We start from the raw sequence: 72,089 nt of genomic DNA on the forward strand, positions 1-72,089 counted from the left end.
TTGCCAAGTATTGCTGCTTCATCGAGTCCGGCCATAGTCGGATCTGACGAGACCGGGGCGCGAACCCCGGTCCCCAGTGGGCAACTGCATCGACACAAAGCCGATACTTAGACCGCTACACCACCGCGGACCGTTGGACCTCCTGATTTACAAGTTAAACACTGGAAGTGTTAATGGCTGAGCTCGTTTTAAAAGCTGATGTTTGAACCATTAAAATACCGAAAGTCTTGTTGCATTTTAAAGAGAAGAAAACAGAAAGACACACTGGGGGATCTGAGGGTTAGTTTTCCCTGAGAGATGAGATTAATCCCTGTAATCCATTTACCCCTTAATCCACTGCCCTCATCGTAGTCTCGGTGAGTAGCAGTGTTGGCCTGTAATCCTGCTGCAAGTGCTGAAGGGACTGCTGTGGTAATGTAGTCACTCACGGTTAAGAAGCTCAGTGTGTGAGACTGACATGAGTTTTGGTGGCTTACTCAGGCAGCGGTGACTCATGGGAAATGAGCAGCAGTTTGTAGTATGGTAATCTCTGCAGGTTAAAAAAACACAGGTTTCCCTGGGTATTTATAATAAAATACATATATGATTATCACCAGTTATTTTTAACATGTTTGGTTCTGACTGTTGGATCCTTGCAAACTGTAAGAACGTCCATGGTTGGGCTATAGAGCCATGCTTACATATGTGTTGGAGGTGTGCTTGGAGGTCTGCTTGGAGGTCTGCTTGGAGGTGTGCTTGGAGGTGTGCTTGGAGATGTGCTTGGAAGTCTGCTTGGAGGTGTGCTTGGAAGTCTGCTTGGAGGTCTGCTTGGAGATGTGCTTGGAAGTCTGCTTGGAGGTGTGCTTGGAAGTCTGCTTGGAGGTGTGCTTGGAAGTCTGCTTGGAGGTGTGCTTGGAGGTGTTCTTGGAGGTGTGCTTGAAGGTCTGCTTGGGGGTGTGCTTGGAAGTCTGCTTGGAGGTCTGCTTGGAGGTGTGCTTGGAAGTCTGCTTGGAGGTCTGCTTGGAGGTGTGCTTGGAAGTCTGCTTGGAGGTCTGCTTGGAGGTCTGCTTGGAGGTGTGCTTGGAGGTGTGCTTGGAGGTCTGCTTGGAAGTCTGCTTGGAGGTGTGCTTGGAGGTGTGCTTGGAGGTGTGCTTGGAGGTCTGCTTGGAGGTCTGCTTGGAAGTCTGCTTGGAGGTCTGCTTGGAGGTGTGCTTGGAGGTGTGCTTGGAGGTGTGCTTGGAGGTGTGCTTGGAGGTGTGCTTGGAGGTCTGCTTGGAGGTGTGCTTGGAGGTGTGCTTGGAGGTGTGCTTGGAGATGTGCTTGGAGGTGTGCTTGGAGGTGTGCTTGGATGTTGGCCTTCTTTTCTTTATACCTGAGACTCGTTTTGCAGATCACTGGTTTTTCCCAAAAGCAAACCAGTTCATGTGCCGTTCTCATTTACAGGACAACATCACTGTCGTGAAAGATGACATCCACCACCCAATGTCCATTGTGAGCTCAACCAAGAGCAGGTAGGAGTTTGACCTTTGCCCCCTTGACCTCTTTAGATTATTTGAGATGTTGGTGTAAATGTTGATGTACAATTTCAGGATTGTGGATTGTGTTAGCAGCTGGTATAGACTCCAGTCATCTGTGAACCTGAGTCAGATGAAGTGGGTGTCAGAAGTGAGTGAATGGGGGCATCCGGGTGGTGTGGGGATCTATTCCGTTGCCTACCAACACGGGGATCACTGGTTCGACTACCCGCGTTACCTCCGGCTTGGTCGGGCGTCCCTACAGACACAATTGGCCGTGTCTGCGGGTGGGAAGCCGGATGTGGGTATGTGTCCTGGTCAGTCGGAGCACCTGTTCACTACGTCCCCCTGGTGAAACTCCTCACTGTCAGGTGAAAAGAAGCAGCTGGTGACTCCACATGTATGGGAGGAGACATGTGGTAGTCTGCAGCCCTGCCCGGATCAGCAGAGGAGGTGGAGCAGAGACCAGGACAGCTTGGAAGAGTGGGGTAAATAGCCAAGTACCATTGGGGAGAAAAAGGGGGGGGGGTCCAAAAAAAAAGAAAAAAAAGAAGTGAGTGAATGGTTGGATGAATGTGTCAGCTGCTGACCTGGATGTTGACCTGGATGCTGACCTGGATGTTGACCTGGATGTTGACCTGGATGTTGACCTGGATGTTGACCTGGATGTTGACCTGGCTGTTGTGCTCACTGGCAGGTTGGCCCTTCAGCATGGTGACGGTCACGTCGTGGACTACCTGAGCCAGCCGGTCATCGACTACATCCTGCAGAGTCAACTTTACATCAACGCCTCGGGATAGAACCTGCACCTACTGGCACGATCATGAGAAGGGGGGAGGGGAGAGGGAGGGGTGCACCACCTGCGACCTTTTGCCTCCACCCCCCACCCTCCAATGTCTCTGTCTGTCTTCTGCGTGAGGTGTGTTCTTCTGTGAGTTCTCGCATTCCCATCTGAAGGAGCATTAGATAGCAACGTCCCTCCCTCTTCCTGTGTCATGTGACCTGTCAGCAGACCTGTGCAGGCAGCGGTATAACCCATGTACTCGTGTGTGTGTGTGTGTGTGTGTGTGTGTGTGTGGTTGTGTGTGTGGTTGTGTAGTATTTTCCATTGCATAAGTGTACTCTGTCATAAAGCAAGTGGAGCAGGGAGCAGTCTCATGTGTCCCGGTGGGAACGCAGGAGGAGGTGATGCTGTACTACTGCTGTACTACTACTACTGCAGTAGTACTACTTCTGTAGTACTACTGCAGTAGTATTAATGTCACTTCTGCACTGGAAACTCTACTGATGGACCACGTGTGTGTTCGGGGGAACAGGCCAGCTTGATGTAGGTCAGCGTGCCAGAAAGGTCGGGGTGGTTATTTCTTTGACCGTCACTTTGTAAAAGAAGAGCAGGAGGCGTCCCAGCATCCTGGTGCACGCTGTGGAGTAAGCGCTGTGCCCGGTGTGGTTCTGCCAAGCAGGGAGGGGTTTTTATAAAGAAGTTACCTGCACGTCGGACCGATCCTCTGCTCGTCATCTGCTGCGCCGGCCGCCTCCTGCAGCCTGTCGCCCCACCGTGTCGACCCGCTAGCACATAAACACAAGCGTCCGTCTGCAGCAAGAGCGAGGACGAACGCCGTCAAAGCATTTAGAGACATTCTCACCGCTCCTCCTCCTCCTCCTCCTCCTCCTCCTCCTCCTCCAGAGAAGCGGCGGCACGCTGTGCGTCCTGGAGAAGGCCGATGAAGATCCCAGTGGCGCGTTCACGGTGACCTCCCCTGTTTCTTTGACCCTGTTAGCTGTGGTTAAACTGCATGTGTGTACCGAATTGGTTCCGGCATGACATCTGCTCACTCCGTAGACTAGCGCCTGTTGTTCACCTTCCAAATACTATGAATATTTATACAAAGATATACACACGTATATATAGCATACGGCAGTGGGGACGAGCCACTTCGCTTTCGGTTTTCTATTCACTCTTTAAATGGACGTACGGGACAAGTCTGTACTAGGCAGGCCATGCCTCGTTGTAGCGCCCCCTGCTGGCGCCTTTGTGAAATGTATCTGCTTGCAAAGAGAATGACTTTTACGTTGATTTCTGATATGTGCGCGCACGCGCGTGCGCGGGCGGTACTCCGCCGACTCGCGTGCCGCTGGAACCCCACGCCAAACACCAAAAGGAAACTAGCTTCCTGCTAACGTTTGAATGTAAGTGGCGAGAGCGCGCTTAGCAACACGCGTTTCTTTCCAGCACATCCGGTCTGGGGCACCACCGCGTGTCGCTCGTCCACGCGGAGTCGTGTGGACAGCAGCGCACGTGATGGCGTGTCCTTAACGTGCCGTGACACGCGCAGGACAGAGGGGTGCTGTTAGAAACCTCAGTAGGTGTTGTGTGCGTGTGCGTGCGTGTGCGTGCGTGTGTGCGTGTGTGTGTTTAGGACAGGAAACGGATCTTTTTCAGTGTATTTTATATCGCCGTTAAAACGTCATTGTTGTACTTGCTCATTTCTCGTCCAGCGCTGTTATGACATCTGTTACATCTGTTACGACATCCGTTACGACATCCGTTACGACATCCGTTACGACATCTGTTACGACATCCGTTACATCTGTGACGACATCCGTTACGACATCTGTGACGACATCCGTTACGACATCTGTTACGACATGTGCGGGAGCTCAGCGGAGCCCGCGTTCATTTGACAGATAACGTGGGGGCGTCACAACTCTGACTCATGCATTAATAAAAGGGATGAAAATCCATGGTGGTTTTATTGTGTCTCACTCATGCAGTGGTTACTATGGTTACCAATCCAGGACCCGCACAACAGTGTCTTCTTCTCAAAACATTTTTATTGAATTTCACCAAAAATGAACAGGGTTGGTTATATATGCATCAATATACAGAACCAGCGGAAAACACACAAACCCCTGTGGCGGTGACAGTGGTAACAGTGGTATAGGGAAACAGCCCCCCCCCCTCCCCCACCCCCCTGATTATCTGGAATAATTCTAAGGAATTTAAATAATGCGGTTGTGTCCATGGAGTCAGGTATGTTTCTCATGTCAGGGGCCGAGTTAAAAGGAACATCGTGCTCATGTTGTCTGGGTGTTAGGAAAAGGAAAATATGTTAAAAAGGGTTCCCAGGTTTTATAACATTGTTCCTCCGAGCCACTGACAGAATCGCAGCATCTGCGGTTTGAGACAGGACATGATGGCTCGAAGCCACTGACCTGCGCAAGTCTATTGTCTGGTAAAACGGCCTGCCTCTAGGCGGCAGCACCACACCGACTGTCTGGTAAAACTGCTTGCCGCTAGGGGGCAGCACCACACTGACTGGTAAAACTGCCTGCCTGTAGGGGCAGCACCACAATGACTGTCTGGTAAAACGGCCTGCCTCTAGGGGGCAGCACCACACTGACTGTCTGGTAAAACTGCTTGCCGCTAGGGGGCAGCACCACACTGACTGGTAAAACTGCCTGCCTGTAGGGGCAGCACCACAATGACTGTCTGGTAAAACGGCCTGCCTCTAGGGGGCAGCCCCACACTGACTGTCAACAAGGCATTTAACCCCAAAAGTGCATTAGAGGAAGTCCGGTGAGCACCAGCGATAGACTGGTTGTACTGGTCAGCTCCCAGTGGCCAGAACAAATCCTGGTGCTCAGCAAACCATGTCTGGATAAACAAAAAGCTACTTTTAAAAGATAAATACAAAGAAAAGCGACAATACAATCACAGTGATGAACAGTGAGGAGGAAGGAAAGGGCACAGCACTACTTTGTGATCAGAGGAAGTGCTGTCGGTTGCTTAAAGGGCCTTTGGCTCGACCCGCTGCGGAGAAGACACGTGAGTATTTCTGTGTGGTGACAAACAAGAACCACGTTCAACACTTTGGCTAAAAGAGGAATGAAAACGCCGAATCCCCCTGAAGAGTCGAGTCTAAAGCTGAGCAAAGTCAAATCCTGTCAGTAGCTGTTTCTGTCTGTACTGAACACAGTGATGGTCGACGTCCAGGTCTCACAATAAGGACAGGACCAGACATGAAGCAACCAGTCCAATCCCACAGATCTCCACCCGGCGAGAGAAGCCGCTCTAAAACCTTGTTCAGAGGATCTGGTCTATGCTGAGAAGTACAGTACCCAGAACTCTTCCATGTCTTGTGAACTTGTAGTCATCAGTAATCGCTGGCGTGTTATTTTATTTTCAAATGGGAAATGTCTTATTTTGGAGCTGTCCTGCTGTCCACCAATTACCCACAACCCCCTGAGTTCTGCCATCATTCTGCAAGGTAAGATCCGCCTTTAAAACAACAAAAAGTCCAAAAACTGAAATTTTCCATATAGAGGCTCTCCGCTTTGGCGGGTCATGGGACTTTGGCGGGTCATGGGACTTTGGGGCATAGTGTATGATGTTCAGTGTAAAAAGAGGAAATAGGGTACAGGTCATTTCCTGTGAGCGTGGCAGCGCTCAGGGCCTCTCGATGGGCGGGGAGTTGTAGCAGCCGTTGGGGACGGTTCTCAGGATGTCCTCCAGGTTAGTGATGTCTCTCAGGATGTTGTCGATGTCCAGGTTGAGGCCGTCCAGTCGGCTCCTCTGCGCCTCCTCCTTGTCCTCCATGTTCAGGAGGCGGGGTTTCAGACGCTGATTGACACGGCTCCGGGCATCAGCCAGCTGGCTCTCCAGCTGGTTGAGGCGCTCCTCGTCCAGGCTGCCTGGCTGACCTGCCGGGAGGGAGGTACACAGTACATTTTCATTAAACAGGAACTGTAGTACATGCTTGTGTGTGTGCAAGAGAGAGAGAGTGAGTGTGTGTGTTTCTTACCGATCACACTGAGGAGGTTGTTGACGGCTTGTAGAGTCTCTGCCACTGCGTCTCGAGTCTGTCTGGCGTTGCTGAGGGCGCCGGCGGCCCCGACAGAAGCCTTGACAGGAGATTAAAAGTGAACCCCAGGATGACGCTTACTTTCAAGTCGTTTAGAACAAACTGTCTCATCTCATCTCATCTCGTCCTTACAAAGAGTCCACAGCATCATCTCTTAATGCTGGACCACAAACATCACAACAAGCAGCCAGCTGTGACAGGTCAAAGGTCAAACCCACAGCATCCAGATGACAGTCAAGAGAAGTCTCTGGTAGTTAAAACTTCTAAATCTACCATCCATCAATCCATCCATCCATTATCCAAGCCGCTTATCCTGCTCTCAGGGTGGCGGGGATGCTGGAGCCTATCCCAGCAGCCATTGGGCGGCAGGCGGGGAGACACCCCGGACAGGCCGCCAGACCATCACAGGGCCCACACATTCACACACATTCACACCCAGGGACAATTCAGTATAGCCGATTCACCTGACCTACATGTCTTTGGACTGTGGGAGGAAACCGGAGCCCCCGGAGGAAACCCCACACAGACACGGGGAGAACATGCAAACTCCACACAGAGGACGACCCGGGACGACCCCCAAGGTTGGAGTACCCCAGGGCTCGATCCCAGGACCACTGCACCACTGTGCCGCTTAAATCTACTAAACTTTTGCAAATAGTAGGGTCAAACTGTAAGTGTATGTAAAGGTACATACAAGGTACTACAGGAGGTACTGCTACTTGCATTAGGTCTCTCACGTGGTATTCACAGTATTTCAGTAGATGGGAAGATGTCAAACTTTAAACGCACCTCCTCAGCATCTCCTTCCTGCTTCCTGACACGCTCCATCTCTGCAGCCACCTCCGCTTCCACCGCTTCCGCCTGTGAGCTCAAACCCTGCAGGCTCTCCTTCAGGTCGGTGGCGCCCGTCACGAGACCAGAAGAAGACGGCAGAGAGCCCGAAAGTTCCTGGAGACAGAAGCAACACAAGATATTCCCGTCAGTCCGGTCCGGAGTCCTCCTGACACCACACCGCAGGACGTTAAAGAATCCCAGATGCTGCCATTACAGAACCCGAGTTCATTCTCCCTGTAACAACACCTTGACCATCATAAGACAGTACTTGTACTTTGACTTGAATTATAACAAAGTATTCCTATTTCATTAACTGTTATAGAGTAAATAAATGCTAAATGAATACTTTATATGGATAAGTCTGAAATGTTGGTCACGGGCGTCCAGGTGGCGTGGCGGTCTATTCCGTTGCCTACCAACACGGGAATCGCCGGTTCGAATCCCCGTGTTACCTCCGGCTTGGTCGGGCGTCCCTACAGACACAATTGGCCGTGTCTGCGGGTGGGAAGCCGGATGTGGGTCTGTGTCCTGGTCGCTGCACTAGCGCCTCCTCTGGTCGGTCGGGGCGCCTGTTCAGGGGGGAGGGGGAACTGTGGGGAATAGTGTGATCCTCCCACGCGCTACGTCCCCCTGGTGAAACTCCTCACTGTCAGGTGAAAAGAAGCGGCTGGTGACTCCACATGTATGGGAGGAGGCATGTGGTAGTCTGCAGCCCTCCTGGATCAGCAGAGGGGGTGGAGCAGAGACCGGGACGGCTCAGAAGAGTGGGGTAATTGGTCAAGTACAATTGGGGAGAAAATGCAGTTGCCCACTGGGGTTCGCGCCCCGGTCTCATCAGATCCGACTATGGCCGGACTCGGTGAAGCAGCAATAATTGGCAATGCTGTCTTGGGGGGGGGGGGGGAGTCGGCTTGTGTTCGTCACATGAATGGGTCTCTGGGTGTGTGGGGGGGGGGGGGGAGCAGTGGTTGGGCCTGGAGTCGCCTTGTCACGGAAGTGGGGAGGCGACTCCTTCCAGACTGCCGGCCGGAGAGACGCAGTTGGCGAACGCATGATGCAGTACGAGGGTGGGTGTTTGAATTAAAATAGGGATCGTGGGGGAATTCCCCCCCCCACAAAAAAAGGTGTTGGGGACACGGGGTGTTTATGGAGATTTACGTTGTCAAGAGAAATGTGGTTTGTTCATCCTGTGTGTTGGTCCATGTTGTTTTGTTTTTTTTGTTTTTTTATCTTATCCCCCCCCCCACCACCACCACCTTTTTCAGGACACATACCCACATCTAACACGGGGGTCCAGGTTGCTGCAAGTGAGACAGGCGGTGTCAGCTGGAGATCATTTCATGTGTTTAGTTTGGAGACGTGAAAACAACAAAAGTAACTCACAAAGTAATGACTCGGGCAGTTTCTCAGCAAGACCTCTTGCTGGAGGTCATTTCTTTATCGGTGCTTTTGCTTGTACTCATGTAAGTTGTGATGTTGCTTCAGCAGGAATGTCCTGTATTCTCTCCACCTCGGCGTGTCTCCAAACCCTCAGAAGGTTTGTGTGCAGACATAATTACAGACGGCGGCTTCATTGTGTTGCCCAGCTTTTGTTTCACACACAAGTAGGAATGAATGGCCCCTGCAGAGCAGCACGAATCAAGCTAGCAGGGTTGTGGGTTGCATGCCGACCCTTTGTAAAAATGTGCCCCCCCCACCACCACCACCACCCCCCCGGTGGCTCAGAGGATTAACACATGAACTGTGTTTGGCTGGTTCTCCACAGAAGTGGGTCATTCGGCTCTGTTACCTCCAGGCCAGAGACCACCGTCTCCAGCTGGCTGACGGTGCCCAGGGCGTCGCTGTAGTCATCGGACACGCTGCCCAGGATGGCCAGGGTCTGGGAGTTGGTGCCAACAGCCTGCTGGATGGTGGCGTTGATGGCAGGAAGTTTCTGGATGGCTGCGTCTGCCAAAGCCCGGTTTTTGTCAATTTGCCCATCAAAGCCTGCAGAAGAGGAGACATTCAGGCCACGCTGCTCATCACTCATGCAGTCCGTCCCCTGGTGCTGTTAGCATGTCAGCAGCGAGTACAACCCGACTGTTTACCCGTCAGGCTGCAAACCACCAACTGAATCCAAAGGTCAAAATCTACTGAGCCAGTCTGGGTTTCAGAAAAGATCTGGACCTCAGACGATGGCTGGCCCCCAAGCGACTGCTTGTGTAGAATAGCGAGACAAAAACATTTCCCAGTATGAATGTAAAATGCAAACAGAGGACAGGACGGACGACAAGATGGAGGACAGAATGGAGGACAGGATGGAGGACAAGATGGAGGACAAGAATGAGGACAGGATGGAGGACAAGATGGAGGACAGGATGGAGGAGAAGATGCCGTATGGAGTGTCAAATATGCCTGTGAAACTTTATGATTAAATGACTTCCTGTCTCTGTATTGCTGGTGTGCAGAAACTATTGACAGACCACAGAAATAAAGTGTCCGTCCATCCATCCATCCATCCATCCATCTATCCATCCATCTATCTATACATCCAACAATACATCCATCTATCCATCCAACAATACATCCATCTATCCATCCAACCAAACATCATCCATCTATCCATCCAACAATACATCCATCCATCCATCTATCCATCCAACAATACATCCATCTATCCATCCAACCAAACATCATCCATCTATACATCCATCTATACATCCATCTATACATCCATCCATCCATCCATCCATCCATCCAACAATACATCCATCTATCCATCCAACCAAACATCATCCATCTATCCATCCATCCATCCATCCATCCATCCATCCATCCATCCATCCATCCATACATCCATCCATACATCCAACAATACATCCATCTATCTATCCAACCAAACATCATCCATCTATCCATCCATCCATCCAGCATCAGGCATACAGTATGTGACTTATAGAGGCTCTTGTTCACCAGCGCTTCCTGTTTGCTGGTTGTCATGGTGATAGCGACAGTGACACTGTAGTATTACGCAGGGATTGGCTGTTACCTCGGAGGGTGGCCAGGGCGTCGTCCAGACCGTCCATGTTGTCTGTGATGCCCTGAAGGGCGTCGGCCGTGTCGGCACGGGCGGCGTTGGCTCTGGCCAGCAGCTCCTCGTAATCCTGTGGAGGTGAGGTGGATATCAGATGTGCTCGAGAAAATGTCTCCTTAAACTCAAAGGTGTACCCGAGAGTAACCGATGGCACGCGTCAGGAATGTTAATATGAACACCGCAAATAAAAGATCTTCTCATTTTGATGCATAAACTAACCACATATCCTCAGTCAGCCTCGGCTTCTGGAGGAAAATTGCCCATCAAAGGCAAAATATGTCATCGTGCACACCCGGACCATTTAAAAACACAACCAAACACGTCTGAAACGACTCGCTGGATAACATTCTTCATTAAATACGTCAAAATGTGGCAAAGACCAAAGAGATTCTAAAGAAATAAACAAGCCTCTTTTACGCCTGGATGCTCAGTAATGCAGGTAAGACGTCACAGAAGGTGGCATCAGTTCATGTGGACACAACGTTTACCGACAGAAACATTTCCTCATCATCTAAGTGACCTCTTAGATGAACTGACTGAACCTTCTCTGGGCCTCCTTTACATTCACTGCTGAAGGTCATTTTAAACACATCCCCATTCATTTACAAGCTCCGAGGTCTGCATATTTTTCAATAGCTGATGACAAAAGTGGAAGCTAAGTTTTGCCATCTTGCTTCTTCCCACGTCCGATCCTGAGACCCTGTCTGTGACCTTTGACCCGTTGGCGATCTGTCTTACTTGTTGGGCTCCTCTGCCCTGGGCCAGGAGCTTCTCCACAGCAGCTCGGTCCTGCTCCACATCCCGCTGGAGCGCCTGGTAGCTGGAGACCTTCTTGTCCAGCTGCTCCTTCAGACTGTCCATCCTGGACACCGCCGTGTCCATGTCCTCCTGACAAGGAAGGGAACAGAGGAGTTTAAACAAGGCTGATGGTGGGGCAGCGTTTTGTGTATTTGGTCCTAAACTGTGTAATATTTTCCCGTCGGAACTGAGAATAGACACCTCAACAACACTTTTAAAAGGCTTGTTCAAAACACAACTTCTTGTCGTCCCTCCAGACACAATTGGCCGTGTCTGCGGGTGGGAAGCCGGATGTGGGTATGTGTCCTGGTCGCTGCACTAGCGCCTCCTCTGGTGGGTTGGGGCGCCTGTTCGGGGGGGAGAGGGAACTGGGAGGAATATCGTGATCCTCCCACGTGCTACGTCCCCCTGGTGAAACTCCTCACTGTCAGGTGAAAAGAAGCGGCTGGTGACTCCACATGTATGGGAGGAGGCATGTGGTAGTCTGCAGCCCTCCTGGATCAGCAGAGGGGGGTGGAGCAGAGACCGGGACGACTCGGATAGCCAGCCAATTACCCCATTTGTGGGGGGGGGGGGGGGTCCACAAAAAAACCCCACATCTTTTAAGTGTGTGTTTACTGAGGGCAACCAACCCTCCTCTGTCTTAACATCTGCTTACATGCAGCACTAAATCATGAGATTGTGTGCTGTCAAGTTGTGTGTGTTGTTATGTCTTCTCATCCGATGCTGTGTTTGTTTTATCTGCCTGTTTTCTTCTGTCATCGTGTTTACTTTTCACCTCTGCTCTTTTATATAGTGTACTGTAAACCGCTCGGCACTGCATTCTAACGTATGAACCGTGTTATACAGGTTTGATTTGATTGGCTGAAAGAGATACTTTGACGACACTCTCATCCACAAAGACATGGGAGCAGGCAGGAAGGCATTCGATGCCTTGCTCAAAGACACTTCGACATAAACAGCTGATGAGGAATCAGATGTGTAACACGGTGTCTGGAGACTGCTGGGAGGACGCTGCCAGTCTGTAGTTTATTAGCACGCCCGCATTTGTGCTTAATTAACCAATATTACATTGTGTCAAGATGAATTTAGTAATGATTGTTTTGCTTCTTTGTTTTTTACGCTGTTGATTTTACTACTATTAGAATTCTTATTACTATTAGAAAGTTTTACTACTATTAGAAAGTTTTACTATTAGAAATTCTTGCTGCTAAAAGAAATGTTTACAATTAGAAAATTGTATTATTATTTGAAAATTTTAGTATTAGAAGATTTTACCACTATTAGAAGTTTTTACTACTACTAAAAGCTTTTACTATTAGAAGATTTTACTATTAGAAGTTTTTACTACTATTAGAAATTTTTACTATTATTATAAATGTTTACCATTAGACATTTTTATTACTATTAGAAATGTTTACTATTAGAAGTTTTTACTACTATTTGAAGTTTTTACTCTTAGAAGTTTTTACTACTATTAGAAGTTTTTACAACTATTAGAAATGTTTACTATTAGAAGTTTTTACTACTATTGGAATTTTTTACTATTAGAAGTTTGTACTACTATTAGAAATGTTTACTATTAGAAGTTTTTACTACTAGTGGAATGTTTTACTATTAGAAGTTTGTACTACTATCAGAAATAAGGCCTGCTGAGCTAGCTGATGTGACTAAGAATCTGACTGATAAAGATTCTTGTCAAGTTTTCAGACATCCACCAATACACGGAGGAGGCCTTTTACTCGGGTGGAGGTTGTTGAGTATAGACTTGGCCTTGGTCTTGTCTCGGACTTCACCTCATAATGACTCAAACTCACCCCCTCTAAAGACTCGGTCTCGCCTTGGGTGGTCTTGACTACAAGGCTACCTACTATATGATTTGACTTTTTCCTATAATTAGAAAGTATAAAGTGAAAAGTGGGTTGATTGACGGCTGTGTTGACCAGCTGGTAGGTATTTCCTGTGCGGCGCGGCAGACGGTACCTGGAGGGGAGTGGGGATTTGGCTCTGCATGGCGGTGATCTGTTTCAACATTCCCTCCGCCATCTTGCTCTCGCCTCTGGCCTCACCGCTCAGCCGAGCCGCCTGGTTCTCCATGTTCTTCACCTGGGCTGTGGCGTCGTCGTACCTGGACACAGAGACACGCCTCCTCAGTCACGTGATCAACGCTCTCTGCTGACCATTTCATCATCTGACCGACATGACTGACACAACGGTTTATCCAGAATACCAAACCCGGCTGATTTTATTTTAGCACAACCTTCATGATGATGGATGGAAACCCACCAAACGTGCCACCAGTCAGCCGACGAGACAGATATAGAGCAAGAGAGTGAGAAGCATGTGGCTGGCCGGCTACCGTCCTGCCCTGGTCAGTATGATACAAAGGAGTGGAAAAGTGAAATGGACCGAATGGTTTCAGCTCTGACATTCTCAAGCCGTGTCCTACAGAGAGATCAGAGGAGAAGGAGAGGGGAGGAGATGAAGAGAAGAGGAGAAAACTCACATGGTCCTCAGGTCTCCCAACAGCTCCTTGACTTTGTTCTCCTTGTTCATCAGTGTTCGGACCAGGGCCAGGCTCTTGTCGGAGTCGCGCAGAGCCTCGTTGGCGGTCCGCTCCACCACGTCCGCCTTGTTCTGGTGTCTGAGGGAGGAAAACAACAGAACGAGAACCGCTTTAGTCCTCAAGCACCGAGGACTACCCCCACTGCATGGATATCATGACAATGTGCATATCCCTCCGCCGCATGTGTTCATGAAACTAAACATGGGTGGTGAAGGAAAAGTGAGATGGCTTATTAACATGGTCCAAGATCCAGTTCTGGTCGGTTCAACTCATTTCACATTTACTCATGGAGAACTTGTACAAAAAAATACAAAGCAGTTTTACAAATCATGTACCACAAAAAAATGATAGACAGACAGACAGACAGACAGACAGACAGACAGATAGACAGATGATAGATAGATAGATAGATAGATAGATAGATAGATAGATAGATAGATAGATAGATAGATAGATAGATAGATAGATAGATAGATAGATAGATAGATAGATAGATAGATAGATAGATAGATAGATAGATAGATAGATAGATAGATAGATAGATAGATAGATAGATAGATAGATAGATAGATGTGTTAAACTCACCGCTCGGCGAGACCACTGGCTTTCTGGACCAGCGTGGACAGCGCATCCGTCCCCAGGCCTGCGTCTCCCAGAGGGAACTCCTATGAAGAAGAGGTGGAGGAAGAGGTGGTAGAGGAGGAGGAGGAGGAGGAGGATGGAAATATGCAAACATCAGCTTGGATTCAACTCATTTCTGTGTCGCTACATTACAGTCAAGTCAAGTTTATTTATAAAGCACATTTAAAAACAAGCCACCCTGACCGAAGCGCTGTGCAGACCAGAGCAGGTGGCTCAAACACAAATACAAGAAACACCGACATAGACAAGCAGGCACGTGGCACGTAGGCCCAAATAAACCACACAGCGATACGGGCAAACGATGGAGGCAAACGATGGAGGGGGCAGATCTGATAGGGAGGGTCATGTTGTTCCACAGTCTAGGGGCTGCAACCACAAAGGCGTGGTCACCCCTGAGCCCAGGTTTAGATCACGGGGCGGCCAGGAGACCCAAGTTGGCTGACCTGAGGGACCTGGAGGTGGAACAGAGGGGTAAAAGGTCTGCAATATAGGAGGGGGCCAGGGCATTTAGGGCTTTATAAACAAACAGGAGAGCCTTAAAATCAGGTGTGAAGCACACAGGCAGCCAGTGGAGAGAGGCAGTGTCGAGGTAATATCTTCTCTCTGTTCCCACGCTTCAGTTTCCTGACTGTCTTAAAGATGTTAGGTGGTTATCAGTTCATACTGAAAGAATCTGAGAAGTTGTTCTGCTTCTTCTGCTTCTTCTTCTTCTTCTTCTTCTGGCTGCTCCCATTAGGGGGCGCCACAGCAGATCATCCGTCTCCATCTCTTCCTGTCTTCTGCATCTTCCTCTGTCACACCAGCCACCTGCATGTCCTCCCTCACCACATCCATACAACATAGCTGGTCTCACTACCATCTTGTAAACCTTCCCTTTAACTCTTGCTGGTACCCTTCTGTCACACATCACTCCTGACACACTTCTCCACCCACTCCACCCTGCCTGTACTCTCTTCTTCACCTCTCTTCTGCACTCCCTGTTACTTTAGACAGTGGACCCCAAGTATTTAAACTCATACGCCTTCTCCACCTCCACTCCTTGCATCCTCATCATCCCACTGTCCTCCCTCTCATTCACACATAGGTATTCTGTCTTGCTCCTACTGACTTTCATTCCTCTTCTCTCCAGTGCATACCTCCACCTCTCCAGTGCATACCTCCACCTCTCCAGGCTCTCCTCAACCTCCACCCTACTCTCAGTACACATCACGATGTCATCCGCAAACATCATCGTCCACGGAGACTCCTGCCTGATCTCGTCCGTCAACCTGTCCATCACCACTGCAAACAAGAAAGGGCTCAGAGCCGATCCTCGATGTAATCCCACCTCCACCTTGACCCCATCTGTCATTCCAACCACACCCCTCACCACTGTCACACTGAGAAGAGTCTCTCTAAAATGTGATATCTAGTTTTGTTATTAAAAAAGACACTGGCTGCTGTTTATTAGTCATTTCCTTTCAAATCTCCTGAGTAAAACTGATGGCTAAACATTTAAATTACAGACCATCACTGCGCAGATCTCCATTTATGAGTAAACCAGGTGTGATTGAACGATGACGAGGTCTGATGATGATACGACTGAGATGATAAGATTTTCATTGGGAGTGACGAAGAAGAACAGGGTTAGGAACGAGTATATCAGAGGGACAGTAGTAGTAGCAGGGAACCATGATGAGGGGTCATTACTGAGTAAGAGACGGGTAAAACAGGATCATTTCTATGTCTCTGGCTGGCCTCCGTGTCGTGATAATGTGATGTTGAGTATAATCCACATCATCTCACCACCGTGGGCCATAATCCACATCATCTCACCACCGTGGGCCAAACAGGAGCATTCTGAATCCTCCGTGCGACAGGGGTGGATCGTACTCCCCTGCTAAACCTGGACATGAGCCGAATGTTGAATGTGGTTCTGTCTTTACGGTGGTTCTGTTACTGAGCGGGCTACGTCCCTGAGCTCAACCACATCTACTGTACCAACTGTTGTGTCCCGTTACACACAAACAAAAATATTGAATTTTAATTTTGTCTTCAGTCCGGGTGGTGATTTTGCCACCCGGACGACTGTGAGGAGTTCAGACGATGTCCTTTATTTTAAAGGACATCGTCTGTCCTCTAAGAAGCGACATCATTGGTTTTACATTCTGCGGTTTCTGTCATTTTGGAGGTAAACCGGGGCAGATAAGCGCAGCTGAAAACAGGAAGTGAGAACGAGGCTTCCTGGTTTCTTACAGCTGACTGGATGCTGGACTTGGCCTCCTCCAGCTTGCGTTTCATGTCCTGGATCAGCGTGTGGACGTGCGCGGCCTGCTCCTGGTAGCTCTGCTGCTGTTCCTGGATGCTGTCCACCGTGTGGGACAGGGCCTGGATGTCCCGCCCCTCAGTCAGCTGACTCTGACTGACAGCTGACAGGCGGCGCTGCAGGCCCCGCTCTGATGCTGTGACACAAGAGAAGAATGACATCATCACACCCTTCCTGTGTGTCTGGGAGCTCAATCCTGCCCTTTACTGTGCGTACGCTGGTGATGGGACTGCTAATGTGCTGATCTTACTGTGGGTGTTTGCTGACGGGACACCAAAACCTCCAGCCTCGGTTGGACAGTCAAGCTAATTTGTCTTCTCTTCTCCTCTGTTCTATTTCATCAATTTGATAGTAGAATAGAATGAACTAGACAAAACAGAATAAACTAAACTAGAGCATTCTAGTTATTAGAACTGCAAAATGGCGGGCGTCCGGGTGGCGTAGTGGTCTATTCTGTTGCCTACCAACACGGGGATCGCCGGTTCGAATCCCCGTGTTACCTCCGGCTTGGTCGGGCGTCCCTACAGACACAATTGGCCGTGTCTGCGGGTGGGAAGCCGGATGTGGGTATGTGTCCTGGTCGCTGCACTAGCGCCTCCTCTGGTTGGTCGGGGCGCCTGTTCGTGATCCTCCCACGCGCTACGTCCCCCTGGTGAAACTCCCCACTGTCAGGTGAAAGGAAGCGGCTGGCGACTCCACATGTATGGGAGGAGGCATGTGGTAGTCTGCAGCCCTCCCCAGATGAGCAGAGGGGGTGGAGCAGAGACCGGGACGGCTCGGAAGGGTGGGGCAATTGTCTCTCCCTTTTTCAAAAGTTCATGATGGGGAAGTGTTTGCTGCTGACTGTTGAACGGGTCAGCGGTACTGGGGCTCGTTTCAGGTCACGGCACGTCTGTGAAGTCCTAGACCACAGCTCCACTCTCACACGGTTTCACACTCCCCCACTGAGAACGATAAAGACACTCCCTGTCCCCGTCCCCACTCGTCCTGGGTACGACGTTAAACTGCAACCGTCGGGTCGCCGGCGACTAAACCGGCTCCCCACGTCAACCCTTGGGTTGTTGTGAGGAGGGGGTGGGGTGTGGACACCCAGCAGGACTAAAAACAAAACCTGTCGAAGGGCGGATGAGTTCCTCTGTGAACCAACGGCCACCCATACCTGGAGAGGAGACGGGGACCACCAGGTACTCCCCCTACCGGAACACAATGATCACTCAACCGAGACATGTTGAGGCATCAGCTGTGCTCCTACGACCTCCATAGGTTACAGAACTGGTGATGATGATGATGATGGTGATGATGGTGATGGTGATGATGGTGATGATATCCCAGCACCCTCAATCAAGGAAAAAACCCCACAGATTAAAAAAAAAGCAAGAAATGAAGGAAAGCAGACGTACCCGTGTGGCGGTCGGCGTTGGCCTGCAGGTCTGATAGCAGCTCCTCTGCTGCCCTCAGAGCTGCTTCCATCTGGACGTTGTGGACCGGCAGGGATCCACCATCCATGTCAGAAAACTGTCTCTCCAGATCTCTCAGCTTAGCAGCCCGGTCCTCCACCTGCACAGCAGCAACCACCGTCACTTCCTGCAAGGTACTGTGTTCCTCTAGCAGTGCTAACATAGTACCACAGTACATACTGATACACGTGGTACACAGACAACAGTACCTCTAGCAGTGCTAACATAGTACCACCGTACATACTGATACACATGGTACACAGACAACAGTACCTCTAGCAGTACTAACATAGTACCACAGTACATACTGGTACACATGGTACACAGACAACAGTACCTCTAACAGTACTAACATAGTACCACAGTACATACTGATACACGTGGTACACAGACAACAGTACCTCTAGCAGTGCTAACATAGTACCACAGTACATACTGATACACGTGGTACACAGACAACAGTACCTCTAGCAGTGCTAACATAGTACCACCGTACATACTGATACACATGGTACACAGACAACAGTACCTCTAGCAGTGCTAACATAGTACCACAGTACATACTGATACACATGGTACACAGACAACAGTACCTCTAGCAGTACTAACATAGTACCACAGTACATACTGGTACACATGGTACACAGACAACAGTACCTCTAACAGTACTAACATAGTACCACAGTACATACTGATACACGTGGTACACAGACAACAGTACCTCTAGCAGTGCTAACATAGTACCACAGTACATACTGATACACGTGGTACACAGACAACAGTACCTCTAGCAGTGCTAACATAGTACCACCGTACATACTGATACACATGGTACACAGACAACAGTACCTCTAGCAGTACTAACATAGTACCACAGTACATACTGGTACACATGGTACACAGACAACAGTACCTCTAACAGTACTAACATAGTACCACAGTACATACTGATACACGTGGTACACAGACAACAGTACCTCTAGCAGTGCTAACATAGTACCACAGTACATACTGATACACGTGGTACACAGACAACAGTACCTCTAGCAGTGCTAACATAGTACCACCGTACATACTGATACACATGGTACACAGACAACAGTACCTCTAGCAGTGCTAACATAGTACCACAGTACATACTGGTACACATGGTACACAGACAACAGTACCTCTAGCAGTACTAACATAGTACCACAGTACATACTGGTACACATGGTACACAGACAACAGTACCTCTAACAGTACTAACATAGTACCACAGTACATACTGATACACGTGGTACACAGACAACAGTACCTCTAGCAGTGCTAACATAGTACCACAGTACATACTGATACACGTGGTACACAGACAACAGTACCTCTAGCAGTGCTAACATAGTACCACAGTACATACTGGTACACATGGTACACAGACAACAGTACCTCTAACAGTACTAACATAGTACCACAGTACATACTGATACACGTGGTACACAGACAACAGTACCTCTAGCAGTGCTAACATAGTACCACAGTACATACTGATACACGTGGTACACAGACAACAGTACCTCTAGCAGTACTAACATAGTACCACAGTACATACTGGTACACATGGTACACAGACAACAGTACCTCTAACAGTACTAACATAGTACCACAGTACATACTGATACACGTGGTACACAGACAACAGTACCTCTAGCAGTGCTAACATAGTACCACAGTACATACTGATACACGTGGTACACAGACAACAGTACCTCTAGCAGTGCTAACATAGTACCACAGTACATACTGGTACACATGGTACACAGACAACAGTACCTCTAGCAGTACTAACATAGTACCACCGTACATACTGATACACATGGTACACAGACAACAGTACCTCTAGCAGTGCTAACATAGTACCACAGTACATACTGATACACGTGGTACACAGACAACAGTACCTCTAGCAGTGCTAACATAGTACCACAGTACATACTGATACACATGGTACACAGACAACAGTACCTCTAACAGTGCTAACATAGTACCACAGTACATACTGATACACATGGTACACAGACAACAGTACCTCTAGCAGTACTAACATAGTACCACAGTACATACTGATACACGTGGTACACAGACAACAGTACCTCTAGCAGTACTAACATAGTACCACAGTACATACTGATACACGTGGTACACAGACAACAGTACCTCTAGCAGTACTAACATAGTACCACAGTACATACTGATACACATGGTACACAGACAACAGTACCTCTAGCAGTACTAACATAGTACCACAGTACATACTGATACACACTGTGTCTCATGGGTTTGTCTCCTGCAGGTTTTACTGGGCCTTTCACATCACATGTGCAGACCAAGTGACATGGCTGATTTTGCAGAAACAGTGAATATCGTCTCGTTTTCTCTGTTAAAAGGTTGCTGTCCACCATACAAAGAATGGGGGGTGCAGGGTGCTTGGTGTCATACCTTGGTCTTGATGGGGTTAAAACAGTAAGGACAGGTGGAGCGTTGACACCTGAGGCCCTCGAAGCCTTCTCGGCACTGGCACTGGCCCCTGTCGCTGCAGCGGGAGGCTGCGGAGCCTCGGGGGTCACAGTCGCATGCTGCACCACACAGGAAGAAAAGAAACGTTTGAACCTTCCCATGAACCGCTAAAACTAGTAGAAGAGTCATAGTTATCAGCCATTTCAACCTTTCAGCCCAAAATAAAAAGGTCAAACGGCATTTCTGGGTTTCGGTCTGATCGATACTCAAAAATCAAAACTTGACAGTCCAAGAAGTGACACGTAACACAGACATGTGCCTCCTTCCCCTTATGTCTTGGCTGATAACAGGCATAAGAATAGATTAAGGTTGTGTATTGGCAAGAATTTGGCGATACAATTCATATCACGATACAATCGTCCCAATTTAATATACTATGATATATTATAATACTGCAAATACAATATATTGAAATATTTTGTCAAAATTTTAGAAAATTCATAAAGAAAACAGTCCAATATCTTATATGTATGTGTGTGTGTGTGTATATATATATATATATATATAAAAACAGTTATATATAGTAATAAAAATTAGAATTAGAATTAAAATTAAAAAAAATATATATAAAACGAGAGTAATATATATATATATAAACACATTAGCATATAACCACATTTTAACCACAATAGCAGCTGATGAGTGCACGACGCACGAAACAGGCCTGTACTGCTATGTATTAAAGCTTTTTTTCCTGTATCTGTGTTGATATATATATATACACACACACACACACACACACACACACACACACACACACACACACACAAAACCAGAGTAATATATAAATAAAAATTTAAATTAATGAAAATTAGAGTAACACACACACACACACACACACACACACACACATATATATAAATAAAACCAGAGTAATCTGTCTTAGCTAGTGTGAGACTGACACTGCCTGCTGGCGAAACCTCTGTCATCTTAAGAATCAATGCAGTGTTTTTGAAAATCAATACAATATTGTATAAGATACCATTTTTGATACTCAAGTGTATTGATATTTTCTTACACCCCTAAAATAGATATCAATATACATGTTCTCCTCCTCTGGGCTGTGATCAGGGCTGCAGAGGAAAACATTTAAATCACAGCATGTGTTCGCATAATAGACTGTTATTTTCAGAATGTTACCCAAATTAAAAAAGTTTAGAGTGGCACGTCTGTGGATACTGACTGAGGAGGGGCTTAATGGATGTTGTCAACATTTAAAAGGACAGATTTCACATGTGAGCTTTTCATCTGCTTGCGGCCTTACGTCTGCAGGCCTCAGCTGGCTGGCTGTGGTAATATCCGTCCAGGCAGAGCTCACACTTCCCCCCTGTGGTGGCGTTGAGACACTTCAGACACTTCCCACTGACGGTGTCGCAGATACCCAAGGCATTGGGGTCAACATGGCCGTTACAGGAGCAGGGTCGGCAGGGTCGCTGCAGACCGCCCTCAGCCAGAGGATCACCGTAGAATCCATCAGCGCAGACATCGCAGCGGGAGCCTGCAGGTTGCCACACAGATAAAGTTTAAATATTTAACTAGATTTGTTTGTCACGTCAAAACCAACAATAATAAATAACAACAAATAGCAAATAAGCAGACCAGATAAACATATCTATTTATTTTTTACCTATTTATTCACCTTCATGTCTTACTTTGTTTTTGTTCATCTTATTATCGCTTATACGTTTAAAACTGAATTAATCCCAATAAGCAAATTCACCTCCTCCACAGGGCGGTCAGAAGTCAGACCTTGAACCAGTGTCTCGCTACTTAGTACACCTCCATGTAGCCCCAGTTTATAAATCCCCCTTTCACTCTGAAAGGTGCTAAACAAATAAAGTTCATATTTCTAAATCTAAAAACCTAATGAGTCAGAAAAACCCAAACTGTGTCTCGGTGTCTGACGTACCGGTTGTTCCAGCAGGACACTGGTCACAGCGGACCTCCAGGGAGCCGGAGTCCAGCGAGCAGGACACTCCGCTGGGGCAGGGGCACCTCACACATGATTGGGGCCACTCAGGGTTCTTGTAAAAACCGGGAGAACAGGACTGATGGTCCGGAGTCTCGTCTGCAGAGAAGCAGTCACCTGAAAGGTCGAGGTGCATTTAAGTTTAATAATTTGCTCTCATAAGAATGACAGAACGAGGAGGAACATTCCACAGACTGAACAACAAAACAGGTTTATAAAAATCCTTCTTTAAATTAAAGAAAAATTAGGAACAGAATAGGATGACAAGAAAGGAGGGAACATCAATCATCTGATCAATGTGCATACACCATATAGTTTATATGTCATATACAATCACACAAACCTCAAACCTGGGTCTGAACAGGGTGCAAACAACACACAAAAGCCGGGGGGGGGGCAAATAAGGAAAAAAACAACAATCTAAATAAATTCCACCAAATAAACTTTTCGGTTCGACCTGTTTAAAATCTGCATGAAATAAACTGCTCACCTGTGTCAGGGTCACAGCTTCCTCCTCTGCAGTTGCATGGTTCACATGGGCTGAAGGCTCCATCGCCAGGGGACCTACGTTTGTACCCTGAGGCACACCGCTCACAGAAGTTGCCCTCGTAGCCCTGTGGGCAGCTGCAGCTCTGGATCCAGGTTGCTGGTTCACCAGTTCCCTGGTGTGCTGAATCCAGACGAACATTGTCCAGGTAACCACGGCCTGGAAACACACAACATCTTACATTTAATACATCAGGACCATTAGATGTATGCCTTTATGCACATTCTATTACTTATCCTTGATAGGGAGGAAGACTGGTTTGAACGAGGTGTCAAAGAGGTCATCTATGTGAAGAGGGAATGACCATCCCTGAACTGAGGGGGGCTAAGAGTACATCTGTCACCATCTTACAATAGTGTGATTGCACACATTCCCAAATCCTCTGTGAATAGTACACATGGCCACTGTAACTCTAGTTAATGGTCACGGCAATTTGCATATGAAACCGATCATTGTTTTCGGTTGTTATGCCTCTGTATTGTTTATGAGGGTGGGGTTCCTGCAGTCAGTTTAGACTGAAGAGGTTACTTAGATGATGATGAAACGCATCTGTCAATAAACGTTGTGCCCAGATGAGCTGATTCAACTTCCTGTGGTTTCCTTACCTGGATTATTGAGCATGCATAAAGACAAATCTATGACCTAACTGACTCGAAGCCTGAAAAATCATTTTCATCCCCATCTCGCCTGACATGACTGAAGTGAATATGACAAGTGAAATCAAAAAGCTATCAGAGCTTTCACCAACGATTCACCTACTCCAAATAATTTGAGCCTTTAAATAGGTGGCTCATAGCATTGATTCTTGACCGATTTAAAGTGTCGCATACTACAGTTCTTTCTGTGCAAAAAGCAAAGCTGCAGTTGACAACAAACGAAATGTACTGAGCCATATTTCCTCTATTTAACGGAGGTGCCGATATAAAGCAGGTACTCACCATCTCCCCCAAACGTCCCGCGAATCTTGATGTTAGTGAGGTTCTGGAGGAGTGTCTGGAACTGGAAGGCAGACAGATGAGGCTTCCATTTACTGCTGGTTTGCTCGTCCAGCCTGGTGGTAACACAGAGTCCATTAGACCAGATGGAACTTTATTGATCCCTAATGGTAAACTGGGTCATTGTCAATCAGCACAGAACCGTGTAAAAAGTACTGAAGGTGGAGATACAACTATACAGTCACGACTACAATACACAGACAAATATCAGTTCATTGACAGAAAGAGAATAAAAGTTGACAGGCTACAGTGGGGTAGTCTGAGTGCATCACCAGTATTTAACCTGTTTTAAAATGTAAGTATTTTAAATGGTGAGTGGCTCAGTGCTTTGCTCAAGATACTTGGGCAGAACAAGACAGCTGTTAAAGGATTTAAGAAAGAGAAAGCCACTTTATTTTGTCATTGTATTCTTTCAACGAATTTTTTCTCTGTATTTAACCCATCCTATTGTATAGGAGCAGTGGGCAGCTGCAGCATCCGGGGACCAACTCCAGTTCTTCTTTCCCCTGCCTTGCTCAGGGGCACAGACGGGAGTATTAACCCTGACAGGCATGTCTTTCTGATGGTGGGAGGAAACTGAAGCACCCGGAGGAAACCCGTGCAGATACAGGCAGAACATGCAAACTCCATACAGAAAGGACCTGGGACAGCCTGGGGGTAGAACCCAGGACTTTCTTACTATGAGACAACAGTGCTAACCACTGGGCCACTGTGCCGCCGACCTGTGACCTTCTGTAACCTGTGACCTTCTGTCTAAAGAACAGATTCTCGACACATTAAACCGTCTCAATGCCCTGCAACACAACTCCAGCTTTCAAAGTCCTTCCATCAAAGTCACAGAGAAAAACCTGAAGTGTGGAAAAAAACCATATCTGTCATCCAATCAGCCACACGGAAACCAAGTCAGCCGTTTGAGTCAAGTCACGTAGTTGAGTCACAATGCCAAAATAGATGATGGATCTGCCAGATCAGAATTAAATGTGTTTTGAAAATCTGGTCTGCGCATTCATTTTCTGTGATTTCTAATCTGACTTGTTTTGGGCTTTCAAAAATCTTTTTTGAGTTGTGCAACCAACTCCATTGCAAAGAGCATTAACAAAAACAACAGGAGCCACTGAAACCATGAAATATAGGGTGTGGGATTTCTCAATAATCTTTTGGCATCCAGTGAACCAGCTGCAGATTCCTCTTCCAGATGTGATGTTTGTTCAGATCTCTAAGTGCTGACAGACATCTCGCCACAGACTGAGTCATTGTCTCTATTAGGCAACGTTCACTGTCCAGCGCTAGCCGGGACCTGTTCACTGTCTTTGGCTTTGTCTAATGGAGGGCGCACAGCCTGATCCAAAACCACAATCACAGATAGAGCTGGGTCAGTTTGGGTCAGTAATTCTAGACGATGACTTAAAGCTTCTGAGAGTTGTCTCGAGTATCGAGACGACTGAGAAGCAACTTTCTCTCCAGACTGAAAATAGTGTCAAATACCATGATGAAAACAAGCCAAAAATGAAGAACACAATGAAGCTGATAAATCCAGGGCATATAAATATTAACCATGAATAAATGGAGCTACTTTATCAGACTCCACCCTCCCCACCACGTCATCAAGTCAGATCAAATGTAATAACAAAATCAATCAAACCCAGTCCATTCATCTGACTGGAGGCAGATTCTGATTGTGGTTGTGCTGGTTCGGACCTGAAGCTGTAGGTGATCTTCTGTGCACAGGGGATGATGGAGCGCGGTTCCCCCAGCGAGGCGGCGACCCGCAGACCAGAACCCTCCAGAACCACGTCGCTGGTGGATGGATGGCGGACGCCCCGGTCCAGACGCAGAGAGAACGACAAGTTCTGCCCGTAACTCAACAGCTGGTTCCCCAGATAATGGGCTAGACAACAGAACAGAGACACCAGGTCAGCATCTCAGAAACAGATATAAGGAAAGAAAAGAAAAGAAAAGAAAAGAAGTTTGTTCCTCACATGGAGCTTTGAGGTAGATTGGCAGACTGTTTGCAGCGATGACCTCGATGTCTTGGTATTTGGGGGACCAGCGGAAGTGAACATCAGCCGGCGTCCCACCCTGAGACGTGACTGGCCGCCATTCCTCTGGACCTGAAAACAGCACACCCCAGTTTAAAGTCAGGATAAAATTTAAACATGTTTAATATCATTTCATTCTTTGATCATAAAGAATTTAGTGTAACGAACATGAATAAGTAGACTCGCTCGCCCAGGGCTGGGCCATCTGATCCAGAAAGGGCCGGTGTGGGTGAAGGGTTTTGTTCCAACCAAGCAGTGACACTCCTGTGACCCCTAATCAAGTTCCTCAGCAAAGACTCTACTGGCTGATCAGGGGGATCAGGAGTGTAACTGCTTGGCTAGAACAAAAACCTTCACCCACACCGGCCCTTTCTGGATAAGCTGCCCACCCCTGCTTGGCTAATGGGTCGGACCCTTTAGTCGACTGGTTAACGTAGTCGCCCGTGGTGCGGGAGCCCGGCTGCAGTGGCGGTTCCTGGCTGCCCCTGAATTCGCTACAATAGCAAAGGAAAGTTCTGGATTTGTAGGAGTTTTGAATTTTGAGGGGACCTTTTGATTTATGGGTTATTCAGATTAAATCTGTAATCTAACGGACTTCATCCATTAATTACATTGATAATGAGCAGTAATTTACTTTGGCTGAAGGTGGAGGTGATAGTGTGCAGTAATTTACTGTGGCTGAAGGTGGAGGTGATGGTGTGTAGTAATTTACCGTGGCTGAAGGTGGAGCTGATGGTGTGCAGTAATTTACTGTGGCTGAAGGTGGAGGTGATGGTGTGTAGTAATTTACCATGGCTGAAAGTGGAGGTGATGATGTGCAGTAATTTACTGTGGCTGAAGGTGGAGGTGATGGTGTGCAGTAATTTACCATGGCTGAAAGTGGAGGTGATGGTGTGCAGTAATTTACCATGGCTGAAGGTGGAGGTGATGGTGTGCAGTAATTTACTGTGGCTGAAGGTGGAGGTGATGGTGTGTAGTAATTTACTCTGGCTGAAGGTGGAGGTGATGGTGTGTAGTAATTTACTCTGGCTGAAGGTGGAGGTGATGGTGTGCAGTAATTTACCGTGGCTGAAAGTGGAGGTGATGGTGTGCAGTAATTTACCATGGCTGAAGGTGGAGGTGATGGTGTGCAGTAATTTACTGTGGCTGAAGGTGGAGGTGATGGTGTGTAGTAATTTACTCTGGCTGAAGGTGGAGGTGATGGTGTGCAGTAATTTACCATGGCTGAAGGTGGAGGTGATGGTGTGTAGTAATTTACCGTGGCTGAAGGTGGAGGTGATGGTGTTGGCAGCAAAGCCCCGGGCGGCGGAACACCGACTGGAGTGACCAAAACAGAAACACAACGAAGACTGACGCTCATCATCTCTGACCTGACGTCTGGAAAACAAGAGAACAGAATAGTAAACCATCCTCCCTCTTTCTCTCTCTCTCTCTCTCTCTCTCTCTCTCTCTCTCTCTCTCTCTCTTCAATTCAATGATGCTTCATTGGCATGACCGCATACATTACAATGTTGCCAAAGCAGGTGACAATGAAATAAGTTAATGGAGTATTAAACAAAACCTTTTTTTAAATACTGATACTGATACACATGGTATACACACAACAGTACCTCTAACAGTACAAACATAGTACCACAGTACATACTGATACACATGGTATACAGACAACAGTACCTCCAACAGTACTAACATAGTACCACAGTACATACTGATACACATGGTACACAGACAACAGTACCTCTAACAGTACTAACATAGTACCACAGTACATACTGATACACATGGTACATACACAACAGTACCTCTAACAGTACTAACATAGTACCACAGTACATACTGATACACATGGTACACACACAACAGTACCTGTAACAGTACTAACATAGTACCACAGTACATACTGGTACACATGGTACACAGACCACAGTGCCTCTAACAGTACTAACATAGTACCACAGTACATACTAGTACACATGGTACACAGACCACAGTGCTTTACCTCTGAGTACATCCTCTCAGTCCAGCAGGTTCTCCGTTCAGGCAGCGGTCACACTTGTCTCCAGTGAGTCCTTCTTTACATCTACAGCGCCCCCTGCTGTCACATTTAGAACTAACAGAGCCTGGAATCAAACCACGGGCGTCATGTTAATTAAGCCAACATGGGGATATTTTGAGATTCTCCTTCTGATAACATACAGAGAACCAGTCTTCTACGGTCTCTACTTGTCCAGTGACAGCGTGTGGTCATCATGAGATGAAGCAGCTGGGCGGAAGTTGGACAAACGTGTCCCCTCCCAGTGGACAGCTGTCACTTCTAAGACAGAGACTGCTTGGACGCCACGCAATTTCCATATTTCTTGGTAATCAGCCTTCATGTCACTTACGCGCATATTTTACACATTTTTCTTTGTTGCCCTGTTTTAAACGTTTTTTGTGTTGATTGCAAGAAGAAAAACAAAGCAAGACGAAAAACAAAAAGGGGATGTGAAATGGTTTGTTACCTGCGGGGACGCAGCGGCAGGGCATGCAGCTCTGCCCCGCCCCCTGCTGGTAGTAGCCCTCCTTACAGCGCTCGCAGTGCCGCCCGTCCGCGTTGCCCCGGCACTGCACGCAGCGCAGCCCGTGGGCGTCCGTCACGCAGAACCGAGACTTCCCGTTACAGTGACAGCGAAAACTGGCTGCAGGTACACACACACACACACACACACACACACACACACACACACACACACACACACACACACACACACAGCAGTGTAAGATGTACCATCTGAAACAGTTCAACTCCATCGGCGGCGCCAGGTCATGTTGCCGGGGCTTAAGCCCCCCACGTTTTGAGAGCAGCCCCGAATACAATGGTAAATGTAGGCCTGCGTGAAGCGCGACAAACAACGTAACGTGTGTGAAAGTCCGACAGTCTTCGTAATATAACAGCCTGTCAACATAAACGCAGGTCTCTAACACCCTGTTTACACGTGTCTGTGAACGTTCTCATTCACCCAGGTCGTCATGGTTCTCCAAAGGAGTCGAATCAAGTGCAACTGGACTTGGTATATATCCGTGAAGAGAGGCTCCAGTTGCATCCGTTTACACTTGGTTTTAAAATGCGTTTTTTTGTGTGTGATCGGATCCAGTGGCGCCCCCAAGGGGTGGCTGATACTATCCCTGGCCCCCCCGCTGCCCCCCCAGCCACGAGTCGCATATGCAGAATATGCTTCTGATTATGCAGAATATGCTTCTATCTGATATTTTGCATTAGGTGCTGTTCATTTAAATCAATAATGTATATTTTTCGTAACTCTCATATTGACAGTTTTCCACTAGGCTATACAGTACACTACAACAGCGTCATAGAATTCCCGAAATTCAGTCATGGCTTTTGGTTTTGGTGTGCCACCCCAAGATTTTCAGTGGCCCCATTTGGGCCCCCCCCCCCGATGAAAAATGTCTGGGGGCGCCACTGATCGGATCACAAGTGGACAGCGCTGAATACAAGTGTAAACCACCACCAAAAGGTTTTGTGACCCGGTCTCTCAGACCACTTGCCGAGGTGGTCTGGGACGCATGTGACCACATGTTTTTGTAGCGTAAACGCTAATGCGTCCTGACGCGTCCCCGACAAGGACGCAACAGGAAAATACGTCACCAATGCAGGATGTGGTGGTTGTTTTGGTAACAGCGCGCCAACTTTTGAGAACATGGAGAGAGAGGAGGGAGTGTAGGTGGTTGGAGGACAAGTGAGACGAGATGCCTCGTCTCCGTCTGGGCAGAAGACTCGGTCCTGTCAGTCTCAGCAGCTGGAATAGTCCGGACGTGTGTATTAGCGCTTGAACCATCTTCAAACATCAGCTATTGTTTTCACAGCTAGCCGGCAAATCTGGCGCTTGGCTGAGGCCCTTTCACCTTGTAGCGGAAGTGACGTAACAGAACGAAATCTTCTTCCTCGGAGTAACGCAATCTGATCACAAGCGGTCAGCAGGACGCATTTGGAGACGCATGATAGACACAGGTGTCCACTTGTGATCCGATCGCCCAGAACGCGTTTTAAAACCAAGTGTAAACAGGGTGATAAACGAACGCCGTGTGCGCGCGCCGCGCATGCGCGGGAGGGTCTGATGGTCAGCGCTTAGTCTAATTCCTTCCTGACCAGGAACCGAGTCAAATTTCCTGCGCTCTATTAATGAATTTAAACACTATAGTGTAAACTACTAATACGACACGTTAGCGCCTAACTAACGGGTCTGACCCTTTAGCCGAGTGGTTAGTGACGTCGCCCTGTGGCGCAGTACCCCCCGTATCGAATCCCGCACCGGGCGAGAAAATAGCCGGTTACAATAGCACCATTTTATTTAATCTTAAAAACAAAAAAAAGCTATTAAGACCTTCAAATTACTTGACGAATTTAATATGCTGCATATAACACAAACTCTGGCATTGTAAAATGTCGTCTTTTTGTTTAGTTTTGTTGCCTTTTTATTTTTGTTTTCTTTTGTCAATGTCTTTGTACGGTTGTATATGAAAATGTGTTCAATAAAGAATGGGGGAAGCGCCGAATCACGTGACACGAGTTAACGCGGGAAGAGACGAGTAGAGGAGAAATGGCGGAGTGTGTGGGGGGGGGGACGGCTCAACCACTCTGGATTTTTCCGAAAGAGAAGGAAGGTAAGAATTTAGCTCATGTGGTCACTTTACAATAATGGCTGAAACTGCCTGTTGACTTATGATGTGATTGGATTCGGCGCCTCCGGCCATGATGAAGAGGAATCCTCTTCGTCATGGTTGTCGATGCCGTTTGGCTAGCGGGCCGTACTCGTCTGGTCCCGCGGCCCGCTGGTCATGTCCCGCGGCAGGTGTTCCTCGTAAATGCGCCACGTTTCCGTAAAACCAACTAAAACCGCAACGACTCGTTCGTTTTACTGGAGGCACCGCCAGAAGCCAGAAGCCAGAAGCTAGAAGCCAGAAGCCAGAAGCTAGAAGCTAGAAGTTAGAAGCCAGAAGCCAGAAGCCAGAAGTCAGAAGCTAGAAGCTAGAAGCCAGAAGCCAGAAGCCAGAAGCTAGAAGTTAGAAGCCAGAAGTTAGAAGTTAGAAGCTAGAAGCCAGAAGCCAGAAGCTAGAAGCTAGAAGTTAGAAGCCAGAAGCCAGAAGCCAGAAGTCAGAAGCTAGAAGCTAGAAGCTAGAAGCCAGAAGCCAGAAGCTAGAAGCCAGAAGCCAGAAGTTAGAAGCCAGAAGCTAGAAGTCAGAAGCTAGAAGCCAGAAGCTAGAAGCCAGAAGCCAGAAGTTAAAAGCCAGAAGCCAGAAGCCAGAAGCTAGAAGTCAGAAGCTAGAAGCCAGAAGCTAGAAGCTAACCATCGTGTTAGTTTAAACCTAAACGGACGTCAAGTCAACAAACGGTTAACTTTACGCCGTTATGTTTAGGGTATTGTTTAGATACTACTGCAGTTAGGTCATGTAATGTCATTAGACTTTAACCAACCCAGTTATGAACCCAGTTACAAGTTTCATTTAAGGTGGTTTCATGGTTTTGCAGAGGGCAGCAAAGACGAGCTGCAGACTGAAGAGCAGCAGCAGAATCAGCCTGGAAACTGGTAACCACAATTTACTGTTAGTATGTGTGTGTGTGTGTGTGTGTGTGTGTGTGTGTGAAAGAAAATTTAATATTTCCATAAACTAATGTGAGCATAGATACATTCAACTGTGTTTCTCTAGTCTGGTACTACTGCAGCATGTCAATACATTTTAATGGTAGCAGTTGTGAAGTATTCTGCTCCTACACAATACTAATACTAATTACTAACAACTGCTGGTATTTTTAACGTCACAATTCATAATTAGTCTGGAGAGTTTTTCAGGTACAAATTTCAATTTTTAGATGATTAACACGTGTACTTTGTAAATAAGGTGCCAGGGTGCATTAAAAAGCATCAAAATAGAGCTTGTTTATCAAAAGAAATTTTCCGGGGGAGAATCCCCCCCAGACCCCCCTATAGTAGTCCGGGCTAAGCCCCAAACATCCTCAAATCCTGGAAACGCCCCTGGTCTGGGCCAGTCGTGCCCATTGACTTTCATTGTCAAGCTGAGGTTCTGGTTCCATGTCTTCTCTTGAGACACAGATTTTAAACATGTTATTATTCTTATTCCTGTTTTCTTGTGTTTGTTTTCAGGATTTTCACCTCCATGGTTCTTTTGTTCAGTTTTAAGGTGACTTGGATCGTCTGCTTGAATGCTTTATTATTTATTATAATTTGGTGAACTGTGGTCAAATGAATCCTGGTTCAGTAGAAGTGTTGCTGAAGGCCTGACCAGAAGATAAAAGTTATTTCCCTGGATGTGTTTTGAAAAGGGGAAGGTTTCCGCAGCCGTGAAACCACAACCAGGACCCGCCGCTTCTCTGGAAACCATGAGGCAGGTTTGTGCATCTTCATGGAGAATAACACACACAAACACACCCTGGCAGAGAGGCCTCAGGCCATGTGTGAAGTCGTCACAGTGGTTTGGGTTTGGGTGGCTGCCGAGGCCGACAGGCTGCTGCTTGCTGCTTTTGCTGAGATAAACTCGAAATCCCAAAACCAGCAGCCCAGAATTTATCGACAGACCACCGAGTGCAGACCTGTTTCAGGGACTCGTGCGGAGCCCAAAGCAGAAGACCGCATTCGGCGTCATTACGGGAACCAGTTCACAGTGTGACCGTTCAGTTGTTATTAAATGGAGATTGATGTCGACTCTGAGCCAGATCAGAAAGTCCTCTGACCAAACAGACTCCAGAAACGGCTGGAAAACCTTCGTTTTCCACATTCTCTTCCAGCCACAGATGAGTCTGCAGGTGACTGTCAGTGTTCTATAACATCTCATTTTTAAAAAAAAATTATTTCTGATTTTTCCCTTTTTCTCCCAATTTTAGTGGCCAATCGATCCCTATTTTAGTTGAAACTCCCACCTTTGTATTGCATGCGTTCGCCAACTGCATCTCTCCGGCCGGTAGTCTCGAAGGAGACGCCTCGCCACTTCCGTGACAAGGTGAATCCAGGCCGAACCACTGCTTTTTCCAACACACCCAGAGACGCATTCATGTGACAAACACAAGCCGACCCCCCCCCCCCCCCGAAAACAGCGCTGCCAATTATTGCTGCTTCATCGAGTCTGGCCATTTAACATCTCATTTTTTTAACTGTGTTCTGTTAAGGTGGCCCTGAGTGCTCTGAAAGGCGCCCACAAATAAAATGTATTAGGTTTATTATAATTTTTATTATTATTATTATTATCATTGTTATTATTATTATCATTACTATTATTATTATTATTATTATCATTATTATTATCATTATTATTATCTCGTTTGAATGTCTTTCTACTCCCATCACATATTTCAGCCTGTTGTGATAAGACCGGCCAGTCTGATAAACACATTGAACACATGCCTCATTAGTTGTGTCATGACCAAGACTTTACATCTTTTGGTTTTAGTTTTATATGAAGGTGTTTTAATGATCCGGTCTGGACCGGCTTGCTGAAAAACACCCCAACAGCCATCCATTATCCGAACCGCTGATCCTGTTCTCAGGGTCGCAGGGATGCTGGAGCCTATCCCAGCAGTCATTGGGCGGCAGGCGGGGAGACACCCTGGACAGGCCGCCAGGCCATCACAGGGCCGACATACACACACACACACACACACACACACACACACACACACAAACATTAACACACACATTCACACCTAGGGACAATTTAGTACAGTCGATTCACGTAACCTACATGTCTTTGGACTGTGGGAAGAAACCCACGCAGACACGGGGAGAACATGCAAACTCCACACAAAGGATGACCCCGGACAACCCCAAAGGTTGGACTACCCCGGGGCTTGAACCCAGACCCTTCTTGCTGTGAGGCGACCACGCTAACCACTGTGCCAACCTGCCGCCCAGCTCAACAACCATTACAGTCTTTTGTGATGGGTTTAATGGTGCTTTTGGAAATTGCACTGGTTTCTGATGCTCTCTACCGGTAGGTCTAGTGGAAACCATCCGAGCATGATGTGCTCCATCAGAAAGCAGGTCAGTGGTTTCTGATGGAAACCATTTAAACCGTTAGATGAGTGTCCAAAAACACACTAAAACCTGAAGGCGTTGATTCTCTATCGGATAACCATCAAACCATCATCAGCGTTCATCTGATGGTTTCTGCTGTTTTGTTCTGCAGATGTTTCCATTCACGCTCCTAACTCGGCCCAACAGTCATGAATGGAAGGTAAAATGCTGTGAGGAGACTAACGAGAAGATGTGACGGCAGACACGGACATGAGGAGACTCACCATGGTGGCTGAAGGTTCCCATCACCGTGCAAAGCACAGTCAAGAGCCCACAGAACGAAATCCAACTCCGTCTCATGGTCCCCACGACGATTCAGGTTAATATCAAATCCTTCCTGTGATGAAGTTTTCAAGTAGTCTTCCTCAGTCTCTTCCAACTGATCTGTGTCTCCATGTCTCCCTCGCCTCTCCTTTTAACACTTCCACCGCTGCAGGTTGACGCATGCCATGCACACCCGCTCAGTGTAACACTTACTCACATGTGATTCAGTGTGCATACCAACACACACACACACACACACACACACATACAGACGTGGGGCTGTGTGTCACCCAGTGGGTGTGGGTACAACAGGGGCGTTGTTCTCTGATGTGTGTACTGGTCACTGATGGAGATTTACTGGTTCTCCTCCAGTTCATTTACATTTCTTTACAAAGGAGATTCTGTTGATAATTTAAGAACGATGCTTCTGACTGTGAGTGAGGATTTTATTTTTTTTGTTGTAGAGGAAAATAGCCTGAATTCATTATGTGGTTTACAAAAGCTGTCCTGAGATGGAGAATCTGTCTGGTCCAAGAGAAACAAGCTGAAGTAGATTCTAATTTTCTCATTTCACAAAGAATCATTTTCCTTCAGTCTTTATCAATCTGATCAGACTCAGAACAGAACTGTCCACTGGAGCCCGTAGAACTCTCAGAACCCACCAGAACACAATCCAACCCAACAGAAGCCAGTAGAACCCAACAGTCCCTACCGGGCTTGACTCGGGCATGACTTCGTCCTAAGTGGTTCAGGTGTGGTTGAAACTTTACAATTGATCCATCATTGGAAAACATTGGTGGTTTGGTTGGACAGAGTGGAGGTGTTGCCTGGTGGAAGAGTCGCCTGGCGGTGTCACCTGACAGAGATGTCGCCTGGCAGATGTGTCCCCTGGTTGAGGTGTCGTCTAACGGAAGTGTCCCCTAGCAGAGGTGTTGCCTGGCGGAAGTGTCCCCTAGCAGAGGTGTCACCTGGCGGGAGGTGTTGCCTGGTCGAGGTGTCGCCTGGCGGGGAGGTGACGCTGTTTGAGTGTCACCTGGCGGGAGGTGTCGCCTGGCAGGAGAGTTGACAGGAAGTTTTATGTCTCTGTCAGACTCAGATTCAAATATGCGAACTCGTATTCTAAATCATAAAACTACACACACCTCAGTGTTCATTTGAGACATTTCATGTTTTACATTTTTTTAAATATTTACTTCAGAGTAAGGAGTCCAGTGTCAACATGGGATTATGAAGGACACGGTTCCTAAATAAGTCCAAGAATAATCTGCTCTAACAGTCTGGTATTCTGTGTGTCCGTGACAGGTCTGCAGCGCTCTACCTGAGGGGTTCCTGTGTGAGCGGCGTGCCCTGCAGGTGTGTTTAACTTCATAAATGTGTTATTAATGTTTGTCTTGACAGTGCTACACAGCCTGTGTGCGTGTTAAAGTGTTGTGTCAGTCAGTGTCTCGGACACACCCCGTCTCTCTCGCTCTCTCTCTCTCTCTCTCTCTCTCTCTCACACACACACACACACACACACACACACACACACACACACACACACACACACACACACACACACACACACACACACACACACACACACACACACACTGTCCCTCACACAAACCCACAAATTACACACACCTGAGACATGATGAGTAAACACAATGACTGAAGGAGAATTCCTGCCCTGAAGGCCTCCGAGTTCAGACTGCCACACCCAGTACACACACACACACACACACACACACGCACAAACACAATACCACACCCTCCTTTTACCTGCCGACACACATGCAAACTCAGTAATAACCACACACACAGTAACACACGCGCACACGCAGCCCCTGTCTGGTTGCCATAACGACAGCCTTGATTCACAAAAACTTTATCTGAAACTTTGAGGCGTTACAACTCCATCTGATAACTTTACATACAGGTAAGGTCAAAATTATTAGCCCCCAAGGAACTATGGAACGTTTCCCTAAAATTCTGCCCAATGTTTGCATCATTCATAAAACTTTACATAGTAAAACATTCATCAGTGTTAAGGCCCCTATTTGGTACATTTTGGAATGTAAAATAAATCTTCAGGTTTGCTTTATACCAAATGTAGTGAAAATTGAGGTGGTCAAAATTATTAGCCCCCATGTGATTTTTTTGCTTTCAGAACACCTGACCAATCAATCAACTTTCAAACCACACCTGAGCAATCAATCAGCATTTAACTTTACTTAAGGGACTCCAATGAACAGGGCTAGTGGCACTTGAACACTTGATTGAGAGGGACAACTCTTAAATTCTTGGTAAGAAGTAATTTCATCATGCCAAAAAGTAAAGAAATCAGTCTGGAACTCGGGAAGAAGATAGTGGATGCTCATCTTAAGGGGGAAGGCTATACTGCCATTTCCAATCATTTCACAATGTCTAGAACAGCTGTGTGTTGCATCATTGTAAAGCACAAGGAGACAAATTGGGTTAGAAACAAACCTGGGCCTGGTCCAAAGTGCAAGATTTCAAAAACTTTGGAGAGGAAAATAGTCAGAGATGTCAACAACAATCCCCGGATCTCTGCCAAGATGACTGTTGCTGAACTGGCCTCTTCTGGACTTGATGTTTCGAGGAAGACTGTTGTGAGGGCTCTTCATCGTGGTGAGCTTCAAGGTCATTGTCCAAAAAAACTCCATTGCTCACACAGCGGCACATCAGAGCCAGACTGAAGTTTGCCCGTGGACATCTGAAACATGGGCATGAGTTTTGGAAGTCTGTCCTTTGGTCTGATGAGACTAAACTTAAGCTGTTTGGGCACATGGATGTTGCTTTTGTTTGGCGAAGGAAGGGAGAGGCCTTCAACCCTAAAAACACAGTTGCCACAGTTAAACATGGTGGTGGGAGCATAATGCTGTGGGGCTGTTTTGCTGCTTCAGGCACAGGGAACCTTGTTTGGGTGCATGGGATCATGAAGAAAGAAGATTATGTTGACATTTTGAAGGATAACATAAAGAAATCTGCTGCCAGCCTAGCTTTAGGTCGCTGCTGGGTCTTCCAGCAAGACAATGACCCGAAGCATACATCCAAGCTGGTCCAAAACTTTTTGAAGGACACCAAAATCCAGGTCCTGGAGTGGCCCTCTCAGAGCCCAGATCTCAGTCCTATTAAGAATCTGTGACGGGAGCTCAAGGTTCATGTCCATGCTGGAAAACCACGCAATTTGGATGAGCTGGAACAATTTGCCATGGAAGAATGGGCTAAGATCCCTCAAGAGAAATATGCCAATCTAGTTAGGAACCACCATAAGAGGTTGTTGTCAGTTGTGAGTCAGAAAGGTTACACTATTGACTATTAATTGTCAGAGGGCTAATAATTTTGGCCTTGTCATTTTTGTTTTTTCTTGTTTCAATTCAGCACATCAGTAAAATATCTTGATCAAGCTTGGTGGCGATTTTGTCTTTGTTATTTTGGAAGCCATTAAACTATAAACACTTTTGGTTATGGTCATTTCCATGGAAAAATTAAGGGTTTTGTTTGATTTCATAAAGGGGGCTAATAATGTTGACCTTAACTGTACCTTCCTACATCTGATAACGTTCTACATCTGATAACTTTACACATTTTATAACTTTCTATACATCTTTTAACTTTCTACATCTGGTAGCTTTACATATCTGATAACTTTGTATATCTGATAACTTTGTACATCTGATAACTTTCAACATCTGATAGCTTTACACATCTAATAACTTTCTACATCTGATAAATTTCTACATCTGATAACGTTACACATCTGATAACTTTCTATACATTTGATAACGTTCTACATCTAATAGTTTTATACATCTGGTAACTTTCTACATCTAATAACTTTCTATACATCTAACTTTCTACATCTGACAGCTTACTACATCTGATAACGTTCTACATGTGATAGCTTTATACATCTGATAACTTTACACATCTGATAACTTTACAAATCTGATAGCTTTATACATTGTTAAATTTCTACATCATAACTTTGTACATCTGATAACTTTATACACCTGATAACGTTCTACATCTGTTATCTTTCTGCATCTGGTAGCTTTATATACAGTGCATCCGGAAAGTATTCACACCCCTTCACTTTCCCCACATTGTGTTATGTTACAGCCTTATTCCAAAATGGATTAAATTCCTTTTTTTCCTCATCAATCTACACACAATACCCCATAATGACAAAGTGAAAAATGTTTTGTAGAAATTTTTGCAAATTTATTAAAAATAAAAAACTGAAATATTGTATGTACACAAGTATTCACACCCTTTACTCAGTACTTGGTTGAGGCACCCTTGGCAGCAGCGATTACAGCCTCAAGTCTTCTTGGGTATGAAGCTACAAGCTTGGCACACCTATATTTGGGGTATTTCTCCCATTCTGCTCAGCAGATCCTCTCCAGCTCTGTAAGGTTAGATGGGGAGCGTCGCTGCACAGCTATTTTCAGGTCTTTCCAGAGATGTTCAATGGGGTTCAAGTCTGGGCTCTGGCTGGGCCACTCAAGGACATTCACAGACTTGTCCCGAATCCACTCCTTCGTTGTCTTGGCTGTGTGCTTAGGGTCGTTGTCGTGTTGAAAGGTAAACCTTCACCCCAGTCTGAGGTCCTAAGCGCTCTGGAGCAGGTTTTCATCAAGGATCTCTGTACTTTGCTCCATTCATCTTTCCCTCGATCCTGACTAGTCTCCCAGTTCCTGCCGCTGAAGAAAATCCCCACGGCATGATGCTGCCACCACCATGCTTCACTGTAGGGATGGTATTAGCAAGGTGATGAGAGGTGCCTGGTTTCCTCCAGACGTGACGTTTGGCATTCAGGCCAAAGAGTTCAATCTTGGTTTCATCAGACCAGAGAATCTTGTTTCTCATGGTCTGAGAGTCCTTTAGGTGCTTTCTGGCAAACTCCAAGCGGGCTGTCATGTGCCTTTTACTGAGCAGAGGCTTCCGTCTGGCCACTCTACCATAAAGGCCTGATTGGTGGAGTGCTGCAGAGATGGTTGTCCTTCTGGAAGGTTCTCCCATCTCCACAGAGGAACGTTGGAGCTCTGTCAGAATGACCATCGGTTTCTTGGTCACCTCCCTGATCAAGGTCCTTCTCCCCTGATTGCTCAGTTTGGCTGGGCGGCCAGCTCTAGGAAGAGTCCTGGTGGATCCAAACTTCTTCCATTTACGAATGATGGAGACCACTGTGCTCTTCGGGACCTTCAAAGCTGTAGAAATTTTTTTTTTACCCTTCCCCAGATCTGTGCCTCGATACAATTCTGTCTCAGAGGTCCACAGACAATTCCTTTGACTACATAGCTTGGTTTCTGCTCTGACATGCACTTTCAACAGTCGGACCTTATAGGTGTGTGCCTTTCCAAATCATGTCCAATCAATTGAATTTACTACAGGTGGACTCCAAACGAGATGTAGAAACATCTCAAGGATGATCAGTGGAAACAGGATGAACCTGAGCTCAATTTTGAGTGTCATAGCAAAGGGTGTGAATACTTATGTACATGCAATATTTCAGTTTTTTATTTTTAATAAATTTGCAAAAATTTCTACAAAACCTTTTTCACTTTGTCATTATGGGGTATTGTGTGTAGATTGATGAGGAAAAAAAAGGAATTTAATTCATTTTGGAATAATACTTTCCCCCCATGACAAAATGTGGGGAAAGTGAAGGGGTGTGAATACTTTCCGGATGCACTGTATCTGATAACTATCTACATCTGATAACTTTATACATCTAATAACTTTCTACATTTGATAGCTTTCTACATCTGATAACTTTCTATGTCATAACTTTATACATCTGATAGCTTTACACATCTGATAACTTTGTACATCTGGTAACTTTCTATACATCTGATAACGTTCTATATCTGATAACGTTCTACATCTGATAACTAGCTACATCAGATAACTTTACAAATCTGATAACATTCTATACATCTGCTAACTTTCTATACTTCTAACTTTCTACATCTGATAATGTTCTACATCTGATAGCTTTATACATATAACGTTCTACATCTGATAACTTTCTACATCTGATAACATTCTACATCTGATACCTTTCTACATCTGATAACATTCTACATATGATAACTTTACACATTTGATAACTTGCTATACATCTGAGAACGTTCTGTATCTGATAACATTCTACATCAGATTGCTTTATAAATCTGATAACATTCTACATCTGATAGCTTTCTACATCTATTAACTTTCTATACATCTGATAACTTTTTACATCGGATTGCTTTATAAATCTGATAACTTTCTACATCTGATAGCTTTCTACATCTGATAACTTTACACATCTATTAACTTTCTATACATCTGATAACTTTTTACATCTGATAACGTTCTACATCTGATACCTTTCGACATCTGATAACGTTCTACATCTGATAACTTTCTACATCTGATACCTTTCTACATCTGATAAATTTCGACATCTGATAACGTTCTACATCTGATAACTTTCTTCATCTGATAGCTGTATACATCTGATTGCTTTCTACATCCGATAGCTTTACACATCTGATACCTTTACAGGTCTGATAACTTTCTATACATCTCATAACTTTCCACACATCTGATAACTTCCTACATCTGATAACTTTCTATACATCCGATAACTTTCTACATCTGATAACTTTCTATACATCTGGTGAGGTTCTACATCTGTTAACGTTCTACATTTGATAACTTTCTGCATCTGATAGCTTTCTACATCTGATAACTTTCTACATCTGATAACGTTCTATACATCTGATAACTTTCTATACATCTAATAACTTTATACATCTGAACGTTTTATACATCTGATAGCTTTCTATAAATCTGATAACTTTCTACATGTGATCACTTTCTATACATCTGATAACTTACTACATTGGATAACTTTACACATCTGATAACGTTCCACATCTGATAACATTCTACATCTGATAGCTTTATACGTCTGATAACTTTACACATCCGATAACTTGCTATACATCTGATACTAGTAGTTCTCCTGATTTCCTACGTTAAATGCACTTATTGTAAGTCGCTTTGGATAAAAGCGTCGGCTAAATGACTGTAATGTAATGTAATGATAACGTTCTACATCTGATAACATTCTACATCTGATTGCTTTATACATCTGATAACTTTCTATACATCTGATAATGTCCTACATGTGATAGCTTTATACATATGCTAACTTTATACATGTGATAACGTTCTACATCTGATAACTTTCTATACTTCTGATAACTTTCTACATCAGATAACATTCTACATCTGATAACTTTCTACATCTGTTAACGTTCTACATCTGATAGCTTCTACATCTGATAACTTTCTACATCTGATACCTTTCTACCTCTGATAACATTCTACATCTGATAGCTTTATACATCTGATAATTTTCTACATCTGATAACTTTCTATACATTTGATAACTTTCTACATCTGATAGTGTTATACATCTGATAACGTTCTACATCTGATAGCTTTCTACATTTGATAACTTTCTATATCTTATAGCTATACACATCTGTTAACTTTATACATCTGATAACGTTCTACGTCTGATAACTTTCTATACAACTGATAACTTTGTACATCTGATAGTGATATCTGATAACTTTCTACATCTGATAGTGTTATACATCTGATAACGTTCGATAACTTTCTATATATCTGATAACTTTCTCTACGTCTGATAAGGTACTACTTCTGATAACGTACATTTGATAACTTTCTACATCTGATAGCTTTCTACATATGATAACTTTCTATACATCTGATAACTATACATCTGATAGCTTTCTACATGTGATACCTTGCTATACATCTGATAACGTTCTAAATCTGGTAACATTCTACATCTGATTACTTTATATATCTGATAACGTTCTACATCTGATAACTTTCTATATCTGATAACTTTACACATCTGATAGCTTTACACATCTGATAACTTTCAACATCTGTTAACTTTCTACATCTGATAACTTTCTATACATCTGATAAATTTTTACATCTGATGACGTTCTACATCTTATAGCTTTCTACATCTGATAATTTTCTACATCTGGTAACTTTTTATACATCTGATAACTTTTTACATCTCAATGTTCTACATCATAGCTCTATAAATTTGATAACTTTCTATACATCTGATAAGTTTCTATACATCTGATAACGTTCTACATCTGATAACTTTCAACATCCGATAGCTTTATACATCTGATAGCTTTCTATTCATCTGATAACTTTCTATATCTGATCACTTTCGATACATCTGATAACTTTACACATCTGATAACTTTCTACGTGTGATCACTTTCTAGACATGTGATAACATTCTACATCTGATAGCTTTCTACATCTGATAACTTTCTACATCTGATAGCTGTATACATCTGATCGCTTTCTACATCCGATAGCTTTACACATCTGATAACTTTACAGGTCTAATAACTTTCTATACATCTGATAACTTCCTACATTTGATAACTTTCCACACATCTGATAACTTCCTACATCTGATAACTTTCTATACATCCGATAACTTTCTACATCTGATAACTTTCTATACATCTGGTGAGGTTCTACATCTGTTAACGTTCTACATTTGATAACTTTCTACATCTGATAGCTTTCTACATCTGATAACATTCTACATCCGATAGCTTTATACATCTGATAACTTTACACATTTGATAACTTGCTATACATCTGATAACGTTCTACATCTGATAACATTCTACATCTGATTGCTTTATAAATCTGATAACTTTCTACATGTGATCACTTTCTATACATCTGATAGCTTCTACATCTGATAACTTTACACATCTGATAGCTTTATACATCTGATAATTTTACACATCTATTAACTTTCTATACATTTGATAACTTTTTACATCTGATAACGTTCTACATCTCATAGCTTTATACATCTGATAACATTCTATGTCTGATAACGTTCTACATCTCATAGCTTTATACATCTGATAACGTTCCACATCTGATAGCTTTATACGTCTGATAACTTTACACATCCGATAACTTGCTATACATCTGATACTAGTAGTTCTCCTGATTTCCTACGTTAAATGCACTTATTGTAAGTCGCTTTGGATAAAAGCGTCAGCTAAATGACTGTAATGTAATGTAATGATAACGTTCTACATCTGATAACACTCTACATCTGATTGCTTTATACATCTGATAACTTTCTACATGTGATCACTTTCTATACATGTGATAGCTTTATACATATGATAAATTTCTACATCTGATAGCTTTTTTACATCTGATAACTTTCTATATCTGATAACTTTCTATACATCTGATAATGTTCTACATCTGATAACGTTATACATCTGATAACTTTCTATACATCTGATAATTTTCTATACATCTTATAAATTTCTATACATCTGATAACTACACATCTGATAATGTTCTACATCTGATTGTTTTATACATCTGATAACTTTCTACACATCTGATAACCTTCTACATCTGATAACCTTCTACATCTGATAGTATTATACATCATAACTTACATCTGATAACTTTCTATATATCTGATAGCTTCCTATATCTGATAACTTTACACATCTGATAACTTTCAACATCTGATAATGTTCTACATCTGATAGCTTTATACGTCTGATAACTTTCTACATCTGATAACTTTCTATACATGTGATAACTTTCTATACATCTCATAATTTTCTACATCCGATAGCTTTCTACATCTGATAATTTTCTACATCTGATAGTATTATACATCGTAACTTTCTACATCTGATAACTTTCTATACATCTGATAATTTTCTACATCCGATAGCTTTCTACATCTGATAACTTTCTATACATCTGATAACTTTTTATACATCTGATAACTTTGTATACATCTGATAATTTTCTACATCCGATAGCTTTCTACATCTGATAACTTTCCATACATCTGATAATTTTCTACATCTGATAGTATTATACATCATAACTTTCTACATCTGATAACTTTCTATATATCTGATAGCTTCCTATATCTGATAACTTTACACATCTGATAACTTTCAACATCTGATAATGTTCTACATCTGATAGTTTTCTACATCTGCTAACTTTCTATACATCTGATAATTTTCTACATCCGATAGCTTTATACATCTGAAAACTTTCCATACATCTGAAAATTTTCTACATCTGATAACTTTCTATATATCTGATAGCTTTCTACATCTGATAACTTTCTATATGTGACAGAACCAACACAGCACACCAGACATGTTTGGTGTGTTGTGTTACCACAGAGCACAGCAATCAAGTCTGATTTTTCTGCGTGTGCGCACACACACACCAAAGACACTCAGTACGTACTCGTATTGTGAAGTGAGAGAGATAATAATGATGTAGCATTACTATCATACCTGGTGGTATTGTTGAACTCGTGCCTTTGGCGATATTTAAAATGCTATATTCAAAGCAATGAAGCAACACTGAGCTGAACTGAGCGAGAAGAGATGAGAGACAGACTGAATGAATGAACAGTGGACTCAGACGGGAAACAAGAGATGCTTTCATCACTTTCCTGTTCAGGGTAAACGAGAACAGACTGTGGAACAGTGACGTGTCTCGGAACAGCAAAGAAAAGACCATCATGGATCTGACGTGTCCTTCATCATGTGATTACTCCTCTTCACATGATGAAGATCAGGGCAGTGGGTCAACCGAGAGCACGGCGAGCCCAGACACCGGTGACCACGGAGACACGTGAGGTTGTTGTGACATCGAGCCGCTTCAGATGCCGACAGTGACCATGTTGGACTGCAGGACACTGAAGTCTCTGGTCCACAAAACCACCAACACCTTTTTACTGTGAAGAAACTATCATAGAAGCCTTGCATGTGGACAAGAAATTAGTTTTTGTTTTGGCTTTTTCTCCACAATTGTACTTGGCCTAGTATCCCACTCTTCTGAGCCATCCCGGGCACTGCTCCACCCCCTCTGCCGATCCGGGGAGAGCTGCAGACTACCGCATGCCTCCTCCGATACATGTGGAGTCACCAGCCGCTTCTTTTTACCTGAGAGTGAGGAGTTTCACCAGGGGGACGTAGCGCGTGGGAGGATCACGCTATTCCCCCCCTCCCCCTCCCTCCCGACCGACCAGAGGAGGTGTTAGTGCAGCGACCAGGATACATACCCATATCTGGCTTCCCACCTGCAGACACGGCCAGTTGTGTCTGTAGGGACACCCGACCAAGCCGGAGGCAACACGGGGATTCAAACCGGTGATCCCTGTGTTGGCAGGTAACGGAAAAAACCGCCACGCCACCCGGACGCCCAACAAGAAAGGACTTTTATCTTGAAAAGATTTGTTGTATTGTGGGAACATGCAGAACAGGAGAAAATACTCCGTCATTCAACACACGTCAACACACTGGCTCCTGTAATAAGTTTTATTATTGAAATGTTATAAATTGATTTACAGGCAGATGGCAACAAGCAGGGCTCTTTCAGGTCCTCACAGGAAGTGGAAACATCAACTTGCCTTGATGATGTGAAGAGTAAAAACAAGACACTTCTGACAGACAGCGCAGCACACATGATTATCTAACATAACATGGGTTATAATACAAATAACTGATACATCATAACTTAAAACACTGTTTTATACATGGTGTGTATGTGTGTGTGTATGTGCTGAACCACCGTCAGTGGACTTGTAGTCTGGTTTGAAGGCGGACAGTAAAATAGATCAGAGATGGTCAGCTGGGGAGTTCTTGCTTTCCAACATCACCTGGAACATTAACCTACATGAAGAGCAGCTCCACCTGAAGAGCAGCTTTATATGAAGAGCCGCTCCATTTGAAGAGCTCCACATGAAGAGCAGCTCCACGTGAGGAGCTCCACGTGAAGAGCTCCACACGAAGGACACTGTGCAGGATGACAGATGAGACCCTGCCCGACCACAGCGAGCGGCACATTAAAGAGCTTTTCAGCTGCTTTCTCCCCAAACAACAAACCTGTGGGAGCTGCAGCCTGACAGACGTGACCAGCCTGTGCAGGACTGGATGACCGTTTCCTGTTCTGTCCTCTTTGTACAGGAAGTGATGCTGCTTGTCTCGGACCTGAGCAAAGCCCCTGCTTCTATACGGAGTCTGGCAGAGTGAGGGCGATGAGACGGACGACACGTGCGCGGTAAACGTGGTGCGCACGTCAGGACGACGTGACGCGGTTTTAAGGCACAAAAACACTAATTAAAAACGGTTAACTAGCAACTTGAGAGCGAGCGTATAAATTCAGTAATATGAATCATTAGGTGCATAGAGGGGGTGTGTACACACACACATATAGATATATGTGTGTGTGTGTGTGTGGATGGGGGGGTTCTCAGGATGCCATGCTTTACAGCAAGTCCTGGTCAGTAAAGAGGTCAAAGGTCAAAAATCAAAACAAAAGAAAAACGAGAGAAAAAGGACAACACTGTGGATGAGCGGGTAAGCAGCCAGTGAATCAACAGGAGTGAGACGGCGGCACAGCGACGAGGCGGCAACACTGAGCCATGTACACGAGCAAGCGCCAAATACTATTACCACAGACGTTAAAGATACTCATATATTTCTATTATCTGGAGGTTTCACTCGATTGTTTTATGATTGAACCTTTGTGGCTGTTTGGGGACAGGGGCGCTTTTTCTTTTTTGTGGGGGGTAAAATCAGCCAGTCCTGAATCATTTAAGCATAATATATTTACACAAAGAACAAATTCCTCACTCTATGTCATAATAAAAAACATTCACACAAAAATAGAACATTTGAAAATAATTATTAGCACCAGTGTATCAGATAAAATAGTCTCCCTACGCTAAATGTACAAAGTTGCATAGTGTTGATTCAGCCGGTTAACGGGCAGTAGAAACTGTGAGAAGCAGCTTCAGAAAAATAACACAAAAACAAAAAAACAACCACAGATCTTTGTAGGGTTTTAAAAGACGTACGTGACACCAGACCTGACTGGGCTGATGCTCCGAGACACCAGCAGGCGCCGCGAAGAAAAGAAAGAAGCTGTCATATTACAATACTGCTGGAGAGAGGGAGGACTTCTCCTCCACTGTCTGTGGTGTTGGGTGGAGAGAGGGGGGGACATAGAGAGGGAGGGAGAGAGAGACGGAGAGAATGGGAACAGTAAACGTAGAACGAGGATTCCTTCACTGCGTGGTTTGTGAAAACGGGTGGTTAGAAACACTGAAGGCAGGAGAACAGAAAACACGAATAAAGAGATGACAGACACCACCGAGCTTAGACGTGTCCAAAGGCATGATGGGTAGATAATGGGTTAGATATCATATCACATAGAAACATTCAAGAACGAGCAGACCTTCCATAGAGTTTTGAGGAAGTTTCGGTGTGGTTTTGGGGTTGAAGAAGGGGGGGGGTGCAGTCGTGTTGGGTTCTGGTTCTGGTTCTGCTGAGCCTGGAGGTTGTGTACCTCTCTGGGCCACGCTGTGGCCCGAGATTGCCGGTAGTGCGGTTTGACGACACCCGTCAGTCTGGTCCACCTCACCGTCGTACCGCACGTCGACAGACCGACGGGGCTTCCCTGACCCGAACAACCAGGAAGCTGGTCTGAACTCTGCTTCTCTCTTGTAAAGAAAACAAAACAAAAACCGCAAACAACAAAAAAAACAAAACAAAACAAAAATAGCAAAGATGTTTTTCGAAATGTGTTTTGGTAATAAGGAGGTGTGTTGCAGAGGAGTGTTCATGATGGAGGAGTAGTTCGGAGGAGGGGTCGGGGGTTAAGGCCGCTCTAGTGACGGCGTGTTGAAGCAGCCGTCGGGTAACGTTTTCTTGATGTCGTTGAGGTTGGCGATGTCGGCACGGATCTCACGGATCTGTCGGTCGTAGTCGTTGATCATGTCCTCCTGGCTGCGTGCCACGTCATTCAGCTCCGTCAGCTTCCTGTCCAGGTTACTGTCGGCCATCTTGTCCTTGGCCTGTTTCAGCGACTCGCCAATGTGGTTCAGCTTGCTCAGGTCCACCTTGTCAATGTTTCCTGGATCAGTGAGAAAGAAGTTCTGGTTAAGCTTTGTGATGCATGTTGGCTTGGCGAGAAATATCACAACTGGACCACCTTGCTGTATAACATTATACTGTCAGCTAGACTGCATCACTGCCCAGGTGGTCTTACCCAGCTGCTCCAGCAGGGCTGTGATGGTACTCAGGACCGTCTTTACAGCGCTTTTGGCCTTGCGAGCGTTGTCCTCTGCTTCCTTAGCATTATCTGATGCCTGCCAGGGGAACAAACGGCATTAGTCAACCTAAACGAGTGTTTTGCCAAACCGTTTTCAGGCTTAAAAGTTCCCTCTCAGGTCTTCTGCCCCTCTGTTGATCATTTTCCCGGAAAGGTCCTTCCAGAAAGAGACCATTAATAGGAACAACTCTGCAAGCATGGATTTAGTGGTCATCAACCCTGCTCCTGGAGGGCTACCGTCCTGCTGGTTTTCACTCCAACCCCGATTTAACACATTTGATTCGGTTAATCAAGGTCTTGGTAAGTAGGTAATCAGTAGAATCAGGTGGGTTGAAGTGAAAACCGACAGGATGGTAGCTCTCCAGGAGCAGGGTTGGTGTATCAGAAAGGACATGTTAACAAGTAAATCTTCAGGATCATGTCTTAATCTTATTTTGTACGGCACGTTGAGACTCTCTTCCGAACAGAACAGATAATTATATTAATTACTATTTCTCCTTAGTGTGTGTGTGAACAGCTTCACAGGCTGAATACAAAAAAATGTCCAGCTTACAGAAACCTCCTCATTGAGTCATAAGACCACAGAAAAAAAACATTTCTTACTTCTGAGCTATTTAAGGGTCCCTCCATTGAATGAGGTGGTGTGGTTTTATTTAGATACGAGCTCTTCCCCATCCCGCTCAAACACAAACCCAAACACACTGCCAAGTCCGACAGGGGAATACGACTGTTTCTGCTGTTTAACCCTGATGGTCATGTCCCAGTTTAGTCTTTTGGGAGGATAAAAAACACGTCTTTATTTTGTAAATAACAGGGTGGATGGGTACCATAGCAGCCATCATCATGTCCTGGTCAGCCTCTGCCTTCTTGCGGGCCAGTTCCCGCTCGGCGGCACTGAGCTGGTCCATCATGTCATTGACTTCGTCATCCAGCTGGTTGGTATCCTGGAAGGCCTTCTCAGCATCCTCCTTGGTCTTAGCTGAGCCCTGGAGACACAGTCAGGTTACCATGGAGACAGTGAAACTGGGTTATCGTGGAGTTGGAGAACAGAGGTTACCATGGAGACAGGTGGAAGTAGAACAGATGAGGAATTTTGAATTTATCAGCCAGTGAGGCTGGTGGATATTTATGTCCTCCGCATACGTCATGAAGACAACTTGGTGGAATATCACAACCAACACGAGAAACAATGTTGTGTCTACTAAAGTGTATAAACTTAATGCTCTGCTGTTCCTCCCAACACCAGAGAGGGCGATGGCCATGCTCTTTACCATTGGGTGGATCTTAAATCTCATAAATTACATTTCATTGAGATTTTGGCAATCTGTGTGATGCACTATATGCATAAACATAGTATGTATTTGATTCCTAGAGTGTATATGCAAGTGTTTTATGAATAAAAACACAGACCGGATGACGGCAGTGTACTGACAGGTTAATGTGTGTGTGAACTGCTCTGTCTGGGTTGGTAGTTCCATACCTTCTGCACAGCGCTGGCGATCCTCTCTGCCTCTTCAGCCTTGGCCTTGGCCTGTCGGGCATCTGCCGCCGCGTTACCCAGAGCCGCCTCTGCCTGCCGTGTCTTCTCGTTGGCGGCCATGATGGTGGCATTGATAACGGGGATCTTCTTCATGGCGTCCTCTGCCGCTGTCTTGTTATCATTCACTCGCTTATCGAAGTCTGACGAGGAGCACGGAGACAGAATGAGAAAGGAGATGAAACACCTGCAGACGTCTTCACAGAACATGAGCTTGAAATTCACTCAAAGTTTTAGAAAGAAACAACACAGACAGACAGATGGACAGACCTCTGAGGCTGGTCAGGATATCCTGGGCCTCCTGGTAGGTGGAACGGCCCTTCTTGGTTGCTTCCTCTGCCAGGGCCTTGGCAGCATCGGCCCGCGCCAGCAGCTGGTCTGCAGTCTTATACGTGCGCGCACACACACACACACACACACACACCATCAGAACCGAACCCTAAGAAAACCTTCATCACCTATCCCCACTGAATAATAATAATAATGCATTATATTTCTATAGTGCGTTTCTAGACACCCAGCGCGCTTACTGTGTCCTGGTTTGTCTTCATTAGACAGTCACAAGAAGGTAAAATCAAATATCACTCCTGGTTTGTCGGTGTAGAGACAGACTGACACATGATTGTTTGAGCCGACACGTCACATCATTTAGCAGTACTGGATGATAATTTAGAACATGAGGTTTATTCTGTCGTGTGATTTGGCCGGACTTGAATTCTGGTTAGAATAATAAAGGCCTCTTCTTTGAAACCATCTTCCAGTTCTTATTCAGTAACAACCAGCATGCAGGTGTGGGTAATGTCTGAAAAATCAGTCTTCAAACAAACCAGACTGGCTGAAAACCCAGTCAGCTATGTGTGGAGGAACTACAACTGGTCCTGCCACTTTGGACTGGGGCTGGTTCTTCTTTACCAAACCACAGAGAAGGGAACAGCAGTCAGGTCTGACTGAAGACTGACTGAAGATGTGGTGGGTGACTAATCAGTCCATGGACCAAACACTGGTTCAGAGACTCCATTTAGTTCTGAGTCCAGGAAAAGAACAATTGTGGTTATCAGTCACATGGTGTGTGAGGTCATTTCTGACTTCACCCTGTTGAATCTCGCCAGAAAAACAGTAGAATATATTATCGCTTTCTATTTTAAACAGACGGTTTTATGCTGGAGGACAATAAGAGGCTGTTGCCAGCTGTTACTTCAACCCTTTAACAACAGAACCTTTAACACTAGAATGCTTTAACATTAGAACCCTTTAAAACTAGAACCTTTAACACTAGAACCCTTTAACACTAGAACCATTTAAAATTAAAACGTTTTAACAGTAGAACCCTTTAACAGTAGAACTTTTAACGCTAGAACGCGTTAAGACTAGAACTTTTAACACTAGAACCCTTTAAAACTAAAACGTTTTAACACTAGAACTTTTAACACTAGAACCCTTTAAAACTAGAACGTTTAACACTAGAACCCCTTAACATTAGAACCCTTTAATATTAGAACTTCTAACACTAGAACTCTAAAACTAGAACATTTTAACACTAGAACCTAACACTGGAACCCTTTAACAGTAGAAATTTTACCACTAGAACACTAACTTTGTTTTTATTTTAATTTTTTTCTTTTTTAATTTTATTTTTATTTAAATTTCTTTCTAGTTTTTCCCCCTATCCCACCCGATTAACCCAATGGCATATGGCCAGAACTCTTGTGGAAATAACTCCCCTGGCTCACGTTTCCACAGGAAGGAGATAGTCGTAACACCAGCTTCCTTCAAACTCGTGTCGGCTGCTCTCGCTAGTTTACACGCTGAAGCCTCCTCGCATGGATTGCATCACCTTCAAGCCGCGAAGGAGGCGTAGGGAGAATGCTTTCGGTTGCTTGGCTGCAGGCGCCCGGATGGGCCAGAGGGGTCGCTGGAGAACGACGAGTCCCCGAACACTACACCGATCTACACCCACTATCCCTCGGGTAAGGGTGGCCTAATGAAGGCCTTACCCCGTGGACGCTCTGGCCGTGACCGGTTACGGCGAGTCTGGGATACGAACCTCCCAGCCACGTGACGAGCGGACTGCAAGAACAGCAGTTTATTCCGCTCGGCCATCACAGCGGCAACACTAGAACTTTTAAAACTAGAACGCTTTAACACTAGAACCCTTTAACACTAGAATGACCGGGATTTCACTCCTACCTAAAACGACCATGAGCGGTCACAATGACGGCCGGTTTTTAAATTCTATATTCTGTCATAAATACCCAACTGCGATATTAACACATTGCATATGCTAGTATGTCTGTTGTGAAAAGGACAGCAAAATTAACATTTTAACAACTTTAATACTATTTTTAAACAATTGAAACTTCAGAGAGACATGGTCGAACTTGAATAGCAAAATTGAAAAAGTGAATATATTATCTGAAAAACAAAACGGAAACACATATTGCCAATCTAACAAACGTAACAAGGCCTATAAAACGTTAAAAAGTGAAATGTAAAAAAAGAACTGAAAATAAATATTGAAACAGTCCAAACAACAACCAGAACTTAAAAACCACTAGAACGACCATGGGCAGTCATTTTGACCGCAATGGTTTTTAAACTCTCTATTGTGTCAGGATAAATACCCAATTGAGATATTAATGCATTACATATGTTAATGTGTCTGTTAGGAAACTACTCACACCAAAATTAACATTTTAACAACTTTAATATGATTTTTTAAACATTTTAAAATGGCCGCTGTCCAACGCCTGTAAATACTGCAAGGCCTCGGTGGTAGTCATGGTGCGTCTCTAACGCCATCTGTACCCACACATGTTGGCAATAATCAAGTTTAGACTATTTGTCTGCACTAGAGGTGTGTTTCTAGGACAGAGCAACGAACTTCACAAAGGAAATGACGCGGCCAACACACGTCATAAATACTGACATGACGCACACCATCACGCGCAAATTACAAGACGGTCATGTTGACTGCTCGTGGTCTTTTTAGTGGATCTTATCATAACTTTTTTTGTGCAATTGATCTAAAACACGTTTTAATGCAAATATATGCCATTTTAGGAGCATTCGGGGAGCGGCAGGTCTGTATCTTCTTTTTTCACAAAGTTATTAAACTTTGAAAACCCAAAAAGGTCATAATAACCGTCTTGGTCATTCTAGTGCTAAAACACACTTTTAACCCCACTGCTTTACATATGATGACCAGTATAACTGTCGTCTGCTGCGGGTGTCCTCTGAGAGCCGCCCAGTACAGTGCAGTGTGGTGTTACTGGCAGTCTGGTACCTGCTGCTCGGTCTTGCCCTTGTCTAGGAGTTTGCGGACCTCCTGCTCTTTGGCCTTAAGGTCATCCCGCAGGTCATTGTATTCCTTCTCCGTTTTGTCGATCAGTTTATCCAAGTCTGATGCCTCCTTCTTGATCTTACCGGCGTCCTCCTGGAAGAACAGCACACACAACAAGGTCACAGTAGAAATTAGTCTCATCTAAAATGTGGTCACTGAGTCTGAAGGAAAAAGTGGAGTGCAACATGTATTACTGAGAGACGCCCACAGAACAGTGTCAGCTGACCACCGTGGACAACAAATAGGAAATCAATGTAAATCGCTATAATAACGAGCCTTTTCCCTTCATTAATGATCTCTTCTTTGTTGGTTTTATCTTAAGGACTCGTCAGTATCCTAAAAGTGACTAAGCAAATTCAATGTACCACAGGTATTACTTTCTTGAATATCACTTTAATCATTAATATAATCACAATTATCTGTGTACATATTGTTAATATGACTTAATGAATTAATATTAATATGAATATGAATTAAGTTGAATATATTATAATGACTGCTGGGATAGGTTCCAGCATCCCCGTGACCCTGAGAGCAGGATAAGCGGTTTGGACAATGGATGGATGGACTTTCTTTTTTGGGGGCTATCTCCCCAATTGTACTTGGCCAAGTACCCCACTCTGCTGAGCTGTCCCGGTCGCTGCTCCACCCCCTCTCTCTGCCGATCTGGGGAGGGCTGCAGACTACCACATGCCTCCTCCGATACATGTGGAGTTGCCAGCCGCTTTTCACCTGACAGTGAGGCGTTTCACCAGGAGGACGTAGCGTGTGGAAGGATTACGCCGTTCCCCCCAGTTCCCCCTTCCCCAAACAGGTGCCCTGACTGACCAGAGGAGGCGGTAGTGCAGCGACCAGGACACATACCCACATCTGGCTTCCCACCCGCAGACACGGTCAATTGTGTCTGTAGGGACGCCTAACCAAGCCGGAGGTAACACGGGGATTCGATCCAGCGATACCCGTGTTGGTAAGGACACCTGGATGGACATTATTGATATTTTTCGGATGTTCACCTCCAGGGCCTTGGTGTCAAATGGTGGGAGGCTGGTAAGGTTGGCAAAGATCTTCAGGGCTTTGTCTCCAGCCTCCTCGGCCTCGCTGTGCACCTTGTTGGCCTGTTTCTCCAGCGTCTTTGCCAGCTCCTTGGCGTCATTGTACCTGGAGAGAGGAAACAGAAACCAAGTTTCATCCTGATTCTGAAACAGACCATCATCTCCTGGGATGTTTCAAGAATATGTATCATTAAAATCAGGGCTCTCCTCTGAAGGCTCAAGATAGGAAATAACTACAACAGCGAATAGATCCTGAAAATTTTTCCTGGTAACTTTAAAAATTTGTGTTAATTATTTGTCACGGTGAGCACTGAATCAAATCATTTGAAAAGTAATTCAGATTCCAATTCACAAGTAAAGAAGCTCCCCATTTTCATCTATGAATATGATTTTCAGAAACACCTCCAGACCATGGTCAGCTGTCACTGTGGCTAATAGAAGACACCAATGAGTAAAGTCTCTCTTCTCTTCTCAAACACCAGTATTTATTCGTGTTTGATTTGTGCCTGTTGGTCATGTTAACAATTTTTATTTAGGAATCCTAAAATGAAATAACAGATAGGACAAAGAGGAACTTATTCATTTTCTCTCATCTCTCTTTCATCTTGAAAGTGAATTTTTCAGGTGAAATCCTAATGGAATCAAAGGCAACAGCTGTTCATGGTAATCGCAGCTATCGGTTCTGGTCACCTCAGTGAATATAGATTTTAAAAATGAGCCCAATCCTACGACTGGACACAGCTTTGTAAACCCGTTTAGGTGGCTGAGAGTGAATTTGCGACATACTTCCTGTTGAGCTCATCGATCTCCTGGCTGGTCTTGCTCTCCCCGTCCAGAGTCTTCATCAGCAGGTTGAAGGCCTTGGTGGATGTGTCATTGGCATCCCTGGCGATCTTCTCAATTTGGTCAGCGTCCATCTTGTGCCTGCAGGGGAAACCGAGTGGAGGAAGTGATGTCACAACGATGTCATGATGCATCTGGAGCTCCGCATGGACAAAAACTTTTAGGTTTAACAACATTTACAAGACTTGGGATCTCAAGTTGGAAATGGGCTTCTGGTATTTTCTGGGTTGCATGGAGAATTTTTTAGGAACACATTGGTCTTGTTACAGAAAGATTACTCAATTGATTTTATTTTCCTTCCTTAAAAAGAAAGCTTTAAATTTAATTTTTTACTTAATTGTGCTCTGACTGACAGAAACCTTTAGCCTCTGGTACTAGTTTTGAAACTTGTCTGAGAAGGAACAGTAATTGTTTAAATAGAACATAGTTTTGTCCCGCCTCTACTGAGCTCATTTCCTGTGTGTGATGTCACCAGTGGTAGGCGGGGTCTTACTTGTCAGCCAGGTTACGAGCCTCCTCTGCCAGGAGAGTCATGTTGTTTGGCTCTCCAGAGCCGCTGGGAGTTTTGATGTCCTGCAGGCACACAGAGGATTGTCTCAAGAACAGACTCGATGACGCATTGGGACTCTTGAATTCAAGTTCACAGATCATCGTAAAATTCATGAATTGATGTCAGGATCAACATTAGGCCAAAATCTCTTTCTATATCCCAAAAAGCAGTAGAGAGAAAAAGCTAGTTGTTTTTTAAACTGCTAATGCTTGATTATAAATGATTCCTAATTAACTGCCATGGATGATATTTTAGAACACAACCTTGACCTAAACCCAGAAAGTGGTAAGACTGACACCATCAAGTTATACTTATGCAACTTATGCAAGTTGTGAATAAGTAATGACAAACTGAGCTGTCACGTTACTGAGAAAACTAATTCCAAAAAGTTTAACAGAAAGAAAAAATTAAACAGTGGGTCACTGGGTTTCCTCTCGCTATTCAAAGACATGGAAATAGCATATCAGCGCCACCAACAGGAACAAGACCACAACCCAAAAAACACTTACTGCTGATCCCCCCATTGAAATCAATGCATGTGAAATATCTGTGAAAGCACTGAGCTAATGAACAAACGTGGGTCATCACAAACTAGATCATGTTATCCTGTGTGGACGAAGCCTTAGACAATCAAACCCAAATGCCTAAATCGGAAATTCCGCCGGACTTTATTTGGTTCGTAGGTTCAGGTAAATACCCATCTGGATGAATAAGATAACACTGACAGCGACACGCACCACTTTACTGATGGCCTCCTTGGCCTTGTCCAGCTCCTGGCGAGCGCGGTCAATCAGACTCTCAGCGTCACGGACACGGGTTCGGGCCCGGTCTGCCTGGGCACCAGTGTCGTCCACGGTGCTGCGGATGTTTAGAAGGCGATTCCACTGGGTAGTCAGGGTGTTGTTGATGTTGGCCAGGCGGTCTAACAGACCTCTGTCTACGTCTGTGTGTGTGTGTGTGTGGGGGGGGGGGGTATGAGAATAGAGTTATAACAGAAACGATAACATTTACACAGCCTGGATTGTCTGGATTTTGCAGATAATCCAAGATAAACACAACCAATTGGAATAGTAGTTCAGATTATTTTTTCCATAATAATGTAGAGCTGTCATTCTGTTTCATTTGAATTTCTTCTGGTATACTGTACCTTAGTTGTTTTTAACAAGCTTTGACCTACAAGAGCTTTTGCCCTAAACCAGCTTTGATTTTAAATACACCAGACTATTTACTTTTTTATTTCCCCCCTTTTTCTTCCCAATTGTACTTGGTCAATCACTCCACTCTTCCGAGCCGTCACGGTCGCTGCTCCACCCCCTCTGCTGATCCGGGGAGGGCTGCAGACTACCACATGCCTCCTCCATACATGTGGAGTCGCCAGCCGCTTCTTTTCACCTGACAGTGAGGAGTTTCACCAGGGGGACGTAGCGCGTGGGAGGAACACGCTATTCCCCCCAGTTCCCCCTCCCCCCTGAACAGGCACCCCGACCGAACAGAGGAGGCGCTAGTGCAGCGACCAGGACATATAGCCACATCTGGCTTCCCACCCGCCGACATGGCAAATTGTGTCTGTAGGGACGCCCGACAAGGTGAAGGTAACACGGGGATTCGAACCGGAGATCCCCGTGTTGGTAGGCAACAGAATAGACCACCACGCCACCTGGAGGCCCCCGGCTACTTTACATTTCTGCCTTTATGGAATACTCCCTACATCTGTAGGTAGGTAGGGACAAAGGTATTTAGGTGGGTCAGTAAAAAAGCTTGGTAGGTAGGTTTGTGTCCTGGTACCTTTGCTGGTCTGCGCTTCCTCCAGCAGGTCCATGATGGCTTTCTCAGCTTCCTTCAGGCGGTCCTCAAAGGCCTTGTCGCTGACTGTCTCCTGGCTTGATCCCAGATTATCAATCAGTGTCTGCAGGTCATGAAGCTTCTGCCTCTGCTGGTTCACCTTTATACACACACACACACACACACACAGTTGTTATATACACATACATATGAGGGAGCGTAGGTGTGGGTTTTAAGCATACATGACAGACAAACAGGCTTAACATCCAATATCAGATCCTCGCTGCAGATGTTAAGTGGCTTGTTGTGTGAGGCAAGCGCTCACCTTGTCTCTAACCAGGCTGTAACAGGAAGGACACTGCTGACAGCCAGGTGTGGAGCGGTTGTAGAAGTAGTTCTCCTCACACATGTCACACCGAGCCCCGACAAAACCCGGCCGGCACTCACAGCGGCCATCCTCTTTACACTGAGCTGTCTGCGAACCCTCCGGGTCACAGTCACAGGCTGGATGGACAGAGACAGCAGGAAGTCATGACAGTCATGACAAGAAGTCATAACACAGAGTTCATGCACTTTTTCACCAGTGGTTTTCAATGACTTTTTTATGAATCACAAAGAACTGCTGCAATGGTTCCACTTGCCGTCATCTTCAGTCTTTAACAGAGCCGATGTTGCTTTCATCACATTTGTGTGATGTTCCTGCAACTTTTACCAAATTATGACTTTCTATAGCTTTTTGAGGGCCAGGAAATTGTATCTCCAAATTTACTGACTTTTCCAGGTTTTTTTATGACCATATGAACCCTGATAACAGACTTGCTGTCCTTGAGCAAGACACTGAACCCCTAACTACTCCTGATGAGCAGGCATGGCAGCCTCCACCATCAGTGTGTGAATTTGTGTATGAATGTGTGTGTGTGTGTGTGTGTGTGTGTGTGTGTGTGTGTGTGTGTGTGTGTGTGTGTGTGTGTGAGAATAATAGTAATAATAATAATCATCCATCCATCCATTATCCAAACCGCTTATCCTGCTCTCAGGATGCTGGAACCTATCCCAGCCTGCCGCCCAATGACTGCTGGGATAGGCTCCAGCATCCCGCGACCCTGAATAATAATAATATTAATAATACATTTTATTAGTGGGTGCCTTTCAGAGCACTCAAGGACACCTTACAGAACACAGTTAAAAAACAAGCAGCAATGTATCAGAGCATAAAGTCAAAACAAAGCAGGGTAGACAATAAAAAGTTAACACAACAGATGAGTATAAAATCCTCATCTGCACAAAACTCAATGAAGCGTGGATCAGACTGAATATGATAAGGTGCGTTTTGCAGTTTGAAAAGGTGCGTTTTGAGATGGGATGTGAAGGTTGAAAGAGAGTCAGTGTTGTGAATGTCTTGTGGGAGAGAGTCCCATAGGCGGGGGGCAGAATGACTGAAGGCTCTAGACCGATGGTGTAGTGAGTTGGAGAGCAGAAGAGGATCTGAGAGTGTGGGAGGGCGTGTGGATATGAAGGAGTTCGGAAAGCTATGAAGGAGCTAGGTTATTAAGGGCCTTAAAGGTGAGGAGCAGGATCTTGAAGTCAATACGGTATTTAACAGGGAGCCAATGGAATTACTGAGGAACAGGAGTGATATGATCTATGGAAGGAGTTCTGGTAATGATACGGGCAGCTGAATTCTGGACCAAGTGAAGTTTATGAAGACACTTGAGGGGAAGACCAAAGAGGATAGAATTACAGTAGTCAATACAGGATGTAACCAGGGTGTGAATGAGTATAGCGGTGCTTTTAGGTGTAAGTGACGGGCGAAGATGATTAATACTGTGTAGGTGGAAGTATGCAGACCAAGCAACATTGTTGATGTGAGCTTCAAAAGATATTGTGCTGTCCAAGATGACACCCAGACTCTTAACCTGAGGTGATTGAGGAACTATAGAATTGTCAATAGTCAGAGAAAACCTATCGGGTTTGGCCAAAGTAGATTTAGTACCTAGTAGGAGGACCTCGGTTTTATCACTGTTAAGCTTGAGAAAGTGGTATGAAAACCAGAATTTAATTTCTAGTAAGCAGTCAGAAAGGGAAGTGGGCAGAAGAGTGGCAGTAGGCTTGGTGGATAGATAAAGCTGGGTGTCATTCATGTAGCAGTGAAATTAAATGCCAAATTTCCTCAAAATGTGGCCAAGCGGTAATAGGTAAAGAATAAATAGGAGGGATCCCAATACAGAGCCCTGGGGAAGACCGGTAGTAACAGGAACGGACTGTGAGCCCAAATTTTTAAGTTGGACAAACTGAGTGCGGCCAGAGAGATATGATCTAAACCAGTCATAGGGGGTGCCAGTTATTCCAATGGAAGCTAATCTCTCTAGGAGGATGTTATGTAAGATAGTATCAAAGGCTGCATTCAGATCAAGAAGGACAAGTATGGTTAAGAGCCCAGAGTCAGCTGCCATCAACAGATCATTACTGATTTTCACCAAGGTTGTCTTCGTACTGTGCAGGGAGCGAAAACCAGACTGGAACTGTTCGAACAGATTGCTGTGACTCAAGTGAGCGTGTACCTGAGATGTGACTGTTCTTTCAAGTGTTTTAGAAAGAAATGGTCAATTTGAGATTAGAGAATGTGTGTATGAATGTTTGTGTGTGTGAATGGGTGAGTGTGAGGCATACACTGTAAAGCCCTTTGAGTGGTGGGTAGACTAGAAAAGTGCTGTATAAATGCAGTCCATTCACCATTTACTTGTCAGGAAGTCACAGCAGACATGACAGGATGTGTAAAAGGAGACAACAGAAGATGAGTAAACGTGTTAATAAGCGCTCTAACGGAGATTTGTCACATTCTCTATTTCTAAAGCCTATCTTTTTTCCTTCTGTGTGCTTTTTTTGGTCTTGCTCTTCAGAACACCGTTTTATAGAGCAGTGGTTCTCAACCTTTTCAAGTCGCAACCCCTCGGTACATTTAAGTCACAACACCCCGATACAAACACACTGATCACTCCAACTGTCTGCCGAGACCGTTCAGGGGTTACTGTAATACAACACGTGAACGCTACAAACTCACAAAGGAAGACACTGCTTTGCCCACACACACACACACACACACACAACAACTAGTTCAAATTTGGCTTTAATTAGTGTTTTTATATTTACTGATATAAAGGCACCTCATGTGCACAAACACTTTGACTCTGGCGTTTCTGGCCATTCTAGCACCCTAGGCAAGATCTCCAACCCCCCCCCTCCCCCAAAAGTGCCATCTTCATGGGAAATAACACTTTTTAATTTTACCATTATAAAAACGAAAAAAATTAAAAGTGCAACAGCAGGTGTGCAAAAAGGAGACTCAACATATTGTGTGTAGTTATAAAATAAATAAATATGAAATTAAAAACAAATATTTACTAATGTGCAATCAAATATTTAGCAAAAGGTGCAGCTCTCTCATCTCATTCACAGCAAATCTACTACTACTTCCGGCTGCCCCCGTTAGGGGGCGCCACAGCGGATCATCCGTCTCCATCTCTTCCTGACCTCTGCATCTTCCTCTGTCACACCAGCCACCTGCATGTCCTCTCTCATCACTACATCCATAAACCTCCTCTGTGGCCTTCCTCTTCTCCTCTTCCCTGGCAGCTCCATATTCAGCATCCTTCTCCCAATATACCCAGCATCTCTCCTCCACACATGTCCAAACCATCTCAATCTTGTCTCTCTTGCTTTGTCTCCAAACCGTCCATGCCCTAATCCTGTCCTTCTTCATCATTCCTAATCATCCCGTCATTCCTAATCCTGTCCTTCTTCGTCATTCCTAATCATTCCTAATCATCCCGTCATTCCTAATCCTGTCCTTCTTCGTCACTCCCTGTGAAAATCTTAGCATCTAAGTAAGTCTTAATGTGTGTGGTGTTCATTTTATTTTCATCCATCCATCCATCCATCCATTATCCAAACCGCTTATCCTGCTCTCAGGGTTGCGAGGATGCTGGAGCCCATCCAGCAGTCACTGGGCGGCAGGTGGGGAGACACCCTGGACAGGCCGCCAGACCATCACCAGGCATGTTATTTTTATAATCATTAAAAATACATATAGATTGAATTGCCCCAAAAATATACATATTGTTAAGGGGCGGATGAGGGGTGGGTGCCCAATCAGTGCCCCCCTTGCAGTTGTTGCCCTAGGCAACTGCCTCGGGTGCCTATGCCTAGAAACACCCCTGCTTTGACTCTCACAAACACACTCAATTAAATCTATTTTAAGGTAAATTACATCACTGGTACAGGTGATGTAGCGTACAAACCATTCCTCAGTCTAAATTATGTTATTTTGTTATTTTCTCCACAACCATCTAGCGACCCCGGGAAATTATCTTGCGACCCCCAGGTTGAGAACCAGTGTTATACAGTACAGTATCAGTTACCAGAATAAACACAGATATTCTGAGTCAGGTCAGTGTTAAATGGATCCTGGGAGGGTGTGGTGTGTTTGCATGGAGACTGTTCCACACGGCCTTACGTTTGCAGCCTGAAGATCCAAAGCCAAAGAAGTTGACCTCACAGCGTTCACAATGCTGACCAGTAACACCGGGCTGGCACTCACACTGCCCGCTGGTGATGTCACACTGGCCGTTGGTGGAGCCAATAGGATTGCAGTCACACCTGTCCAGACACAGAGAAAGATAATCCCTTTAATCACGATCTAATCTAATCTATTATAATCTAATATATTATAATCAAATCCAATATAATCTATTATAATCTAATCTAATATATTATAATCTATTATAATCTAATCTGCTCCAGTAAAGTAGACACAATGGCAGGCAGACATCAACTAACGCAGTATCACAGTAGATACTGATACACATGGTACACAGACAACAGTACCTCTAACAGTACTAACATAAGGCCACAGTACATACTGATACACATTGTACACAGACGACAGTACCTCTAACAGTACTAACATAGTATCACAGTACATACTGATACACATGGTAGACAGAAAAGTTGTTTCATATTCTGCTCTTACGGTTTATTGTGTTGTCACAAATCACACTACTTACAGTATTTTTCATCATTTGGAGTCTGTCCATGTTTTGTGCGGATTACATTAAAAACTACTCTTACTGGCGTTTTACTTGAAGCTTTTATTGCTCTTACAGTGAGGTAACTTGTGTCGATGTCGTCACCTCTCCTCCGCTCCACTGAGCCCCGCCCACGGTGAAACCGGGCAGAGGAGACGAGACACTAATGCGACCATGAACGACAGCGATATGAAGTAGAGTCTGGGTTCACGTGCTCGTTTCATTTCAGCTCAGTGTGAGTTTCCACAGCGCTTTGCAGTCATTTATGGTCATGCTACTGTCCTCTGCTGTCTGTGGTTCAGCCCCCCCCCCCCCCACACACACACACACATGGACCAGAAACTGTTTATTCATCGAATTAACAGAAGATGTGCTCTGTCATGATATGTTATGTTATTGTGATATGTTATCATGATATGTATGGTTATGGTGATATGTATGGTGATATGTACGGTTATGGTGATATGTTATCGTGACATATATGTTATCATGATATCACAATATGTACGGTTATGGTGATATGTATGGTTATGGTGGTATGTATGGTTTGGTGATATGTATGGTTATGGTGATATGTACGCTTATGGTGATATGTATGGCTTGGTGATATGTATGGTTATGGTGATATGTATGGTTTGGTGATATGTGTGGTTATTGTGATATGTATGGTTATGGTGATATGTATGGTTTGGTGATATGTGTGGTTATTGTGATATGTATGGCTTGGTGATATGTATGGTTATGGTGATATGTATGGCTTGGTGATATGTATGGTTATGGTGATACGTACGGTTGTGGTGATATGTATGGCTTGGTGATATGTATGGTTATGTGATATGAGGTTTTGGTCATATCGCACAGCCCTAGTGACAGGTCATGTTCTCACAGTGATGGTGAACAGAATTTGATCTCTGATGGCCTGTAGGATCCTCATCACATACTTCTGAACTAAGCCCTGAACTCTAGTGTGGTACAGGTCAGCTTTACATCAAGCCCTTCCTGGTAACCCGGGAGCATTCGTCTCTCTTCAGTCAATCAGAACGCTACATTTAGAGAAACCAAATACAGACCAGGGCTTCTCATTTGGATTCTACATTCTGTCATCTCTGTCGTATTAAACACATCCTCCACTTTCCACATCATCACTTTTTCATTTGTGAATTGGACTTTAAGGTTTTGTAGAATGTTCAGCAGGATGTCTGATGAATAGCTGTCAGCTTCATCATATCACTTCATAACTGAACATTTTCCTACAGCTAATATCACAACGTGACTGTCAACGAGACCATACCAGTATATGACTGAACGTTATTCTACAACTAATATGGAGTACACTATGTGGACTCACGTCTCTGGATGATAAAGGATCAGGTCATCTTTCTGACTGTGAGCTTATAAACATGTTTGGGCCAGACAGGCTTACCGTTCACAACCCTGCCTGCTCTGGATGTTGTAGAAGCCCGGCTCACAGGCGCTACAGTCCCGGTTGGTGACGTAGGGCAAACACTGGCACTGCCCGGTGACCTGGGCACAGCTAGTCTGCTGGTCCACAGTGCCCAGGGGAGAGCAGGAGCATGCTGAGGACAAACACAGTCGATGAGTTCACAAAGAGGACCTTGCTGTGACCTCCTCCATGACATCACTTGATGCTTCATGTGATGCCTTGATGCCAATTGAAAAAAACTCTTTTTTTTCTCTCTCTCTTTTTTTTTTCTTCTCCCCAATTACATCCGGCCAATTACCCCCCTCTTCCAAGCCGTCCCCTGCTCCACCCCCTCTGCCGATCTGGGGAGGGCTGCAGACTACCACATGCCTCCTCCGACACATGTAGAATCACCAGCCGCTTCTTTTCACCTGACAGTGAGGAGTTTCACCAGGGGGACGTAGCGCGTGGGAGGATCCCGCTATTCCCCCCAGTTCCCCTTCCCCCCCGAACAGGAGCCCAGACCGACCAGAGGAGGCGCTAGTGCGGCGACCAGGACACACACCCACATCCGACTTCCCACCTACAGACACGGCCAGTTGTGTCTGTAGGGACACCCAACCAAGCTGGAGGTAACATGGGGATTCAAACTGGTGATCCCCGTGTTGGTAGGCAACGGAATAGACCGCTACGCTACCCGGACGCCCTGTATTGTAGTATTAACACAAGATACCTTTGCATTTGTCGGCTGGGTTGGTTGTGAGGGCGTTGCCATAGAAACCCGCCTTGCATCGGTCGCAGAAGAAGCCAGCAGTGTTGTAGATGCATTTCAGACACTCTCCAGTCTCGCGGTCGCAGTTACCCACAGCATTGGGGTCAATGTTGTCACTGCACTTGCAGGCATGGCAGGAGCGAACCGGACCATTCTGACCCAGTGGGTCGCCAAAGAACCCATCGTCACACAGCTCACAGCGTTTACCTGCAGAGAAGGCACAGCCAATCAGTACATGAGGCTGGATGTCCTTCTGAAACATGAGAAAGGACATCCTCCCAGCTCATTTCGCCAGCCTACCTGTGGTTCCAACAGGGCAGTTGGTGCAGACCACCTCCTTGGTCTTGGGGACCACAGCACAGGTGGCGACACCTGGGCAGGGGCAGGGCTTACAGTCTTGAGTGGTGCCCTGGGTGGAGTCACCGTAGTAACCGTCCTTACACCTCTCACAGCTCAAGCCGGCAGTGTTGTGCTGGCACTCACAGGCACCTGGACAACAGAACAGAATCACAGCCAACAGGTTTCAGAACCAGAACAACACTGACTGCCGGTTCTGATGTTATAAAAGCTCGCTGTCACTATAATTTAATTTGATGGTTTTACTTTTTTTTGAGGCATAAACCAGTTGGAACATTTTATTATTTGTATTTTTAATTCTCATTTCATCTGTGTGAGAATACATAAAATCACAACCTATAGGCTTAACTGCATAACCCTCTACATCATGAAGATCCCGGGGCGTCCGGGTAGCATAGCGGTCTATTCCATTGCCTACCAACATGGGGATCGCCTGTTCGAATCCCTGTGTTACCTCTGGCTTGGTCGGGCGTCTCTACAGACACAATAGACTGTCTCTGTGGGTGGGAAGCTGGATGTGGGCATGTGTCCTGGTCGCTGCACTAGCATCCCATCTGGTCGGTCGGGGTGCCTGTTCAGGGGGGAGGGGGAACTGGGGGGAATAGGGTGATCCCCCCCACGTGCTACGTCCCCCTGGTGAAACTCCTCACTGTCAGGTGAAAAGAAGCAGCTGGTGACTCCACATGTATTGGAGGAGGCATGTGGTAGCCTGCAGCCCTCCCCGGATCAGCAGAGGGGGTAGAGCAGTAACCGGGACAGCTCAGAAAATAGGGTAATTGGCCAAGTACAATTGGGGAGGGGGGGGGGACAAAAAAAGAAAGAAAATCCTAGATCCCAAATCCATAACTCTCACCATACTGGAGTAGAATTTTAGAGACAGACATCAAAAACATCTCTTTCTCTTGCTCAGGTGAGATTTTAGCTGCCGCGTCTCTTGGCCACTAGAGGGCAGCGTCTGACAGGACAGACTGAGCCAGGGTCTCACTAATGGATGAAATTAAAACCTCAGTGGTTACAAAGGCCTTTCTTTCCCTTCATATATCATAAGTTCCTTAACATATTAAAGCTCCACGTGTCTACAGAACAGGGACAAGGTGTGAAAGACTACCTGATGAGGTATTTAAACTGTGGATCGTGTTCTCTTGTTGCGTACAAATGGATGTTTTTCCCTGTTTTTATGATGTACTGTTCATCGAATACTGCCTCAGAGTTTTTAATAAGAAATATGTAATGAAGTATTCAGGTGCTGTAAAGGATCCCTGGACCAAACATCATCTGTAATGAAGGAAGTTTCCTTTATTCACACTGATGAATCCTATTATATCGATTTAAAAGCATTGAAAAGAAAGGGGGTGAGAATTGGCTGCATCCATAAAGGCAAAACATAAATATTCAAAAACTGATTTTCTGTCATCTCAGAGAGTCCTCAGCATAAATATTCATCTAATGCCCCTTTTCCATTACATGGTACCGGCTCAGCTTGGCTCGGCTCGGCTCCACTCGCTGAGTGTCGTTTTCCATCACCGTAGCAGTACCCCCTCAGTGTAGCTGGTCTGCAGTGATTTTGGTACCCGCTCCAGTTTTTTTTTTTAGCCTCGACAAAGGTGGTACCAGAAAAGTGGTAACAGTTACCAAAATGCCGGAACTTTCCAGTAATGGAAAACAAAAAAGTCGAGTCGAGTTGAGCCGGTACCATGTAGTGGAACAGTCAAGTCGAGTTGAGCCGGTACCATGTAGCGGAAAAGTCAAGTCGAGTGTAGCCGGTACCATGTAGCTGAAAAGTCCAGTCGAGTTGAACTGGTACCATGTAGTGGAAAAGTCAAGTCGAGTGTAGCCGGTACCATGTAGTGGAAAAGTCAAGTCGAGCTTAGCCGGTACCATGTAGTGGAAAAGTCCAGTCGAGTTGAACTGGTACCATGTAGTGGAAAAGTCAAGTCGAGCTTAGCCGGTACCATGTAGTGGAAAAGTCAAGTCGAGCTGAGCCGGTACCATGTAGTGGAAAAGGGGCATAAGACGACATGTCTGCCCGCAGATTTACGATACGATACAACTTCATTTCTACCTGAGAACACACCAGCCTGTCTTTCTGCCTGACTGATGTGACCGTCTTTCTGCTTTCTGCTTGACTGATATGACTGTCTTTCTGGTTTCCTGTCTGACTGATGTGACTGTCTTTCTGCCTGACTGATGTGACTGTCTTTCTGCTTTCTGACTGACTGATGTGACTGTCTCTCTGCTTTCTGTCTGACTGATGTGACTGTCTTTCTGACTGACTGATGTGACTGTCTTTCTGCCTGACTGATGTGACTGTCTCTCTGCTTTCTGCCTGACTGATGTGGCTGTCTTTCTGCTTTCTGCCTGACTGATGTGACCGTCTTTCTGCTTTCTGCTTGACTGATGTGACTGTCTTACTGCTTTCTGACTGACTGATGTGACTGTCTCTCTGCTTTCTGTCTGACTGATGTGACTGTCTTTCTGCTTTCTGACTGACTGATGTGACTGTCTCTCTGCTTTCTGACTGACTGATGTGACTGTCTCTCTGCTTTCTGTCTGACTGATGTGACTGTCTCTCTGCTTTCTGACTGACTGATGTGACTGTCTCTCTGCTTTCTGTCTGACTGATGTGACTGTCTCTCTGCTTTCTGACTGACTGATGTGACTGTCTTTCTGCCTGACTGATGTGACTGTCTCTCTGCTTTCTGCCTGACTGATGTGACTGTCTCTCTGCTTTCTGTCTGACTGATGTGACTGTCTTTCTGCCTGACTGATGTGACTGTCTCTCTGCTTTCTGTCTGACTCATGTGACTGTCTTTCTGCTTTCTGTCTGACTGATGTGACTGTCTTTCTGCCTGACTGATGTGACTGTCTCTCTGCTTTCTGTCTGACTGATGTGACTGTCTTTCTGCTTTCTGTCTGACTGATGTGACTGTCTTTCTGCTTTCTGCCTGACTGATCTGACTGTCTTTCTGCTTTCTGCTTGACTGATGTGACTGTCTTTCTGCCTTCCTGTTTGACTGATGTGACTCTTTCTGCTTGACTGATGTGACTGTCTTTCTGCTTTCCTGTCTGAATGATGTGACTCTTTCTGCTTGACTGATGTGACTGTCTCTCTGCTTTCTGCCTGACTGATGTGACTGTCTTTCTGCTTTCTGCCTGACTGATTTGACTCTTTCTGCTTTCTGACTGACTCATGTGACTGTCTCTCTGCTTTCTGCCTGACTGATGTGACTGTCTCTCTGCTTTCTGTCTGACTGATGTGACTATCTTTCTGCTTTCTGCCTGACTGATGTGACTGTCTCTGCTTTCTGCCTGATTGATGTGACTGTCTCTCTGCATTCTGTCTGACTGATGTGACTGTCTTTCTGCTTTCTGACTGACTCATGTGACTGTCTTTCTGCTTTCTGACTGACTGATGTGACTGTCTCTCTGCTTTCTGCCCGACTGAAGTGACTGTCTTTCTGCTTTCTGTCTGACTGATGTGACTGTCTCTCTGCTTCCTGCCTGACTGTTGCTCCACTAACCGGAGGTGGGGTTGCAGGAGTCGCTGTGTCCGTTACAGTGGCAGGGTTCACAGGAGCTGAAGGGGCCGAGCTCCTGGCGTGCACGGCGGTATCCCAGGGCGCACTGCTCACAGTGCTGTCCCACGTAACCCTGCGGGCAGTTGCAATGCTCCACCCAGCGGGCTGGAACGCCAGAGCCTCGCCGCGCGGTCACCAGGGAGACATCGTCAAGGTAACCGGCACCTAGCAACAGTAGAAGGAAGAGTAAAAATTAAAACGGTATTTGTGATACAAAATAATGACTTGGAATAATTAAAGTAGTTAAATGGTATCAAATAATATTGGAGATACTGACACTGCAAAAGTACTGGAAACTACAACAGTATCAAAATAAATACACAAATATAATCAGTACATTTAACAGTACTAACATAGTACCACAGTACATACTGATACACATGGTACACAGACAACAGTACCTCTAACAGTACTAACATAGTACCACAGTACATACTGATACACATGGTACACACACAACAGTACCTCTAACAGTACTAACATAGTACCACAGTACATACTGATACACATGGTACACACACAACAGTACCTCTAACAGTACTAACATAGTACCACAGTACATACTGATACACATGGTACACAGACAACAGTACCTCTAAAAGTACTAACATAGTTCCACAGCACATACCGATACACATAGTACACACACAACGGTACCTCTAACAGTACTAACCTAGTACCACAGTACATACTGGTACACATAGTACGCAGACAACAGTACCTCTAACAGTACTAACATAGTACCACAGTACATTGCTGGTACACAGACAACAGTATCCCTAACAGTACTAACATAGTACCACAGTACATACTGATACACATGGTACACACACAACAGTACCTCTACTAACATAGTACCACAGTACATACTGGTACACAGACAACAGTACCCCTAACAGTACTAACATAGTACCACAGTACATGCACACATGGTACACAGACATGAACACAGTTTTCAGTGAAGGGGACCATGCAGAATAAAAATATCAGTACACGAACATTTGGTGTATCTGACATCAGTATTTCTAAAACAGACCTCTTCATTAATCCTTAAAACGGTTTGTAAGTACAGGTCTTATAATTATAACTAACCACAGGCTTGTATTTTTACTTTCAAGTTGTTCTCTAAAGGAGGAAATTACCTTCATCCACCATCCACTATCTCTATTCTACCTCAACTGTCTTTATTCTACCTCTAATGTCCTTATTCTACCTCTACTGTCTGTATTCTACCTCTACTGTCCCTATTCTACATCTACTGTCTTTATTCTACCTCTACTGTCTCTATTCTACTGCTACTGTCTTTATTCTACCTCTACTGTCTCTATTCTACCTCTACTGTCTTTATTCTACCTCTAATGTCCTTATTCTACCTCTACTGTCCCTATTCTACCTCTACTGTCTATTCTACATCTACTGTCTTTATTCTACCTCTACTGTCTGTATTCTACCTCTACTGTCCCTATTCTACCTCTACTGTCTATTCTACATCTACTGTCTTTATTCTACTTCTACTGTCTCTATTCTACCGCTACTGTCTTTATTCTACCTCTACTGTCTCTATTCTACCTCTACTGTCTGTATTCTACCTCTAATGTCCTTATTCTACCTCTACTGTCTATTCTACATCTACTGTCTTTATTCTACCTCTACTGTCTCTATTCTACCTCTACTGTCTCTATTCTACCTCTACTGTCTCTATTCTACCTCTGCTATCTTTATTCTACCTCTACTGTCTCTATTCTACCTCTACTGTCTCTCTTCTACCTCCACAGTCTTTATTCTACCGCTACTGTCTCTCTTCTACCTCCACTGTCTTTATTCTACCTCTACTGTCTCTCTTCTACCTCCACTGTCTTTATTCTACCTCTACTGTCTCTCTTCTACCTCCACTGCCCCTATGCTACCTCTAATGTCTCTATTCTACCCCCACTGTCTACCTCTACTGTCTTTATTCTACCTCCACTGTCTCTATTCTACCTCCACCATCTCTATTCTACTTCTACTGTCTCTATTCTACCTCTACTGTTTCTATTCTACCTCTACTGTCTCTATCCTACATCTACTGTCTCTGTTTACAGCCAACTATATGCTGAGAATAGAACAGCACCTCGGCATAACACAGGTTAGCTGGTTAACAGGCCAGTAGAGTAGAGACATCAGTAGAGACATCAGATTAATCAGCGTTAGGTGCTGCTAGGTTTGTCTTGATGGTTCATAAAACTCTTTGTGTGTGTGTGTGTACTGCAGGGTTGTGTTAACTGGCTCTAGTATCATAGCCGTGCTACAGTTCAACATCCTCTGTGTGAGGTGAAAGGTCAGGGGTCAGATGAGGGGTCAGATGAGGGCAGCTGATCAGAGACAGACAGGAAGCTGGCAGAGGAAGATAACCCGGCGTCGTCAGCCAGGACAGAGTTCTGTCAAGTCAGACAGTGAAAGGTACAACAACTCTATGTGTGTGTGTCTGATAGTGTGTGCACTGCATGTTGTGTGTGTACTGTGTGTTTTGTCTCGTGTGTGACGTGGCGTACTTCTCTCGCTGTAGGTGCCACGGATCTTGATGGCGGTCAGATTGTGGAGGAGTTTTTGGAACTCGGAGTGGCTGAGGCGGGGTCTCCACGGGTAGTCTGTACTGTCATGCAGCCTGCACACACACAACACACAACACACCAGCGATCACAACTAACCTCCATCACTTTGCTGTGCAGCACTGAAGTCTGCACACAGCAACTCACACTGACACGTTTCAGCAAAGACAACACAAGTCACATGACTGCCCGGTTCATCCTTATATGTTTCTATCAATATACTACACGTATTTTTAACCAGAGGTTTTTATGAATACATTAGAAGTATTTCTAACCAGTGGTTTCTATTAGAAGTATTTTTAACCAGAGCTTTTTATGAATACATTAGAAGTATTTCTAACCAGTGGTTTCTCATGATATTTTGTGTATTACACTGTGTAAAGAGAGCTGCTATCCCATAATCCCTTGTTCACGTGACACATCAACAT

General features: G+C 45.1%; 3 protein-coding genes across 3 annotated transcripts in view; 1 reads left to right on the forward strand and 2 right to left on the reverse strand.

The window, feature by feature from the left end:
* The window catches only part of nmnat2 (nicotinamide nucleotide adenylyltransferase 2), a 31,421-nt gene extending 29,097 nt beyond the window's left edge, over positions 1-2,324 (forward strand). The window contains exons 10-11 of the mRNA XM_056293666.1: positions 1,423-1,490; positions 2,191-2,324. Coding sequence (XP_056149641.1) covers positions 1,423-1,490; positions 2,191-2,293 — 171 coding nt within the window. The 3' untranslated portion in view covers positions 2,294-2,324. The remainder of the gene's footprint in view (positions 1-1,422; positions 1,491-2,190) is intronic.
* Positions 2,325-4,901: 2,577 nt separating this feature from the next.
* On the reverse strand, positions 4,902-34,520 carry lamc2 (laminin, gamma 2). The gene is made up of 22 exons (XM_056293216.1): positions 34,445-34,520; positions 28,638-28,814; positions 28,136-28,256; positions 27,395-27,513; positions 26,077-26,208; positions 25,796-25,985; positions 24,041-24,153; positions 23,046-23,261; positions 22,496-22,672; positions 21,851-22,084; positions 20,509-20,645; positions 17,977-18,133; positions 16,507-16,712; positions 14,215-14,294; positions 13,570-13,707; positions 13,047-13,191; positions 11,004-11,153; positions 10,221-10,335; positions 8,982-9,178; positions 7,148-7,306; positions 6,299-6,398; positions 4,902-6,197 (listed from the first exon to the last, which is right to left on the reverse strand). Exons 1-22 carry the CDS (start codon positions 34,518-34,520, stop codon positions 5,944-5,946), a joined length of 3,393 nt encoding a protein of 1,130 aa, XP_056149191.1. The 3' UTR covers positions 4,902-5,943.
* An 11,424-nt stretch (positions 34,521-45,944) lies between these two features.
* Positions 45,945-72,089, reverse strand: part of lamc1 (laminin, gamma 1) — a 107,095-nt gene continuing 80,950 nt past the window's right edge. The window contains exons 8-25 of the mRNA XM_056293945.1: positions 71,605-71,717; positions 69,017-69,238; positions 65,439-65,627; positions 65,100-65,345; positions 64,367-64,520; positions 62,373-62,515; positions 58,185-58,363; positions 57,863-58,019; positions 56,815-57,020; positions 56,021-56,100; positions 55,471-55,608; positions 54,646-54,790; positions 53,576-53,725; positions 50,563-50,677; positions 50,236-50,435; positions 49,583-49,741; positions 48,693-48,792; positions 45,945-48,557 (exon numbers count right to left, since the gene is read on the reverse strand). Coding sequence (XP_056149920.1) covers positions 48,301-48,557; positions 48,693-48,792; positions 49,583-49,741; positions 50,236-50,435; positions 50,563-50,677; positions 53,576-53,725; positions 54,646-54,790; positions 55,471-55,608; positions 56,021-56,100; positions 56,815-57,020; positions 57,863-58,019; positions 58,185-58,363; positions 62,373-62,515; positions 64,367-64,520; positions 65,100-65,345; positions 65,439-65,627; positions 69,017-69,238; positions 71,605-71,717 — 2,953 coding nt within the window. The 3' untranslated portion in view covers positions 45,945-48,300. The remainder of the gene's footprint in view (positions 48,558-48,692; positions 48,793-49,582; positions 49,742-50,235; positions 50,436-50,562; positions 50,678-53,575; positions 53,726-54,645; positions 54,791-55,470; positions 55,609-56,020; positions 56,101-56,814; positions 57,021-57,862; positions 58,020-58,184; positions 58,364-62,372; positions 62,516-64,366; positions 64,521-65,099; positions 65,346-65,438; positions 65,628-69,016; positions 69,239-71,604; positions 71,718-72,089) is intronic.

Source organism: Lampris incognitus, chromosome 14, assembly GCF_029633865.1.
Source record: "Lampris incognitus isolate fLamInc1 chromosome 14, fLamInc1.hap2, whole genome shotgun sequence".
NCBI classification, from domain to species: domain Eukaryota; kingdom Metazoa; phylum Chordata; class Actinopteri; order Lampriformes; family Lampridae; genus Lampris; species Lampris incognitus.

Excerpts from the sequence above, each read along its gene's own strand:
- lamc2 (XM_056293216.1), bottom strand. The coding sequence starts at position 34,520 with ATGAGACGGAGTTGGATTTCGTTCTGTGGGCTCTTGACTGTGCTTTGC. Across the intron at positions 27,514-28,135 it reads CTGAGAGGATGTACTCAGAG|ACGTCAGGTCAGAGATGATG; the intron begins GTAAAGCACTGT and ends CTTGTTTTCCAG. Across the intron at positions 10,336-11,003 it reads AGGGCAGAGGAGCCCAACAA|GATTACGAGGAGCTGCTGGC; the intron begins GTAAGACAGATC and ends TCACCTCCACAG.